Source organism: Phyllobates terribilis, unplaced genomic scaffold (genome assembly GCF_046119375.1).
Source record: "Phyllobates terribilis strain yellow unplaced genomic scaffold, ASM4611937v1 Scaffold_11__3_contigs__length_659146591, whole genome shotgun sequence".
In the NCBI taxonomy this organism is placed as follows: Eukaryota; Metazoa; Chordata; class Amphibia; order Anura; family Dendrobatidae; genus Phyllobates; species Phyllobates terribilis.
In genome coordinates this window covers 477,848,263-477,920,351 of record NW_027362771.1, presented here as the reverse complement: position 1 = coordinate 477,920,351, position 72,089 = coordinate 477,848,263, and the positions used below count along the sequence as shown (strand labels likewise).

Below are 72,089 nucleotides of genomic sequence, written 5' to 3'. Positions count from 1 at the left end.
TATTACCCTTTTGCCATTGCCATTTTATTACCCTTTTGCTTCATTTACAATGGGCAAGGCGCGTGGCAAGGGACGTGGAACTGGACGTTCTGGTGATGGTGCGTGCAGAGAACGGGGCCATGGCCAAGGTGAAAATATGCCACAACCAACAGCCACATCTTCTCGCTCCCAGTTCTTGACCGAATTACTAGGGAAGCACACAAAAACACCACTATTGCGAACTGATCAGTGTGAACAGGTTATTAATTGGATAGCAGATAATACTTCCAGTCACCTGGGCACCACCACCTCCGGTCTGTCTTCCACATGGTCAAGTGTTAGTAGCCGTGAGTCTCGACCGCATACTCCTCCTCACCCTGATGCTGCTTCCTCCCACCATGCCGAGTGTCGTCAGACAGCAACTGATCCCACAGTTGGACACTCTGAAGAGCTGTTCACTGGTCCATTTCCATATTTGGGCCCCTCGCCTGCTCCGCTTGAAGTAGTGGAAGAGGAGATCCCATGTAGCGATGGCCAAATATTTGAACAGCCACGGCCACAGGAAGGCGACGTTGGCAATTTGTCACAAGAGGTGGACGATGACGAGACACAATTGCCACGAAGTGAGGAGGAGGAGGTGGTGGATGATCTAGTAACTGACCCAACATGGAAGGAGGACATCCAGAGCGAGGCCAGCAGCACATAGGGGGAGGGAGGCAGAGTACCCCAACAGGCAGGAAGAAGCAGTGTGGTGGCAGCAGACAGAAGGCTGGCAACCGTTCCCCGTAACACCAACACTAGGGACGTTGCCAGTCAGACTCTGCAGATAACCCCAAAAAGGCCATTTGTACCACCTGCCAGGCCAGCATCAGCAGGGGTGACAAAACTACCAGCCTGACCACCACCAGCATGATCAGGCACATATCAGCAAAGCACCTGACTTTGTGGGGCGAACCCCAGGGTCCACGACCAGTGTCAGCGGGTTTCACCACTGCTTCTTCCGCTGTTGTGCGTGTAAGAGAACCCCCTGTTGTGCGTGCAAGGCAATCCCCTGTCCATACTGTATGCAAAGATGCCCCCTCCTCTCAGTCTTCACTTGTTATGGCAGTTTCTCAAGAAACAGCATCAACGTCCACGTCCACGTCCCACCGCAGTGTTCAATTGTCCATATCCCAGACCTTTGAACGAAAGCGCAAATTCGCAGCCAATGCCCCACAGGCCACAGTCCTAAATTCGCACATTTCACGACTGCTTGAGTTGGAAATGCTGCCTTTTAGGCTGGTGGAGACGGAATCCTTCCGCAACCTTATGGCGGTGGCCTCCCTCGGTACTCGGACCTCAGCCGACACTATTTTGCCCGGTGTGCCATCCCCGCACTACACAAGCACGTGTCCCAAAACATCTGCCGTGCCCTCAACAACGCAGTTACTGGGAGAGTCCACCTGACAACGGACACGTGGACAAGTGCTTGTGGCCAGGGACGGTACATCTCCCTGATGGCACACTGGGTAAACACAGTGGAAGCCGGGACCCAGTCAGACCTTGGGATGGAACACATCCTCCCCACACCAAGGATTGCGGGCCATATGTCAGTTAGAGTTGCCCCCACAGTGTACAGCTCCTGCGCATCATCCTCCTCCTCCTCCTCATGTTCAGCCTCCATCTCAGATATCACCACATCAGTTACAAGCTGGAAGCACTGCAGTACTGCCTCTGCCAAGCGGCAACAGGCTGTGCTGAAACTCATAAGCTTAGGTGATAAACCTCACACTGCTTGTGAGTTGTGGAAAGCTGTGAAAGAGAAGGCAGATCTGTGGCTGAGACCGCTGAACCTACATCCAGGCATGGTGGTGTGTGACAATGGCCGTAACCTGGTGGCGGCTCTGAGGCGAGGCGAGATCACACATGTACCATGCCTGGCTCATGTGCTTAATCTCGTGGTTCAGCGGTTTCTTAAATCGTACCCCAAGTTTCCAGATCTGCTCGTCAAAGTACGCCGCCTGTCAGCTCATTTTCGGAAGTCGGCTACAGATTCCGCCACCCTTGCTTTGCTGCAGCAGCGTTTGCCGCTTCCGGCACACCGACTGGTGTGTGATGTCCCCACACGTTGGAACTCTACCCTCCACATGTTGCAAAGGATTTGTGAGCAGAAGAGAGCAGTTGTGGAGTACCAGCTGCAACAAGGCCGTCGATATTCAGGTCAGACTACACACATAAGACCTCAGGAGTGGACCTGGATGTCTGACATATGTACCATCCTGACAAACTTTGAGGAGTCCACCAAGATGGTGAGTGGCGATGACGCCATCATTAGCGTCAGCATCCCACTTGTCTGTCTTTTGCAATGCTCTCTGCAGAGAATTAAAGAGGAGGCATTGCAGCCAGAGTATGATGAGATGGATCAAGATGCCGTAGCGGACGATTACACACAGCCCAGCCTCATCTCATCCCAACGTGCATTGAGGGACAATGAGGGAGAGGAGGAGGAGGAGGAAGAACAGGTGCTGGTATCATGTGCTGTAGACGGTAGTACCTGTACAACTGTCATACCGTCGGTTCAGCGTGGGTGGCCTGAGGACAGGGGGGAGGAGGAGGAGGAGGAGAGCATGGTCAGTCGTCATCTTGGTGAGGACATGGAAGTCTTGCCCGTTACCAGTCTGGCACGCATGGCTGACTTTATGTTACGCTGCCTTAACCGTGATCCTCGCGTTGTCAAAATGTTGGGTGACAGTCATTACTGGTTGGTGACACTTTTAGACCCCCTCTACAAGGAGAACTTTCACTCTCTTATTCCTGAGGTGGAGAGGTCTACAAAAATGGGGCAGTACCAGAAGGCCCTTGCTGCAGAACTGTTAAAAAAATTGCCATCTGAACACGCTAGCGGCAGAGGTCACAGTTCGTTGCCCAACCAAGGCGTACAGGCGAGAGAGACGCAACTCCAATCCAGCAGAGGCAGAGGAACACTGTCAACGTTCTGGGACAGTTTTCTGAGACCCGCCTAGCTTACAGGCCCTGAGGCACGGGGTACTCTCACAAGGACACAAGGAGTGGAAAGTTTCAAAAGATGGTGAGGGAGTACCTTGCCGACCGTACCAGTGTCCTCCGTGATTCCTCTGTGCCTTTTAATTATTGGGTATCCAAACTGGACACTTGGAATGAACTCGCTCTGTACGCCTTGGAGGTCCTGTCCTGCCCTGCCGCTAGCGTGTTATCGGACCGTGTTTTTAGTGCCGCTGGGGGAATTATAACTGATAAGCGCACTCGCCTGTCAACTGACAATACTGACAAGCTGACCCTTATCAAAATGAACAAGGGCTGGATTGGGCCAGACTTCTCATCACCACCAAATAACAGCAGAGTAACATAAAGTCAAATCCACTGTGTTATTTCGGGTGGTGTATTCCCATGCACCGCTTCACACCCACACATGGGTATGCGCTTCCTCATTTCAGCTGTTTTTTGCTCTTCTCCTTATCCTCAGCCTCCACCACCACTATACCACCAGGGTGACCATGGTCCATATTGCCAGCATTGCAAGTTCCTCCATCCTAATTTTTGGCAGCTTTTGCTTGGAAGGCATAGGCAAAGACTATGGGAGAACCACTCCCCAATAATGGGAATAATGTTTTTAATATGGTGTACTGCATGGCTCTTGTAAGGGGCATTGCAAGTTCTTCCTTCCTAATTTTTGCCAGCTTTTGCTTGGAAGGCATAGGCAAAGACTATGGGAGACCCACTCCCCAATAATGGGAATAATATTTTTAATATGCTGTACTGCATGGCTCTTGTAAGGGGCATTGCAAGTTCCTCCGTCCTAATTTTTGGCAGCTTTTGCTTCGAAGGCATAGGCAAAGACTATGGGTGACCCACTCCCCAATAATGGGAATAATGTTTTTAATATGCTGTACTGCATGGCTCTTGTAAGGGGCATTGAAAGTTCCTCCGTTCTAATTTTTGGCAGCTTTTGCTTGGAAGGCATAGGCAAAGACTATGGGAGACCCACTCCCCACTAATGGGAATAATGTTTTTAATATGCTGTACTGCATGGCTCTTGTAAGGGGCATTTCAAGTTCCTCCGTCCTAATTTTTGGCAGCTTTTGCTTCGAAGGCATAGGCAAAGACTATGGGTGACCCACACCCCAATAATGGGAATAATGTTTTTAATATGCTGTACTGCATGGCTCTTGTAAGGGGCATTGCAAGTTCCTCCATCCTAATTTTTGGCAGCTTTTGCTTCGAAGGCATAGGCAAAAGTCTATGGGAGACCCACTGCCCAATAATGGGAATAATGTTTTTAATATGCTGTGCTGCATGGCTCTTGTAAGGGGCATTGCAAGTTCCTTCATCCTAATTTTTGGCAGCTTTTGCTTGGAAGGCATAGGCAAAGACTATGGGAGACCCACTCCCCAATAATGGGAATAATGTTTTTAATATGCTGTACTGTATGGCTCTTGTAAGGGGCATTGCAAGTTCCTCCGTCCTAATTTTTGACAGCTTTTGCTTCGAAGGCATAGGCAAAGACTATGGGTGACCCACTCCCCAATAATGGGAATAATGTTTTTAATATGCTGTACTGCATGGCTCTTGTAAGGGGCATTGAAAGTTCCTCCGTCCTAATTTTTGGCAGCTTTTGCTTGGAAAGCATAGGCAAAGACTATGGGAGACCCACTCCCCAATAATGGGAATAATGTTTTTAATATGCTGTACTGCATGGCTCTTGCAAGGGGCATTGCAAGTTCCTACATCCTAATTTTTGGCAGCTTTTGCTTCGAAGGCATAGGCAAAGACTATGGGAGGCCCACTCCCCAATAATGGGAATAATATTTTTAATATACTGTACTGCATGGCTCTTGTAAGGGGCATTGCAAGTTCCTCCGTTCTAATTTTTGGCAGCTTTTGCTTCGAAGGCATAGACAAAGACAAAGAGTATGGGTGACCCACTCCCCAATAATGGGAATAATGTTTTTAATATGCTGTACTGCATGGCTCTTGTAAGGGGCATTGCAAGTTCCTCCGTCCTAATTTTTGGCAGCTTTTGCTTGGAAGGCATAGGCAAAGACTATGGGAGACCACTCCCCAATAATGGGAATAATGTTTTTAATATGCTGTACTGCATGGCTCTTAGAAGGGGCATTGCAAGTTCCTCCATCCTAATTTTTGGCAGCTTTTGCTTCAAAGGCATAGTCAAAGACTATGGGAGACCCACTCCCCAATAATGGGAATAATATTTTTAATATGCTGTACTGCATGGCTCTTGTAAGGGGCATTGCAAGTTCCTCCGTCCTAATTTTTGGCAGCTTTTGCTTCGAAGGCATAGGCAAAGACTATGGGTGACCCACTCCCCAATAATGGGAATAATGTTTTTAATATGCTGTACTGCATGGCTCTTGTAAGGGGCATTGAAAGTTCCTCCGTCCTAATTTTTGGCAGCTTTTGCTTGGAAGGCATAGGCAAAGACTATGGGAAACCCACTCCCCAATAATGGGAATAATGTTTTTAATATGCTGTACTGCATGACTCTTGTAAGGGGCATTGCAAGTTCCTCCGTCCTAATTTTTGTCAGCTTTTGCTTCGAAGGCATAGGCAAAAGACTAAGGGAGACCCACTCCCCAATAATGGGAATAATGTTTTTAATATGCTGTACTGCATGGCTCTTGTAAGGGGCATTGCAAGTTCCTCCATCCTAATTTTTGGCATCTTTTGCTTGGAAGGCATAGGCAAAGACTATGGGGGACCCACTCCCCAATAATGGGAATAATGTTTTTAATATGCTGTACTGCATGGCTCTTGTAAGGGGCATTGCAAGTTCCTCCGTCCTAATTTTTGGCAGCTTTTGCTTGGAAGGCATAAGCAAAGACTATGGGAGACCCACTCCCATTAATGGGAATAATGTTTTTAATATGCTGTACTGCATGCCTCTTGTAAGGGGCATTGCAAGTTCCTCCGTCCTAATTTTTGGCAGCTTTTGCTTCGAAGGCATAGGCAAAGACTATGGGTGACCCACTCCCCAATAATGGGAATAATGTTTTTAATATGCTGTACTGCATGGCTCTTGTAAGGGGCATTAAAATCGTCTTGTTAAGCTACTGTGACATCCACATCTCTTCCAAGGGTCATTGATATTGTCTTCTTATTCCACTGGGACCTCCACGTCTCTTCCAAGGGGCATTGATATTGTCTTTTTATTCCACTGTGACCTCCACGTCTCTTCCAAGAGGCATTAAAACAGTCTTGTTAAGCTACTGTGACTTCCACGTCTCTTCCAAGGGGCATTAAAACCGTCTGGTTAAACCACTCTGAACTCCACAGCTCTTCCAAGGGGCATTAAAACTGTCTTGTTAAGCTACTGTGACCTCCACGTCTCTTCCAAGGGGCATTAAAACAGTCTTGTTAAACCACTCTGAACTCCACGTCTCTTCCAAGGGTCATTGATATTGTCTTTTTATTCCACTGCGACCTCCACCACTCTTCCAAGGGGCATTGATATTGTCTTTTTATTCCACTGTAACCGCCACCACTCTTCCAAGGGGCTTTGATATTGTCTTTTTATTCCACTGCGACCTCCACTTCTCTTCCAAGGGGTATTAAAACCGTCTTGTTAAACCACTCTGAACTCCACGTCTCTTCCAAGGGGCATTAAAACCGTATTGTTAAGCTACTGTGACCTCCACGTCTCTTCCAAGGTGCATTACAACCGTCTTGTTAAACCACTCTGAGCTCCACGTCTCTTCCAAGGGGCATTAAAACCGTCTTGTTAAGCTACTGTGACCTCCACGTCTGTTCCAAGGGGCATTAAAACCGTCTTGTTAAACCACTCTGAACTCCACGTCTCTTCCAAGGGGCATTAAAACCGTCTTGTTAAGCTACTGTGACCTCCACGTCTCTTCCAAGGGGCATTGATATTGTCTTTTTATTCCACTGGGGTCTCCACGTCTCTTCCAAGGAGCTTTAAAACCATCTTGTTAAACCACTCTGAACTCGACGTCTCTTCCAAGGGGCATTAAAACCGTCTTGTTAAGCTACTGTGGCCTCCACGTCTCTTCCAAGGGGCATTAAAACCGTCTTGTTAAACCACTCTGAACTCCACGTCTCTTCCAAGGGGCATTAAAACCGTCTTGCTAAGGTACTGTGACCTCCACGTCTCTTCCAAGGGGCATTAAAATCATCTTGTTAAGCTACTTTGACCTCCACGTCTCTTCCAAGTGTCATTGATATTGTCTTTTTATTCCACTGGGACCTCCACCACTCTTCCAAGGGGCATTGATATTGTCTTTTTATTCCACTGCGACCTCCTTCACTCTTCCAAGGGGCATTGATATTGTCTTTTTATTCCACTGTAACCTCAACCACTCTTCCAAGAGGCATTGATATTGTCTTTTTATTCCACTGGGACCTCCATCACTCTTCCAAGGGGCATAGATATTGTCTTTTTATTCCACTGGGACCTCCACGTCTCTTCCAAGGGGCATTAAAACCGTCTTGTTAAACCACTCTGTACTCCACATCTCTTCCAAGGGGCATTAAAACCGTCTGGTTAAACCACTCTGAACTCCACAGCTCTTCCAAGGGGCATTAAAACCGTCTTGTTAAGCTACTGTGACCTCCACGTCTCTTCCAAGGGGCATTAAAACAGTCTTGTTAAACCACTCTGAACTCCACGTCTCTTCCAAGGGTCATTGATATTGTCTTTTTATTCCACTGCGACCTCCACCACTCTTCCAAGGGGCATTGATATTGTCTTTTTTATTCCACTGTAACCGCCACCACTCTTCCAAGGGGCATTGATATTGTCTTTTTATTCCACTGCGACCTCCACTTCTCTTCCAAAGGGCATTAAAACCGTCTTGTTAAACCACTCTGAACTCCACGTCTCTTCCAAGGGGCATTAAAACCGTATTGTTAAGCTACTGTGACCTCCACGTCTCTTCCAAGGTGCATTACAACCGTCTTGTTAAACCACTCTGAGCTCCACGTCTCTTCCAAGGGGCATTAAAACCGTCTTGTTAAGCTACTGTGACCTCCACGTCTGTTCCAAGGGGCATTAAAACCGTCTTGTTAAACCACTCTGAACTCCACGTCTCTTCCAAGGGGCATTAAAACCGTCTTGTTAAGCTACTGTGACCTCCACGTCTCTTCCAAGGGGCATTGATATTGTCTTTTTATTCCACTGGGGTCTCCACGTCTCTTCCAAGGAGCTTTAAAACCATCTTGTTAAACCACTCTGAACTCGACGTCTCTTCCAAGGGGCATTAAAACCGTCTTGTTAAGCTACTGTGGCCTCCACGTCTCTTCCAAGGGGCATTAAAACCGTCTTGTTAAACCACTCTGAACTCCACGTCTCTTCCAAGGGGCATTAAAACCGTCTTGCTAAGGTACTGTGACCTCCACGTCTCTTCCAAGGGGCATTAAAATCATCTTGTTAAGCTACTTTGACCTCCACGTCTCTTCCAAGTGTCATTGATATTGTCTTTTTATTCCACTGGGACCTCCACCACTCTTCCAAGGGGCATTGATATTGTCTTTTTATTCCACTGGGACCTCCATCACTCTTCCAAGGGGCATTGATATTGTCTTTTTATTCCACTGGGACCTCCACGTCTCTTCCAAGGGGCATTAAAACCGTCTTGTTAAACCACTCTGTACTCCACATCTCTTCCAAGGGGCATTAAAACCGTCTGGTTAAACCACTCTGAACTCCACAGCTCTTCCAAGGGGCATTAAAACCGTCTTGTTAAGCTACTGTGACCTCCACGTCTCTTCCAAGGGGCATTAAAACAGTCTTGTTAAACCACTCTGAACTCCACGTCTCTTCCAAGGGTCATTGATATTGTCTTTTTATTCCACTGCGACCTCCACCACTCTTCCAAGGGGCATTGATATTGTCTTTTTATTCCACTGTAACCGCCACCACTCTTCCAAGGGGCATTGATATTGTCTTTTTATTCCACTGCGACCTCCACTTCTCTTCCAAGGGGCATTAAAACCGTCTTGTTAAACCACTCTGAACTCCACGTCTCTTCCAAGGGGCATTAAAACCGTATTGTTAAGCTACTGTGACCTCCACGTCTCTTCCAAGGTGCATTACAACCGTCTTGTTAAACCACTCTGAGCTCCACGTCTCTTCCAAGGGGCATTAAAACCGTCTTGTTAAGCTACTGTGACCTCCACGTCTGTTCCAAGGGGCATTAAAACCGTCTTGTTAAACCACTCTGAACTCCACGTCTCTTCCAAAGGGCATTAAAACCGTCTTGTTAAGCTACTGTGACCTCCACGTCTCTTCCAAGGGGCATTGATATTGTCTTTTTAGTCCACTGGGGTCTCCACGTCTCTTCCAAGGAGCTTTAAAACCATCTTGTTAAACCACTCTGAACTCGACGTCTCTTCCAAGGGGCATTAAAACCGTCTTGTTAAGCTACTGTGGCCTCCACGTCTCTTCCAAGGGGCATTAAAACCGTCTTGTTAAACCACTCTGAACTCCACGTCTCTTCCAAGGGGCATTAAAACCGTCTTGCTAAGGTACTGTGACCTCCACGTCTCTTCCAAGGGGCATTAAAATCATCTTGTTAAGCTACTTTGACCTCCACGTCTCTTCCAAGTGTCATTGATATTGTCTTTTTATTCCACTGGGACCTCCACCACTCTTCCAAGGGGCATTGATATTGTCTTTTTATTCCACTGCGACCTCCATCACTCTTCCAAGGGGCATTGATATTGTCTTTTTATTCCACTGTAACCTCAACCACTCTTCCAAGAGGCATTGATATTGTCTTTTTATTCCACTGGGACCTCCATCACTCTTCCAAGGGGCATTGATATTGTCTTTTTATTCCACTGGGACCTCCACGTCTCTTCCAAGGGGCATTAAAACCGTCTTGTTAAACCACTCTGAACTCCACGTCTCTTCCAAGGGGCATTAAAACCGTATTGTTAAGCTAATGTGACCTCCACGTCTCTTCCAAGGGGCATTAAAACCGTCTTGTTAAACCACTCTGAACTCCATAGCTCTTCCAAGGGGCATTGAAATGTTGTTTTTAATTACCTCTAACCTCCACGACTCTTCCAACGGGTATTGCATTTCCTCCTAATTTTAGTCAGCTTTGCTTTTCAATGCATAGGCGAACACTAAAGGAGACCCACTCCCCAATAATGGGTAGAAGGTTTTAAGTACGCTGTAATGCACATCTGTTTCAAGGGGCATTGCAGTTCCTCATAATTTTTGGAAAGCCTTCCATTCACTGCTTAGGCCAACAGTGTACAGTAGACCCAGTTGCTATAAATGTAAAAAACAGTTTAGTTAAGGCCCTCTGACCTCCATGTCACTTCCAAGGGGCATTGGAGTGCCTCGAAATTTTTGGTAGGCATTGCACTCACTGTATGCCCTATAACTGTGTAGCCGAACCGCTCCTTTTGGTACAGAAACATATCCTACAAGACATGTGTGGTTGACTGGCCTGATATTGATGTGAATGGTCCCTGTTCCTCCTGCTCTTTCTCCTTTGCCACCACCTCATCCATCATTCATTACCTGAAGCTTTGTTTTAACAGGAGTCATAGAACTGGGATAGTAGCAGGAAAACATCCAGCAATCCTCGGAGGAGGTAGGATATTTGCCAAAACGCTGACCACCTCAGGCCTAGCCGCTACTACATACATGCGCTTGCATTCCAAGGAACAGAAAGCTAAGGAGATGGATGGCCTCATGATCATGAATAATTTACTATTTGTGCAAGAGGCCGACCACTGCTGCTGTCTACCTTCTGGACTTTGTGTTGAAGCCTGATTGACCCAGGACCCGCAATCCTTTATGTCTGGAGGATGTGTTGCATTCCAGTGTCCAACTGTGTCCCGGCTTCCACAATATTAACCCAGTGTGAAGGCGTCAGTGAGATGGACCAACCCTGGCCACATTCACTTGTCCACGTGTTTGTGGTTAGGCTGTCCTTCCCACTAAATGCACTGGGGAGGGCACAGGTAATGTTTTGGTATGCGCGCTTGTGTATAAGGCGCACTGGGACAAATAGGGGCGGCTGGGGACCGTTTATGGACACCCGGCCGCCCCCAGGTGGCTGGGGACCGTGTGTGGGCACTCGGCCGTGGGGCAGCTGGGGACCAAGTGTGGACACCCGGCCACGGGGTGGCTGGGGACTGAGTATGGATACCAGGCCGCCGACGCAGCCATGATGTTGTGGCCAGATTCCGCCTCCACATGCCTAAAAGGCCCAATTTCAAGTGCAAGCAAGCAAGCAGAATGGTATTGCAGCCTGGGGGTGGGTGGGTGGCAGGCTGCATACTTGCGCTTGCATTGCAAGGAATGGGGGAGGCACAATTGAACACTGCCCTGGGACAAGGACTTGCATGGGGATAGTTGCAAGTCTGCATCTTCTGATGCGGCAAGTTTCACTTCTGATGGGCACACTTTTAGGCAGTGACCTGGGTGTCAGAGATGCTTCCAGGGGTCTTCCCCATGCTGTTCCCATGTCTTTTCAGAACTGTATGCATGTGTCACACAGCACATGGCCAGATAAGGTTGTAAAATGTTAAAATTACATTTCCCGGTGAATGCATTTGTCACGGTTGAAAGCAATACAAAAGTGCAAAAATGCATAAAAATGCTACTTATGAACATAGCCCAAGGTGTGGAAGAGTATTTTTGTTTTTGGTTATTTATTTTACCTTATACACAAGTCTTTACCCTGGAAAGGATGTTCCTTAACATATTTCACAGGAAAACAGTTTCACTTTCGTTTTTGAACGTTTTATTGTGAGCCCGTAAAAGTGGCTTAATACTTTTGACTACGCTGTTGACAGCAGTGTCCTGGGGTTCATAAATGATTCCTGGGGCGATCCCCATGCTGTCCCCATGTCATTTGAGCACTGTCACTATCGTTTTGGGCACTTTTTAGGCTTTCTACAGACTGCCGGGGGTGCCCCCACAAAAATGCTCGGGTCTCCCATAGACTAACATTGGGCTCGTTGCTCGGGTCGAGCACCCAATTATCAGGGTAAGCTCGGCCCGAGCTTCAAGCACCCGAGCATTTTAGTGCTCGATCAACACTAATGAGTACAACCCCAATAACACTATACCAACTGTTAAGCGTGGTGGGGGAAACATTATACTTTGGGGGATCTTTTTTGCAAAGGGAACAGGACAACTGCACCATACTGAAGGGAGGATGAATGGGGTCATGTATCATGAGATTTTGGCCAACAACCTCCTTCCTTCAATAAGACCATTGAAGATGGATTGTGGCTGGGTCTTCCAGCATGACCATGACCCGAAACACACAGCCAGGGCAAGTAAGTTGTGGCTCCGTAAGAAGCATTTCAAGGTCCTGAAGTGGCCTAGCCAGTCTCCAGAACTGAACCCAATAGAAAATCTTTGGAGGGAGCTAAAACTCAATGTTGCCCAGCAACAGCCCCGAAACCTGAAAGATCTGGAGAAGATCTGTAGGGAGGAGTGGGCCAAAATCCTTGCTGTAATGTGTCCTGAACTACAGGAAACGTCTGACCTCTGTAATTGCAAACAAAGGTTTCTGTACCTTAATATTAAGTTCTGTTTTTCTACTGTGTCAAATACTTATTTCATGCAATAAAATGCAAATTATGTAAAAATCAATTTTCTGATTTTTTTTCAAGATTCTGTCTCTCACAGTTGAAGTGTACCTACGATAAAAATTACAGATCTCTCCATTCTTTGTAGATGGGAAAACTTGCAAAATCTGCAGTGTATCAAATACTTATTTCCCCCACTGTATATGTATGTATTTTGACAAGGTCACTGGCGAAGTACTGGGGAGGAGATTGAGATTAGCTTCAGTGATATAAATATATAAAAAGTGTTCCAGCACACGAAGTATAGAAAGGGGTTAATCAGCCATCTTAGTGCTAGGGTGATTAAATACCTGTAAAAAGGAAGGAACTCAGAGGATAAATTCCCAACCTTTTAGAGCATTTGTGTGTGGGGTGAGCCTGGAGGTAAAAGCTCTGAGCTGTTTTGTCTTGTGAAGGAAAGCTAAACATTGGATTGTTTGTTCCTGAAGTGGACGGTTACCCGTAGTAACAAGGACTGTGCCATACTTTATGTTTTGTTTTTCCAGTTAGGCCGGGAAGGCTTAGTTTGTTTTTGCTAATATTGCCATAGTTTATGGAGTGCTCTTAATAAACCACCGAAGATTTAAAGAGACAGTGTTCCTGTGTTTACCTCTATGTGCAGCCAAGTAAGCCGATCTACCACAGTTGGTGTTATAAGTGCAGGCAAGATGTACAGGGAGCAGCAGCAGCTGCAGCAGCAGCAACAGCACTGGGAGCAGCTCCAACAACAGCAGCAGCAGCAGACTGATTTACTCACAGAGGCGATTCGTGGCACAGTGGCAGCACCAACCCCAATGTCAGCTGATGATTTTTCTGTCCGGAAGGCGGTGAGGAGAGCCTTGCAGAAGATGACCCCAGGTGATGACAAAGACCTTTTTAACCGTTTTTGAAAGGGTCGCCGATAGAGAGAAACTCCTGCCAAAGCAGTGGGCGGAAGTCCTTGCACCATACTTAACGGGGGAGCCACAAAAGGCCTACTATGATTTGGCTTTACAGGATGCCAAAGAATATGAACAATTGAAAACAGAAATTTTGGCGCTCTTGGGGTGAAAATATCTATCAGGACACAACGGTTCCACCATTGGGCATATCACCATGACTAACCCCCTCGCTCCCCAATGTTTGGTCTGTTGCACCTCATCCAAAAGTGGTTACAGCCGCAGTCCTCTAACCCAGATGGTGGAGCGAGTTGTAATGGACCGGTTCGTGCACTCCCTTCCGAGCCCAATGCCGACTTGGGTTGCACAGGGAGATCCCTGGGATGCCGATGACTTGGTCGGACTTGTCAAAAGGTATCAGGGGGTCGATGGGTGTGTGGAGAGGCAACCAATTTCATACTGGGGGGCAGAAGTTAAAAAGGGGATGGGACATTCAAAGTCCAAGGAGGCGGCAGAGGTTATGCCAAGGCCTTCATCGGGGGATGTGATTTACTGGAGATGTCACTGCCCAGGTCATATAGCAGCCCTTTGCCCCCTGACCACCGAGCAAATGGACTGTAGCATGGGATGCAGGTATTCCTTCTACACATATCCAACTTGCAGTGTGGATTGTCCACCCGGCAAGGGACCCCAAGCTTGTCCTGTAAAAATGAATGGCCTGCAAATGACTGGACTACTAGACTCAGGGAGTTTGGTGACCTTTATGAGGGGCACACTCCCTCTCCAATTGATCACTGGGAAGAAGGTTTGTGTCCGCTGCATTCACGGGGATGCTAAAGACTATCCAGTGGCCAGACTGGTCATTGAAACGGCCCGAGATACTGATTCCCATGAGGTCCCGAATTTGTTGCACCCAATCATTATAGACAGGGACTTTGTATTGTTTTGGGACTTGGGGGGGGAGAGGCGGAGACCTGGATTACTCGGGTAAGAAATGGGTTGGCCCTAAAAAAGTCTCACCAACCCCAGAGTCTGACTGGTTTCCCTTCTGTGTAATGGGAAAAGAGGAGAAAGTAGTATTTGCTAAGGCAGACATTCCTGAGATAGGGGTGACCACAGAAAGTTTGGGGTTCATCCAACATAGAGACCTATCCCTAAAAAAGTGTTCAATAAGGTAACTGTCATAAATGGCATAGTACAGGAGTCGAGGTCTGGCACCAGGTTTCCCTATTTTATGTTGAGTGGGGACTTATTTTACAGAGTTAATAAAGTGATGGAAGAGATAGTCTAGCAGTTGTTGGTACCAGAACCCTATAGACAAAGGGTGTTGGATAGAGCCCACTCACATGTCTTTGGTGACCATCTGGGGGTGGATAAAACTCAAGAATGAGTCATGCAGAGGTTCTATTTGCCCAGATGTTACAGAGAAATCCTAAGGTATTGCAAGTCCTGTCCCACCTAACAGTTAACTGCTACCACCTCTCTCTTCCAAAATGCTCTCATGCCGATATCCATCAAGGCAGAGCAACTGAGGGATCACATTGAACCTCCATGTGGGCTGGACAAGCCAGAAGGGGACACTGAGGATGTCACAGTGGCAGAGACACTGTCACCGGCCCAGAAACAACAGTGTCGAGAACTACTTCAGAGGAACCGGGACCTGTTTTCAGAGTTGTCAGGACATAGGCAGGTGGTTGAACATGAAATCCTGATGGAAACACATATGTTGAAGCCTGCGGGAGAGTTGTGTTTCTGCAACAACCACAGGAAACTAAATGTGATGTTGAAATGCCCAGCATTGATGATCTCGTAGAGAAGCTAAGGTCAGCCAGATACATCACCACCCTGGACCTAACGAAAGGTTACTCCCAAATCCTTTTCTCTCAAAGTGCAAAGGAGAAGACGGCCTCCTCTTCAACTGACGGTTGCTTCCAGTATACCAGAATTCCGTTCCAGCTGCAAGGAGCCCCAGCTAAATTCTGGAGGGCCATAGACCTTAGCCCCTCACAAAAATTACGCCGCAGGTTACCTCAACGATATTGTCAGCCCGGATTGGGGAAGTCATCTGCAGAAAGTCCTGGCTGTGCTGGATGCACTGAGGAAAGTGGGATTTACCATAAACCCAAAGAAGTGTACCATCGGGAAAAAGAATGGAAAATACCTGGGCTACATCGTTGGAAGAAACAAAGTAAAGCTGCAAGTGAATAAGGTGGAGGCAGTCCAAAATTATCCGAAACCGGTCTCCAAGAAACAGCTTCGGTCATTTCTGGGAATGGTGGGATACTATGAGCGGTGTATCCCAAATTTCGCCATGATAGCCGCACCCCTGACCAACCTTCTTAAGGGCACGAAGACTGTGATGGCCAAATGGTCTCTTGAAGCAGAGATGGCGTTCCAAGAGTTGAAACTCAGGGTTACAGGACTTCAACTTTCATGTGGAACACAGGCCTGGGAAGCTACACGGCAATGCAAATACCGTGTTTAGACTTCTCTGTTTGGTGACTGAAGATGCCAAAACCTACGGCTTTGGGCAGAGGGGGTGGGATATGTGACAAGGTGACAAGGTCACTGACAAAGTACTGGAGAGGAGATTGAGATAGTTAGCTCCAGTGATCTAAACATAGAAGCACACAAAGTATAGAAAGGGGTTAATCAACCATCTTAGTGCTGGGGTGATTAAACACCTGTAGAAAGGAAGGAACTCAGAGGATAAATCCCCAACCTTTTAGAGCATTTGTGTGTGTGGGTGGGCCTGGAGGTAGAAGCTCTGAGCTGTTTTGTCTTGTGAAGGAAATCTAAACTTTGGATTGTTTGTTCCTGAAGCTGGCGGTTACCCGTAGCAACAAGGACTGTGCTATGTTTTGTTTTTCCTGTTAGGCCGGGAAGGCTGAATTGGTTTTTGCAAACATTGCCGTGGTTTATGCAGTGCTCTTAATAAACCATAGAAGATTTAAAGAGACAGTGTTCCTGTGTTTATCTCTATGTGCAGCCAAGTAAGCCGATCTACCACAGTATATGATCGCACCATCCGTCGTTGTTTGATCCAAGTGGACTTCATGGGAAACAACCAAGGAGAACACCATTGTTGAAAAAAAAATCATAAAAAAGCCAGACTGGAATTTGCCAAACTACATATTGACAAGCCACAAAGCTTCTGGGAGAATGTCCTATGGACAAATGAGACAAAAATGGAAGTTTTTGGCAAGGCACATCAGCTCTATGTTAACAGACGGAAAAATGTAGCATATCAAGAAAAGAACACGGTCTCTACTGTGAAACATGGAGGAGGCTCTGTTATGTTCTGAGGCTGCTTTGCTGCATCTGGCACAGGGTGTCTTGAATATGTGCAGGGTACAATGAAATCTCAAGACTATCAAGGGATTCTAGGGAGAAATGTGCTGCCCAGTGTCAGAAAGCTTGGTCTCAGTCGCAGGTCATGGGTCTTGCAACAGGATAATGACCCAAAACACATAGGTAAAAACACCCAAGAATGGCTAAGAGGAAAACATTGGACTATTCTGAAGTGGCCTTCTATGAGCCCTTACCTAAATCCTATAAAGCATCTTTGGAAAGAGCTGAAACATGCTGTCTGGAAAAGGCAACTTTCAAACACGAGACAACTGGAGCAGTTAGCTCATGAGGAGTGGGCCAAAATACCTGTCGAGAGGTGCAGAAGTCTCATTGACAGTGATTGCATCAAAAGTTTGTTCAACAAAATATTAAGTAAAGAGTACCATCATTTCTGTCCAGGCCTTTTTCATGATTTTAATTTTTTTTTTAATTCTGTGGAAGCACGGTTGAAAAGCAATGTCTGTCTTTCATTTGTTAATTTTCAAAGATTTTTAATTTATTATTACTTTTGTCAGATTCAAGTTATGTTTGTGACCATTGTGGGTTTTTCTTTCATTAAACGAGGGGTACCAACAATTTTGACCACGTGTGTATATATACTGTATATATATAGTGGTAAAGCGGTTTGCTCGGCTGTACACGGAGGTAGATACAGAACACTGTCTCTTTAAGTTTCAGGTTGGTTTATTAAAAATGTCATAAACCAACCTAGAGTTCGTAAAGTAAACACAGCCCATTCGGCATAATGATGAAACAAAATAAAAAGATGAACTACAGTTCGTATATCGGCCAAGGTCCGACTACTCAGGGTTAACTACACCGTTCAGCACAACACATGCAAGCTCCTCTCTGGAACTAGCCTCTCCAGATACTGATCCCCACCTGAGTCACAAGACTGGCTATTTACAGCCCAGGCCACACCCTGGGGTGGAGATATGGTGAATGGCCTCCCGCCGGCACTATGTCTATTCACATCAAATATGCCCTTTTATATATGGCTGATTAACCCTCTCTGCACCTACCATACAGAAGACTTCCACGTTTCACATCACTGAAGCTAATAGCCTCAGTGAAACATATCTCCCCTCCAGTATTCTGCCAGTGACTTTGTCACATATCCCCCCCTGCCCAAAGCTGGGGGTTTTGGCACCTTCACTTGTTAAACATGGAAGTCTGGACAGGGCATCTGCATTACCATGTACTCTCCCGGACCTGTGCTCCACTGAAAAACTAAAGTCCTGGAGCGCTAGAAACCACCTAGTCAACCGGACATTCTTCCCCATCCTTTCCCTCATCCATCTCAGGGGTGCATGATCTGACACAAACCTAAACTTCCGCCCTAATAGGTAGTATCTCAGGGTGTCAACTGCCAATTTGATAGCCAAGCACCTTTTTTTCCACAATAGCATAGTTTTTCTCACAGGCCGAGAGTTTTCTGCTTAGATATAAAATGGGATGTCCCCCCCCCCGTTTACTTCTTGGGACAGCACGGCTCCTACCCCGACCTCTGAGGCATCCTTCTAGACTATGAACTCCTTATTGAAGTCACGTGCAATCAAAACTAGCTGCTTGTACAGAGCGAGTTTCAATTCCTGGAACGCCATCTCCGCCTCAGAAGACCATTTGGCCACTGCCATTTTCGTACCTTTAAGCAGGCCGGTTAGGGGTGCGGCTATCATGGAGAAATTCGGGATAAATCGGCAATAGTATCCCACAAGTCCTAGAAATGCTAAATCCTGCTTTTTGGAGGCCGGTTGTGGACAACTTTTGATTGCTTCCACCTTCTTCACTTGCGGCTTTATTTCGCCGCTTCCAACAATGTAGTCCAAGTATTTCGCCTCTTCTTTTCTCATAGCGCACTTCTTCGGGGTTATGGTAAAGCCGGCCTTCCTCAGTGCATCCAGAACATCTTGGACCTTCTGTAGGTGGCTTTCCCAATCTGGGCTGAAGATCATAAAGTTGTCTAGGTAAGCGGCGGCGTACTTCTTGTGCGAGGCTAGGATCCAGTCCATGGCCCTCTGGAAGATAGCTGGGGCTCCCTGCAGACCAAAAGGTATCCTGGTGTACTGAAAACACCCATTGGGTGAAGGGAACGCAGTCTTCTCCTTGGCCGTTGGAGACAGGAGAATTTGCCAGTACCCTTTTGTTAGGTCCAGGGTGGTGATGTATCTGGCTGGCCCTAGCCTTTCAATAAGTTCATCTACCCGGGCCATCGGATACGTGTAGAATTCAGACACTTCATTTAGCTTTTTGTAGTCGTTACAGAATCGCCATTCTCCGTTCGGCTTCGGCACATGAACAATGGGGCTGGACCTGCCGCTCTTTGATTTCTCGATGATGCCCAGGTTTAGCATTCTCTACACCTCCTTGGAGATCACCTCATGACGGGCTTCGGGGATTCAATATGGCCTTTGGTTCACCCGTACATGCGGTTCCGTCAAGATCTCATGTCGCACAACCTGCGTACATCCTGGCAATTCCGAAAACAGGTCTCGGTTTCGCTGAAGCAGTTCCTGGCACTGTTGCTTTTGGGTCGGTGACAGTGTCTCTGCCACTGTGAGTTCCTCGACACTGGCTTCAGGATTGGCCCACAGACAGGTGGCTTCCACAGGTTCCCAGTCTCGCCACGGTTTAAGCAAGTTGATCTGGTATATCTGGTACGGCTTCCTTCTTCCTGGCTGGTGGACTTTATAGTTGACGTCACTAGAGATGAGCGTTGTTCTACTCGAACTGTTCGCCAATCTCAAATTCGAGCTGTTTTGGGCGGTGTTCGAGCCGTTCGGCGAACACGAACAATTTGAGAAAAATTCGGCTGTTCGAGGTTATGTTCGATAACTGTTCGTGCACCAAAATCATAACTGGATTTTTTCTCAGTAATGATGAAAATTAATGTTAATACGCAGTTTGAGTGTACAGCGGGGTGGGGGGAGGGGCAGGGGATGGATCTCTGCAGGAACAATGAAGATCTCCATTTTTTTTTCTCTTTCCCGCATTTGCAGTGGGGAGGTGCAATCTGTCAGCCTATCAGCAGCGCACACACGGAGCGAAGTGCTTTTTTTCACACAAGCAAGGGCATGTGTCATTGGCAGTGTATGTCACATGTCCTTGCCCTATAAGACCAAGCCATTTTCCCCGTCGCCACCATTTTCTCACTGCTGCAGCTGCGTGTTAGACGGCACCGCTGTTGCTGTGTGCGCTATACCTTGTTAATTTCAAGCCAATTTTCGCACAAATATACAGATAGCTTGGGAGTAGGGAATAGTTGTGATTGCAGTCCTTTTAAGGACTAGGTTACAGCATTTCCTACGACTTTTATCAGGGAGGTCTGTGCTCTTAAATAGATAGGTTGTGGGAGTAAAGACTAATTGTAATTGGAGTCCTTTTCAGGACTAGGTTACATGAGTTCCTATCAGTTTTTGCCAGGCAGGTCTGTGCCAGTGCTCTGCAAGTTTTTTTCACAGCATTTGGCTGAATCTAGCAAAGCTAATCCTTTTTGGCCTATTGCAGAGTGTGTTAGTCAGTGGAGTAGCCTATCTGTGTTGCAAGATATAACACCTGTGTATAGAATACCAATTTTTTTACTGCACCTAGTGAAGTAAAATCTTTTGGGCATAGCATCATTCTATTAGTCCATCTATACTGACCTCCATCAGGTTGCAAATTAAAAATAATTTTTTTCTGCATCTAGCTCTGAAAAAATATTTGGGCTTCTAGCAGTGTGTGGGACTTGGTCTATTAGTCCATCTATACTGACCTCCATCAGGTTGCAAATTAAAAATAATTTTTTTCTGCATCTAGCTCTGAAAAAATATTTGGGCTTCTAGCAGTGTGTGGGACTTGGTCTATTAGTCCATCTATACTGACCTCCATCAGGTTGCAAATTAAAAATAATTTTTTTCTGCATCTAGCTCTGAAAAAATATTTGGGCTTCTAGCAGTGTGTGGGACTTGGTCTATTAGTCCATCTATACTGACCTCCATCAGGTTGCAAATTAAAAATAATTTTTTTCTTCATTTAGCTCTGAAAAAATATTTGGGCTTCTAGCAGTGTGTGGGACTTGTTCTATTAGTCCTTCTATACTGACCTCCAGCAGGTTGCAAATTGAATATAATTTTTTTCTGCATCTAGCTCTGAAAAAATAGTTGGGCTTCTAGCGGTGTGTGGGACTTGGTCTATTAGTCCATCTATACTGACCTCCATCAGGTTGCAAATTAAAAATAATTTTTTTCTGCATCTAGCTCTGAAAAAATATTTGGGCTTCTAGCAGTGTGTGGGACTTGGTCTATTAGTCCATCTATACTGACCTCTATCAGGTTGCAAATTAAAAATAATTTTTATCTGCATCTACAGTACCTCTGAAAAAATATTTGGGCTTCTAGCAGTGTGTGGGACTATTTGTATTAGTCCATCTATACTGACCTCCATCAGGTTGCAAATTCAAAATAATTTTTTTCTGCATCTAACCCAGCCAATAGTTTTGGCCTAATACCACAGTTTGGCCACTCAGCTCTGCTCGGTTACCATCCATTGTTTTTTTGTGCAAACAACTCCAGAGTTGTGAATTAGTTAACCACCAAAATGAGTGGAAAAGGGCCTGCTGCTGGTGGAAAGGGGAATAGGCGTGTTGGGAAGGGGAAAAAAGGTTGTGTCCGTGGGGTAGGTGTTAAAGCAACAGTAACATCTGCAGAAGAAAGACCATCTTCCAGCCAAACTAAAATGTCTACTTCTTTTAGCGGACAATGTGATAAGATCCCTTTCTTACGGCCACGCCAATCGCTACAAATTCCAGATGAGGCACAAAAACAGCAGGTGCTTCAACGGATATCAAGTGCTCCTTTAAGTGGGCTCTCCTCCACATCAACTTCAACATCACAAATACTCCAGTCCTCAAAGGTGTCACCCAAATCGCACTTGCTTCCTCACAGCTCCCAAATCTCCAGCTGCCCGTCTGAGTATGAGGTAGAACAGATGGTTGAGTCTGCAGAGCTGTTTACTCATACTATAGCCTGGGAATCAGAGGTCGACTCCAGCGCTTCTGTGAATCCAGACGAGGAAATGATCTGCACTGATGCCCAGAATCTTTATGAGTCGGATCCAGGACCAGACGCAGAAGGTTCTGACCATAATGTAGACCCTCATTCCCAAACTGTAACTCCTGTTGGTGGAGACAATGAGGAAGACGATGATAAGACTCAAATACCTGATTGGAGCGACAACTTTAGTTTTTTGTCAGGGCAGGAACAGGTTGGCTCTGAGGACGACGGGTGTGATAACACACAGGGTGATGATGATGAGGTCGGAGATCCCACTTACTGTCAACCCACAGTCAGCCAAGAGATGAGGTCAGCAGAGGAGGTGGAGGAAGATGCTAGTGACGACGAGGTCAGGTTGCGCCTTCCTGGACAGAGACGTAGTACTGGAAGCACGTCAACAACTGCATCCTCAAACACAACTCTGCCTCTCACCACAAGTCGTGGTGGCTCTTCAGGTCGCATGGGTGCTAAGCCTTGCATAGCCTGGGCATTTTTTCAGATCGATAAAGATGACCCAACTCGTGTTATCTGTAACATTTGTCAGCAAAAGCTAAGTAGAGGCCAAAAAATACATAGTTTGAGTACTTCATGCATGAACCGGCACATGGACATGAAGCATAAGTTGCAGTGGGAAGCTCAGTGTGCTACAATGCGGCCTAGCCGGCCGGGCCAATCACCGTCTGCCATATCTTGTGCATCCGCGGCCTCTTCATCCTCTGTGACTGGGGGGACAGCAGTCACACCTGTTTTGGGGCGCAGACCTGCCACCTCTTTACCCGCAACAGCCAGCGTGATTGGCAGGTCATCATTTTCTTTGGAGGTGGTAACACCAGCTGGTGTTGAGCGCTGTCCGACATCGATAGCACCACCTTTGGATCAAGGCAACCTAACATGTCCGCCTGCATCTTCCTCACAGACCGGCAGTTTGCCGGGGACACCCTTATCAACCCCGTCTAAGCACAATAGCCAGCCCTCGGTCCCTCAGATGTGGACAAGTAAAAGACCATTTCCTCCTAGCCATGAGAAAGCTAAGAGGTTGAATTTCACCATCTGCAAGCTCTTGGCTACAGAAATGCTGCCTTTCCGCCTGGTGGACACAGAGGATTTTCGAGACCTTATGTCCGTCGCAGTGCCCCAGTACCAGATGCCCAGTCGGCACTACTTCTCAAAGAAAGGTGTGCCTGCGCTCCACCAGCATGTCGCACACAACATCACCGCTTCTTTGAGAAACTCTGTGTGTGACAGGGTGCATTTCACCACAGACACTTGGACGAGTAGGCATGGACAGGGGCGTTACATGTCGCTGACTGGGCACTGGGTAACTATGGTGACAGCAGGACAAGGGGCTGCTGTCCAAGTCTTGCCGTCCCCACGAGTTGTGCGTCAATCCTCTTTATGTCAAAGTTCCTCCACTGCTTCTGCCTCCTCAACCTCCTCTCGGTCTTCCACCTGCACCCAAAGCCTGTCTGGTCATGCCACAAGCTTTCTAACTGCGCAGAAGGGATCCTGCACACCTCCTTACTATGCTGGCAGTAGGGCTCAACGTCATCAGGCGGTTTTTACATTGAAATGTCTGGGAAATGTGAGTCACACAGCTGAGGAGTTGTGGTCAGCTCTGGAGAACCAATTTCATGAATGGTTGTCTCCACTGGACCTGAAACCAGGGAAGGCCGTGTGCGACAATGCTGCAAACCTGGGTGCGGCCCTTCGCCGGGGCAATGTCACACACGTGCCTTGTATGGCTCACGTGTTGAACCTGGTTGTCCAGCAATTTTTAGCCCACTATCCCAGACTAGATGGCCTTCTGCAGAGGGCACGGTCGCTGTGTGCTCACTTCCGCCGTTCGCATCCCGCAGCTCAGCGACTTACATCTCTACAGAAGTCGTTGGGCCTGCCACTTCACCGGCTAAAATGTGATGTGCCTACCCGGTGGAATTCAACTCTGCACATGTTGCAGCGACTGTGGCAGCACCGACAAGCCCTGGTGCAATACGTTCTGACGTATAGCCTGGGCCAACGAGATTCAGAGGTGGGGCAAATCACGCTGGAGGAGTGGTCTCAGATCAGGGACCTATGCACCCTTCTGCACAGTTTTGAAATGGCGACGAAGATGTTTAGTGCTGACGATGCCATTATCAGCATGACTATTCCGGTGATTTACATGCTGGAGCACATGTTAAACAAAATTCGGAGTCAGGTGGTGGCACAAGAGGAGGTGGAGGAAGTAGAGGAGGAGGAGTTGTATGCGGAAGGGCTAACATCTGCAAGGTCCAGACGGTCGGCAGCACCAAGGCGGCAGGCATGTGAGGGTGGGGGAGATGATTTTACCAGGGCGCATGGTAGCAGCCAAACTAGTGAGGAAGGTGCAGGAGCCCAGGAAGAAGTGGAGGACGAACTGATGGAAGACTCATCAGATGAGGGAGACCTTGATCACATTTCTGTTGTGCGAGGTTGGGGGGAGAGGACAGAGGAAGGAAGCATGATTGTTACCTCGCCACCAACACAACAGGGACTTTGTGCTCCTGGATGCGCAACACACATGAGTGCCTTCTTGCTGCACTACCTGCAACATGACCCTCGAATTGTGAGAATTAGAAATAATCCTGACTACTGGGTTGCCACACTGTTAGATCCCCGGTACAAAAGTAAATTTGCAGAAATTATTCCTGCCATAGAAAGGGATGCACGCATGCAGGAGTATCAGCAGAGACTGTTGCAGAATCTTACATGTGCTTTTCCACAAAATACCAGTGGTGCACGTAGTGAATCTCACAGTTCCAACTTGCCAACCGTGGGACCGTCAAGTGTTCAGCACTCAAACCGTAACAGAACCACAGTATCTGCTGGTAACATCAATTTTGCGGAATCATTTCACCACTTTTTTAGCCCATCCTTTGCAAGGCCACAGGAGACAAGAAGTCTGACACATAGTCAACGCCTAGAGACGATGGTACAGGAGTATCTCCAAGTAAACATTGAAGCCACGACTGTGTCACTGGACCCTTGCTCTTTTTGGGCTTCCAATCTGGATAAATGGCCGGAGCTAGCCACTTACGCCTTGGAGATCTTGTCATGTCCCGCAGCCAGCGTTCTGTCTGAACGTGTGTTCAGTGCTGCTGGTGGTGTGCTGACAGATAAGCGCACGCGGCTCTCCACTGATAATGTAGACAGACTCACGTTCATAAAGATGAACAAATCATGGATCCGAAACGACTTTTCTACCCCTGTGTCATCCTGGGGAGAGTAAAAGCTTGATGATTGGTTAAAATCACCCTACCAACCGTTTTAAGCTTTCAAATTACTAATCATGTTTATCTGTATCTTGACTGGAAAATAATTTGGGCTTTGTAGCAGTGTGCAGCACTGATCCTATTAGGCCATCTATAATAAGCTTCACCAGATTTAAAATTAAAAATAATTTTTAGCTGCATCTAGCCCGGAAAATAATTTTGGGGCTCCGAGATGCGCAAGACACATAAGTGCCTTCTTGCTGCACTACCTGCAGCATGACCCTCATATTGTCAGAATTCGAAGTAATCATGACTACTGGGTTGCCACACTCTTAGATCCCCCAAACTTTTCGATCAACCTTTTCATTTTAATAAAGACCAAAAAAATGGTCATTTTTGAAATTATAAGCATTAGCAGGTTGTTAGAAACTGAAATCAAACAGTTTTCAACTCAAAACTTTATTCTAGGTGATGTTACATTTTCACATAGGACCCCTTGTTCGAAAGGAGCTTCTGAACTCTCTCGTCCATTGAATTTGTCAGGTTTTGGATGGTTTCTGCTTCAATTGTTTTGCATGAGGACAGAATACCCTCCCAGAGCTGTTGCTTAGATGTGAACTGCCTCCCGCCATCATAGACACTCCTTTTAATGATGCTCCAAAGGTTCTGAATGGGGTAGAGGTCAGGGGAGCATGGGGGTCACACCATAAGTTTGTCCCCTTTTATGCCCATATCAGCCAGAGATGCAGATGTTTTATGTGCAGCATGAGATGGTGCATTATCATGCAGAAAAATGATCTTGCTGTGAAATACACGGTTCTTCTTCTTGAACCATGGCAGGAAGTGCTGTTTGAGAAAATCCACATACATTATGGAGTTCATCTTTAGCGCCTTCAGGGATCCTAAAGGGGCCGACAATCTCTCTCCCCATGATTCCAGCCCAAAACATTACTCCACCTCCTCCTTGTTGGCGCTGTAGCCGTGTTTGCGTGGGGTGTCCATCAACCAGCCATCCTCCACTCCATTCATCTGGACCATCGAGCGCTGCACGGCACTCATCCGTGAACAAAACAGTTTTGAAATCAGTCTTCATGTAATGTTTGGCCCACTGGAGCCGTTTCTGCTTGTGTGAAGTGGATAGAGGAGGTCGACAGGATGGCGTATGCACAGCTGCAAACCTCTGAAGGACCCTGCATCTTGTTGTTCGGGGGACGTTGGAGGCACAAGCAGCTTCAAAAACTTGTCTGCTGCTATGACAAGGCTTTTTTGCCGCTGCTCTTTCAACCTGACGTAATTGCCTGTAGGAAAGAGTCCTCAATTTGCCCTTATCAGCACGCACACGTGTGTACTGTGAATCAGCTACATACTTCTTGATTGCCAAGACACTTCATCCTGATCATCGCACAATATTGATTGTAGTCATGCCTTGACCTAAACACTCCACAATTTGTTGCTTCTCAGCAGCCGACACATCCTTTTTCTTTCCCATTTTGGCAGAAAATGTAGGCTGCTTAATAATGTGAGAGAGCCTTCTTAAGTAGTCTTGCCTTTCATTGGACACACCTGCCAAACTAATTAGCACAGGTGTCTGCAATTGCTTACAGTGATATAAAGAGCCCTGACACACATCACCATCAATGAGTTTAACTGACAAACAAACAAATTCTTCCCTTATCACTCCTAAACACTTTTTGCATAATAATTTGGAACGCGGTGTACATGTGCTTTTCCACAAAACACCAGTGGTTCACGTAGTGAATCTTACAGTTCTAACTTGCCAACCGTGGTCTGTATGGAATTGTTCAATAAAGGGCCCAAAATTAAGATAACATAGATGGGAGAGGTCTCTATGAATAGGAATTCCTAAGTATTTGATACCCTGTGAGGGCCAGGCAAAGGGAAAGTTGGACTGGATGGAATCCTATATGGATTTAGGGAGGGAGACATCGAGGGCCTCAGACTTCGCTGCATTGATTTTAAAATTTTACCATGTAACAAAGTGATCTATTTCAGCCATAACAGCAGGGATGGATATGTGATTGAGTGATATATACTAGGACATCATCAGCAAATAGAGAGCACTTGTACTCGGTGCCTCCCACCTCAATCCACCTAATATTGGGGTTATGGCGAATTGATGAGAGCAGGTGCTCCGTCACTAGGATGTATAAGAGAGGGGACAGAGGACATCCCTGCCTTGTCCCATTGGTGATTGTGAAAGGTGATGAAAATGTTCTGACGCACCCCCTGGGCCTTGGGACACCCGGAGCCGGACCCTTTTTGGTGGATGCTGGTGGTTGTAGTCTTCGTGGCGGCGATCCGGTTCCGTGGCTCAGGGCGGTCAAACCAGTGGCGGAACTATTTATGTGGTTTTGATGTTTAAATGTCCGACTACGCCACCCGTGGATTGCGGTCAGAGTGAACCGCCGCTACAGGGCAGACCGCTAAGGCTGGTGTTGTGGGTGCAGCAGAGCGTAGCATAACTCCCCACGGGAGGAGTATAGCCTCAGGGCAGTGTATGCGGAGGATGGGGGTGATGGTGCAGGGCAGCAGCAGTAACGACACGGAGTCAGTGATGCAGTTCAGGGCCTTTACTCACAGTTCTTATTTTCCAGACCACGTCTGCAGGTAACGGCTGCCCACGTCGTACTGTGCTCACCAGGTGAGGGGCTCAGACAACTCCCAGATAACTTTGGAGCGCTTCACAGGACCCCCTTTGTGTGTCCTTTGTCTGGCCTTTCTTACCAACACTTCTGTCCGGCTGCCTCGGGCCTCCTCTTGGTAAACTTGGCGCCAGTTTCCCTGACCCTATGTGGTGCCTTCCTAGCGGGTGGAGCAAGGGGCTGCGCCACATAAAATGTCAGAGCCTCCGGTTTCTAGCTGAGGGTCGTTTCCTGCCTCCACTAGTTCGGGGACCGGTCTCCCCCTTTGGCCTGACCCCTCCACGCAGGTGGATTCGGGCGTGCGGTGGCGACTCGCCCGTCCGCACCCCTGGGATCCCTTCATTCCTCGTTCCTGGAGCCTTCTCCGCTCCTCTTCCTTCCTTCTCCCTCTTGCAGGCCTGGGCCTCTGTTACTAGGCCCGCCTCCGGAGCAGAGCTCATGCAGAGCCCCTGCTCCCTGCCACTTCTGCTCAGACTTCTCTGCACTGAACTAAGATGGTGCCCACCTTTTATACTCCCTTCTCAATGCACCCAGGAACTGCTTCCTCCCTGCTCCTGCACTGCAGGGTTCCCCTTCCTCAGTGTTCCCTCCCCCCACTCCAGCCAGGGACAGGGACTGTCGTGCCCATCTCAGGGGCATATTGGTCGCCCTGCCCCACGGCAATGTGGTGTAATGCATGCAGGTGTCGGGTCCTGATCCACACTCCATCCTTATCTGAGAGTGAGATATCACACCTCTGGGTGAGGTGCAATACGTCTGTAGCAACCGAGCCCTCGGTGCTACAGTTCCATTTATCTTCAGCCTAGGTGACGTATTGTGATACAGGGCCGTGATTTTGGCTATAAAAGGGTCCCCTAGACCCCTACCCCAAGCTTTTTAAGAGAATCATATATGGCGTGCCAGGAGACTCTATGGAATGCTTTCTCAGCATCCAACGAGAGTATCTACTTACAAATTTTTAACTGCATCTAGCCCAGGAAATACTTTGTGCCTAGTAGCAGTGTCTGCTAGTCAGCGGATTATCCCGGCTGTTAAGCAAGCTACACCACCTGTAGTTTGGACACTTAATTTTTTCAAAGGAAATGCTTCGGGACCACGGGATACTCAGTGAAGAGCATCAGGAGGCACCCCAAGGCATAGGGGCTGGGACTGGCACTAGGATGCCTTGCGGTGGACAGCCGAGCTCGATCATTATAAAAGCTTTTTAACTGCAGCAGCTTTAGTGGACGCTACTGGAGCTGGAATTACGCGGCTGCTGGCATGAGACTTGCCCTCCAATAGATCCTTGTAAATGGATTTAAAGTGTATTCATTCAAATTAGAGGGACAATTTAAATTAAAAAGCTTAGAGCTGCCTCCACCACAGGGGGGCTCTCTCGACCCACCAGCGGACAGGCACCAGTATTGGGAGAGGGGGGCTGGCCGTCAGGGTTCACCACGGCTCTGGCACAAACCCGGCGACACGGAGGTGGCACGGGCAGGAGCGGACTGGCCGTCTCGGCTTCTCACTTTTTGGATTTTAGAAGGGCATGACATGCCTATATCTGTGTCTCCCCCTCCTTTTACTCCTCCACCTCTTTTCTTTTCGCATGACTATATGTACTTGTCACTTTTCCATGTGTTAGTTGTGTCTTCTGAGCAGTTTGTCAGCTTTTGGACACCTTTGAAGGTGTTTTCTATGTGTTTCTATGTGTTTTTGTTTGCCTGCCATTGGTTTTAACGGTGTTCGAAGGTGTTCGACGAACAGTTCGACGAACAGTTCGGCGAACACACGGGTGTTCGACGAACCGAACTGAACTCGAACACTACGGGGGTGGCTCAACACTAACTGCGACCTCCACCACTTTTCCAAGGGGCATTAAAACCATCTTGTTAAGCTACTGGGACCTCCATGCCTCTTCCGAGGGGCATTAAAACCGTCTTGTTAAGCTACTGTGACCTCCACGTCTCTTCAAAGGGGCATTAAAAGCGTCTTCTTAAACCACTCTGAACTCCACAGCTCTTCCAAGGGGCATTGAAATGTTGTTTTTAATTACCTCTAACCTCCACGACTCTTCCAACGGCATTGCATTTCCTCCTAATTTTAGTCAGCTTTTGCTTTTCAATGCAAAAGCAAAAACTAAGGGAGACCCACTCCCCAATAATGGGTAGAAGGTTTTTAGTACTCTGTAATCCACGTCTGTTTCAAGGGGCATTGCAGTTCCTCATAATTTTTGGAAAGCCTTCCATTCACTGCTTAGGCCAACAGTGTACAGGAGCCCCAATTGCTATAAATGGAAAAAACGGTTTAGTTAAGGCACTCTGACCTCCATGTCATTTTCAAGGGGCATTGGAGTGCCTCTAAATTTTTGGTAGGCATTGCACTCACTGTATGCCCTATAACTGTGTAGCCGAACCGCTCCTTTTGTTACAGAAACATATCCTACAAGACATATGTGGTTGACTGGCCTGATATTGATGTGAATGGTCCCTGTTCCTCCTGCTCTTTCTCCTTTGCCACCACCTCATCCATCATTTATCACCTGAAGCTTTGTTTTAACGGGAGTCTAAGAACTGGGATAGTAGCAGGAAAACATCCAGCAATCCTCGGAGGAGGTAGGATATGCGCCAAAACGCTGACCACCTCAGGCCTAGCCGCTACTACATACATGTGCTTGCATTCCAAGAATACAAAGCAGATGCTAACTTCTATCATCATCATCATGCTCCTCACCTTGGCACTCTCAACTCCCCTGATGGAGAAGCCAGGGCCCACCGGAGCAGTCTGGTTCTCTCATCCAATGCTGCCCTAAAGCAGGCCAGGCTAAGAAAACTGTGTGGGAAGGTGACAGGAGAAATAGGAACGGTTGGGGACCGTTTATGGACGCCCGGCCGCGGGGCGGCTGGGGACCGAGTATGGACCAGTCCGCCAATGCAGCCATGACGTGGTGGCCAGATTCCGCCTCCACATGCCTAAGAGGCCCAATTTAAAGTGCAAGCAAACAGTATGGTATTGCAGCCTGGGGGTGGGTGGGTGGCAGGCTGCATACTTGCGCTTGCATTGCAAGGAATGGGAGAGGTACAATTGAACACTGCCCTGGGACAAGGACTTGAACGGGGATAGTTGCTAGTCTGCAATGACAGGTGCAGGGTGGGAGGCATCTTCGCATGTACCATGAACAGGGGTTTGGCATGCACACACTACAGCGGAATAGGCTGTCCTTCCCACTAAATGCACTGGGGAGGGCACAGGTAATGTTTTGGTATGCGCGTTTAATCTTATGTATAAGGCGCACCGGCACAAATAGGGGCGGCTGGGGACCGAGTATGGATACCTCAATGCCGAAGCAGCCATGAGGTAGTGGCCAGCTTCGACCTTCTCCAAACTAAAGGGCCCCATTTCAAGTGCAAGCTAGCAGTATGGTATTGAAGCCTGCACACTTACGCTTGCATTCCAAGAAAACAAAGCAGATGCTAACTTCTATCATCATCATCATCATGCTCCTCACCTTGGCACGCTCAACTCCCCTGATGGAGAAGCCAGGGCCCACCGGAGTTGTCTGGTTCTCTGGTGGGCTTGTCCAATGCTGCCCTAAAGCAGGCCAGGCTAAGAAAAGTGTGTGGGAAGGTGACAGGAGAAATAGGGGTGGCTGGGGACTGCGTTTATGGACACCCTGCCGCCCCCAGGTGGCTGGGGACCGAGTATGGACAATTGGCCGCGGGGCGTCTGGGGATCGAGTATGGACACCCGGCCGCCCCCTGGCGGCTGGGAACCGAGCGTTGACACCCGGATGCCGGGCGGCTGGGGACTGAGTATGGATACCTCGCTGCCGAAGCAGCCATGAGGTAGTGGCCAGCTTTGACCTCCTCCAAACTAAAAGGCCCCATTTCAAGTGTAAGCTAGCAGTATGGCATTGCAGCCTGGGGGTGGGTGGGTGGTAGGCTGCACACTTACGCTTGCATTCCAAGAAAACAAAGTAGATGCTAACTTCTATCATCATCATCATGCTCCTCACCTTGGCACTCTCAACTCCTCTGATGGAGAAGCCAGGGCCCACCGGAGGAGTCTCTGGTTGTCTGGTGGGCTCGTCCAATGCAGGCCAGGATAAGAAAAGTGTGGGGAAGGTTCCCGGGACAAATAGTGGTGGCTGGGGACTGAGTATGGAGACCTCTCCGCCGACGCAGCCATGAGGTAGTGGCCAACTTCGGCCTCCTCCAAACTAAAAGGCCCCGTTTCAAGTGCAAGCTAGCAGTATAGTATTGCAGCCTGCGGTTGGGTGGGTGGTTGGCAACATATTTGCGCTTGCATTGCAAGGAATGGGGGAGGTACAATTGAACACTGCCCTGGGACAAGGACTTGCACGGGGATAGTTGCAAGTCTGCATCTTCTGATGCGGCAAGGATCACTTCTGATGGGCACACTTTTAGGCAGTGACCTGGCTGTCAGAGATGCTTCCAGGGGTCTTCCCCATGCTGTTCCCATTTCTTTTCAGCACTGTATGCATGTGTCACACAGCACATGGCCAGATAAGGTTGTAAAATGTTAAAATGACATTTCCCAGTGAATGCATTTGTCACGGTTGAAAGCAATACAAAAGTGCGAAAACGCATAAAAAATGCTACTTGTGAACATAGCCCAAGGTGTGGAGGAGTATTTTTTTGGGGGGTATTTATTTTACCTTATACACAAGTCTTTACCCTGGAAAGGAACTTCCTTAATATATTTCACAGGAAAGCAGTTTCAGTTTTGTTTTTGAAAGTTTTATTGTGAGCCCGTAAAAGTGGCTTAATACCTCTGACCACATTGTTGACAGCAGTGACCTGGGGGTCAGAAATGCTTCCTGGGGCGATCCCCATGCTGTCCCCATGTCATTTGAGCACTATCACTATCGTTTTGGGCACTTGTTAGGCTTTTAAAAGACTGCCGGGGTGTGCCGCCGCAAAAATTCTCGGGTCTCCCATAGACTAACATTGGGCTCGTTGCTCGGGTCGAGCACCCGAGTATCACGGCGAGCTTGGCCCCAGCTTCGAGCACCCGAGCATTTTAGTGCTCGCTCAACACTAGTAATATTGCTTCTGTTGCTTTACCTTTCATGAATCCAAATGCTAGACAAGGTTAAATTGTTTTAAGTAAATTGATATTCTTTTCATGGTCAAATTCACTTGGAAACAGTGCATAGACATGAATGCCGAGGTGTTAGCTCTCCGTCTGCATTTGTCTTTGTATTAGAAACATTCACACAAGGGATTCAAGCACCTAACCGGATAATCCGTTGTGAAGTTGTCTTACAAAAATAGTTTCTCAACCGTAGGCTAAAATGAGACTACAAATTTAGAGACTTAACATTGTTCACACTTTCCCAAATAACATTCATGTCTGTCTGTATTCAATTAAATGCTTTCTCTTTTGCTTGAGGCTTGAAATTCTGATGTGATGTAATTGTGGAGACACCTAAAAATTACCTGCAATAAGGACATAAATAATATAAAAATTAACTACCAGTAACTAGTCTCCACTGGTATACTTATTTTAAAAACCTCCCCATACCTGAAAGAGACTTATATACAGGTGCATCTCACAAAATTAGAATATCATGTTATAGTGTTATTTGTTAATTATTTTAATTTACTGAGATTATTACTTTTGTGTTTTCATTGGCTGTAAGCCATAATCATCAACATTAACAGAAATAAACACTTGAAATAGATCACTCTGTTTGTAATGACTCTATATAATATAAGAGTTTCACTTTTTGTATTGAAGAACTGAAACAAATTAACTTTTTGATAATATTCTAATTTAGCCAGATGCACCTGTATTCAGATGTGATATACACACCTTTAACTCATAAATTATACAGTGACGAGCAAAAGGGCAACAATGTTTTGAACTTTTGACTTTCAGGCTCCATATCTCACCATCCACTACTGATTTGAGCGTGAGACTACCATCATTTTATAGACAATCATTTAGTTATGCAAATTCTTGTCATGTTACTGCATTGTTACTGTTTTTTCCTAAAAATCGAAATTTTACTTTTTATTATTTTGTTAGTATTTTGTAAATCCACTTTTGGCTTTCAACGCTGCCTGAATCTTTCTGGGCATGCTCTCCATCAGGTACAAACATGTCTCGACCAAAATCTGATGCCAGGTCTCTTCTACATGTTCCCAAAGTTGGTGGATACTTATCGACTCACTTGGGTATGTATACAGTTTTTTCTTCAACTCTACCCACAAGTGTTGGATTGGGTTGAGGTCTGGGGACTGTGGGGGCCTATCCAGCACCTCTACTTCATTGTCATTGAACCATTTCTTCTCCAATCTAGATGTATTTTTCTGGTCGTTGTCCTGCTGAAACACTATGTCGTCCTTTTCATACCAATAGTACTCGAGTGTACAAAGTAACTCGTCTTGTAGGATACTCACATATAGTTCAACATTGAGACCACCATCATTCCTTGTCAAGTATCCAACACCTTTGGCTGTGAATCAATCCCATATCATCAGGCTTCCTCCATCCAATTTGACAGTTCCTTCAATTTCTCAATCCGTTAACCCATTTTTCTCTTGTTTCTTCCAGACCCATTTGCACCCATCAGATCCTAGTCTATTGACTTTCGTTTCATTGCTCCAAATCACTTGTTTCCAATCTTCTACTGTCCATTTTTCTTACTTTTTTGAAAACTCGAGCTGATGCTTATTTTGACGATATTGAAGTCAAGGCTTCTTCACCTTTTTTTCGAGCCACCATCTCAGACTTGTGTATTGTGCAGTGCACAGTGCTTGCATAGACATCTGTAATCTCACTATTATGAAGCATATGAGCTAGCTCCACTGCCATGTTTGTCATGCCAGAACTGATAGATCTTGTGATGAGCCAACTTGTTGACTCCGATATTTTGCCTAGACGTCCACCTCTTGGCTTTTGAATGGATAGACGGACTTCATTTCATATTCTTCTGACTGTCATGGCAGCAGACAAAATAACCCTCTAGACATAAAAGATAACTTTTAATAAAGCAAATATAAAAATCAATATAACAGATACGACACAGACAAGTAAGGTGCAACATTAAAAAGGTGACAGTGCAATATCCCACACTTAAATATATATTGTAGAGCCTACATTATCCACCCTGATGAGAAAAGGGGGGGACAAACTATGATCTACCTCAATCTCAGCTCCCACTGTATGATATAGTGTTAATGCAGTTAGGCACCAGGTCCACCTACTTAAAATCAGCAGGAATGTTGTGGAGATTGCACTAGTCCTAATCCTTCTATGATAATAATGTAGATTCCTCACAGTGAAAACATGCAGTAGTCCGTATTACTGTATATACACTTTGACCATCACTCCACAATAAGGGGATAACAGTTATACCCCTATCTGGGGTTCACACAACCTACAAGATAAGTAATATATATGTTACAATATAGACTTAGCCCATATCATGATGATACCAGCAAGACAATAGACTTGGCTTCCCATATTCAATCCTACAAGGTCTGCCAGCCTAATTCTCAATAGATAGGTATATTAGTAGGTGGTTACAAGATATATTTCACATACATACATCTCCACTTGATAAGAAGATTTTACTTATCTTGCAAAAATAGATCAGTCAGCCCCCATGCTCCTCAACACGTTTCCCCATTTGGTTATGGTTCATCAGGAGAAGATTCCACCAAAAAAGACATCCTGCGCCACACTGTACTTCATCATCATACCCCCTTCTTATACAGCACTTTAGTGCCATAACATTAGTAACTTCCTTAATCCAGGAGTATACAACAAACATGATCCAGTGCTGACTCCTGCTCCTCTCCTGTATTTTGCATGTCCACAATCAGGTGAGACGCTAGAGGTCTCTCCACTTCTGGCCTCATCAGCGCTTCTGGGTTGCATGTAAGCACTGACCTCATCAGTGTTCCCGCACATGCCCAATGTGGGATAATATTACTGTCCCCTGGTCATATCGGAATCCAATGCCGCTCTCTCCATCCTCGGCGGTCACAGCGTTCACCCATAACCTTGACACCAATCACAGTGTTATTGCGCATGCGTGAATGGCAGAATGCCTCACCAGATGAGGGCTAATACCCTCCCATAATTTTTATGGCACTCAGAAGGACTCCAATGCATCAGAAAAGGAGTTAGGAAGCACATGGGATCATGAGGCACTAAAAGAGGTATTTGCAGGATCGCAAATACTTCAGCCGGGGCAGCAATATGTATTAAATTGAAAAGATAAATATTATAACATACCGATTTATTTACTTGATACCTGATATCTATCTCAAATATAATTAAACCACGTAGGCTGATATAAGGTCGGGAATAGAGTCAAATAAAGCAACAAAAATTCTGCTGCTCATTCAGGCCATTCGGTGCAAGCATACACAGCCTATATATTCATTGGCTCTCCTTCTGGAGGAGTAGCCTGTTCCAATCTCCTCCCCGGGGGTTCTTTCTCACTACTTCCAGGACACAGAATGAAACTGATTTGGGGTCATTTATATGATATTCTCTGATGTGCCGAGCCAGGGGGGGTATCTCTTTTATGTCTTACATCTCCTATGTGTTGCCCCACCCGTCTCCACAGTTCCCTTTTGGTCTTTCCAACATAGTTGTGGGGGCAGGGGCATGTCGCTATGTAGACAACCCCCATAGATTTACAATTGGCAAAGCCTCTCATATAAAAGACCTTGCCATTTGTGGTACCTGAAAAACTTTTGCATTGTCTAACCACGGATAGAACTTACAGTTCCCGCATCTATATATGCCACATACTCTGTGGTCCAACCATGTCCCTGGTTTCATTGGTGGCTTATAGAAACTATGAACTGGTCGGTCCCTAATTGAGCACCCCTTTCTGTATGTTATTTTAGGGTATGGTGATATAAACCCATTAAAATCAGGGTCCGACATCAGAATCCACCAGTACTTCTTGGGGGTATCCCCTGTCCTTATATCATATCGACATCTAAGATCATGGGCCTGTATTAAAAAATACCAAAAAATCTGAGCAATTGGGTCTAATGCGCAAAAATTGCCCTTTGGGGACACCCTTTTGGAGAGGACCTGGGTGATGGGTCTCCCATCTGAGGAGACTGTTGGCCGAGGCGTGTTTTCGGAAGGTACGGGTTGTTATATTACCTTCCCGATCCCTTCCTATAGTCACATCCAAAAATGAAATCTCCTGTTTCTGGATTTCTGATGTAAATCTCATGCTGATTTTGTTGATCTTTAGATACCGCATGAATTTATGAAATTCATTCATAGATCCAGGCCACAGTAACAGCACATCATCTATGAACCTTGTAAATAGAAGGATGTGTGGAAACCACCAGGTGTCCTCTTGTAGCACAACAGTCTCCTCCTACCAGCCAAGGAAGAGATTAGCATACGATGGGGCACAGGGACTCCCCATCGCTGTCCCCCTAAGCTGGTGGTAGGGCCTCCCATTAATGGTAAAGTGGTTATGAGTAAGGATGATGACATAAGATCATAGACAAATTCATTATGAGTCCTCATCTGTGTAGACCTGGTACTTAAAAAATGCTGCACCCCTTTCATGCCTGCCCAATGAGGAATGTTGCTGTAAAGGGCCTCTATGTCTATAGATGCCAATAAGACATTTTCATTTATGTTAATTCCCTCTAATTTAGCCAAAAGGTCAGAGGTATCCCTCAGATGTTATGGGAGGGAAGTCACAAATGGGCGAAGGAACTTATCCACATAGATCCCCAGATTTTGACCCATTGAGCCCACCTCTGACACTATTGGTCGACCCTTGAGGGGGTTACCCCCTTATGTATTTTGGGGAGGGCGTAAAATGTAGAGGTCACAGGATACTTTGGTAACAAAAAGTCAAATTCATCTTTAGAGATGATTCTGTTGTCCAAATTATCAACTAATAAGGATGTCAGAGTATCTAGATATTCAGTAGTGGGATCATAGTCCAATACCTCATAGGTATCCAAATCCTGTAAAATAGACTGGCACATAGAGAGATAGAGGGGGTGATCAAGAACCACAAGATTCCCCCTCTTATCCGATGGTTTTATAATCAAATGTTCACTAGCCTCCAATCTACTTAAAGCTTCTTGTTCGGAAGCTGACAGATTCGACCTATAATCTGTTGGTTTCCGGTCTGTAGTCTGGATAGTTCCTCCTCCACCACTTTCAAGAAAATATCCACACTATCCAGATCTCCTTTTGGAGGTACTTTAGTGTTCTTATTTTTAAGTTCAGAAAATGGACCAGCTAGATCATTCTCCTCAAGGAGGCCGGCCAATGTTTCCACGGTCCCCAATTCATCCTCAGAGATTCCCAATTTGTGGCACTGCTCTGTGGCACCCCAGAGGGCCTGGTTGCCACAGTGGTATTGCTTCCCTCAAAGAGGTGATACCATGTCTGGAAGCAAGCAGGGGTTTCCTGGTCAGGAACACTATACATGCAACACTTTCCTGGCTCCAGGCCAGCAAGGGGAGCTCCTCCCCTTGGCAACTGGATCTGGAGGCGGGGTTAGTTAAGTTCAGTGCAAGGAGTCGAGATTAGGGCATTGAAGAGAGAGGAGCTGGGGACTGGAGCTGAGGAAGCTCATCCTAGCCAGAATACACAGAGATCCGGACACCGGAGTCCGAGGCTGTAGGATCCTTCTGGCCCAGCAGCAGATACCATAGGGCAGGAGATTGCAGGTCTCCTGGCCCCCATCAGACGCCCGGAGGCTCAGCAGCACCGAGGGACCAGTACCGCTACGGAGGAGCGAGGCATCCACAAGGCCCGAGCTGCCAGCCATACGGGTGAGCACCGCACGTTACACTCAGGGACGTGGGCTACAACACAGCTACAAGCAGAATAGCCAAAGAGAATAGTGATAACGGCAGGCCTACAACTCCACCTGCCCAGGAGGACTCTGTGCTTGCTCCCAGACTGACCGGACTCTTATCACTAGCCAGTACTCCAGTCCAGGCCTGTTTAAAGTATCATCAGTAAAGACCCTGGGACTGCACTGCACGGACTCTGTGGTTATTTCTGCACCGCGACACCCTGCACAACCACCATCATCCACACACACTGCCCTGAAGCTACACTCTTCCTGTGGGGAGTTATACCACCCTTGCTGCCAAACCATCGGCTTCAGAGGACTGTTCCGCAGTGGCGGTCTCTATTAACCGCACTCCACAGGTGGCGTAGTCGGAAATTATATAACCTATATACATCTACTACCCTTGGATTGACCACCTGGGTCATGGACCGGGTCACCGCCACTGTGACTACAACCCCCAGCATCTACAGGCCCGGCTCCGGGTACCCCACGGCCCAGGGGGCGCGTCAGCTCTCGTTTCTGACATTTAAAGAACTTGTGCCACTTAAGCTTCCAACCAAACAGATTAATGTCTTTGACCCATGAAAAAGAGTTAAACGGAGTGGTGGGAACAAAAGTAAGACCTTTCTGCAATACATTTATTTCATCAATCGTCAATTCATAATTCGTCAGGTTGACAATTTGACTCCTATTTCTCAACTGATAACCCACTGGGGCCTGGTATTACCATCATCTTCCTCGTCATCGCCATCTTTTTTGGAGCAGAGGGCTCAGTGGATTATCAGTTGAGAAACAGGGTCAACTAAAGGGGCCGAATAGGAGTCAAATTGTCAACCTGACGAATTATGAATTGACGATTGATGAAATAAATGTGTTGTAGAAAGGTCTTACCTCTTTTGGTTAAATTAGATGAAATTAACATCAATGAAAATGTCTTATTGGCATCTATAGCCTTAGAGGCCCTTTACAGCAACATTCCTCATAATGATTTTGTCTATGATCTTATGTCATTCATCCTTACCCATAACCACCTTACCTTTAATGGGAGGACCTACCACCAGCTCAGGGGGACAGCTATGGGGAGTCCCTGTGCCCCATCGTATGCTAATCTCTTCCTGGGCTGGTGGGAGGAGACTGTTGTGCTACAAGAGGACACCTGGTGGTTTCCACACATCCGTCTATGGACAAGGTTCATAGATGATGTGCTGTTACTGTGGTCTGGATCTATGAATGAAATTCATAAATTCAGGCGGTGTTTAAACATCAACGAAATCGGCATAAGATTTATATCAGAAATCCAGAAGCAGGAGATTTTTGGATGTGACTATAGGAAGGGATCGGGAGGGTAATATAACAACCCGTACCTTCCAAAAACCCACCTCGGCCAACAGTCTCCTCAGATGGGAGAGCCATCACTCGGATCTTCTCAAAAGAGGTATCCCCAAAGGGCAATTTTTGCGCATTAGACGCAAATGCTCGGATCAGAGGGATTTTTTTACACAAGCCCATGATCTTAGATGTCGATTTAAGGACAGAGGATGCCCGGAGGGGGTATTGAATACAGCTTTCCTTTATGCACAGGATCAGGAAAGACATACCCTTCTGTGTCTGGGAAAAAGGGAGGATGATATGTGCCCACCGAGAATTATAGGCACTTTCGATAATGGATCCAATGAGGTGTTTGGCATCATCAAGAAGTACTGATTCTGATGTCGGACCTTGATTTTAATGGGTTTATATCACCATACCCTAAAATAACATACAGAAAGGGGTGCTCAATTAGGGACCGACTAGTTCATAGTTTCTGTAAGCCACCAACGAAACCAGGGACATGGTTGGTCTATGTGGCATATATAGATGCGGGAACTGTAAGTTCTGTCCGTGGATTAGACAATGCAAAAGTTTCTTAGGTACCACAAATGGCAAGGTCTTTTACAGTGATGGCCAAAAGTATTGGCACCCCTGCAATTCTGTCAGATAATACTCAGTTTCTTCCTGAAAATTATTTCAATCACAAATTCTTTGGTATTATTATCTTCATTTAATTTGTCTTCAATGAAAAAAACACAAAAAGAATTGTCCTAAAACCAAATTGGATATAATTCCACACCAAACCTAAAAAAGGGGGTGGACAAAAGTATTGGCACTGTTTGAAAAATCATGTGATGCTTCTCTAATTCGTGTAATTAACAGCACCTGTAACTTACCTGTGGCACCTAACAGGTGTTGGCAATAACTAAATCACACTTGCAGCCAGTTAACATGGATTAAAGTTGACTCAACCTCTGTCCTGTGTCCTTGTGTGTACCACATTGAGCATGGAGAAAAGAAAGAAGACCAAAGAACTGTCTGAGGACTTGAGAAACCAGATTGTGAGGAAGCATGAGCAATCTCAAGGCTACAAGTCCATCTCCAAGACCTGAATGTTCCTGTGTCTTCCGTGCGCAGTGTCATCAAGAAGTTTAAAGCCCATGGCACTGTGGCTAACCTCCCTAGATGTGGACGGAAAAGAAAAATTGACGAGAGATTTCAATGCAAGATTGTGCGGATGGTGGATAAAGAACCTCGACTAACATCCAAACAAGTTCAAGCTGCCCTGCAGTCCGAGGGTACAACAGTGTCAACCCGTACTATCCGTCGGCGTGTGAATGAAAAGGGACTGTATGGTAGGATACCCAGGAAGACCCCACTTCTTACCCCGAGACATAAAAAAGCCAGGCTGGAGTTTGCCAAAACTTACCTGAGAAAGCCTAAAACGTTTTGGAAGAATGTTCTCTGGTCAGATGAGACAAAAGTAGAGCTTTTAGGGAAAAAGCATCAACATAGAGTGTACAGGAAAAAAAAAAGAGGCATTCAAAAGAAAAGAACAGGGTCCCTACAGTCAAATATGGTGGAGGTTCCCTGATGTTTTGGGGTTGCTTTGCTGCCTCTGGCATTGGACTGCTTGACCCTGTGCATGGCATTATGAAGTCTGAAGACTACCAACAAATTTTGCAGCATAATGTAGGGCCCAGTGTGAGAAAGCTGGGTCTCCCTCAGAGGTCATGGGTCTTCCAGCAGGACAATGACCCAAAACACACTTCCAAAAGCACTATAAAATAGTTTGAGAGAAAGCACTGGAGACTTCTAAGGTGGCCAGCAATGAGTTCAGACCTGAATCCCATAGAACACCTGTGGAGAGATCTCAAAATAGCGGTTGTTCGCAGTTATTTTGCCTAAAGGTTGTGCAACCAAGTATTAGGCTGAGGGTGCCAATACTTTTGTCTGGCCCATTTTTGGAGTTTTGTGTGAAATGATCAATGATTTGATTTTTGCTTCATTCTCTTCTGTGTTTTTTCCTTGCAAGCAAATTAAATGAAGATAATAATACCAAAGAATTTGTGATTGCAATCATTTTCAGGAAGAAACTGAGTATTATCTGACATAATTGCAGGGGTGCCAATACTTTTGGCCACCACTGTATATGAGAGACTTTCCAATTGTAAATCTATGGGGGTTGTCTACATGGCAACGTGCCCCTGCCCCCACAACTATGTTGGAAAGACCAAAAAGGAAGACAGGTGGGGGAACACATAGGAGATGTAAGATATAAAAGGGATACCCCCCCTGGCTCGGCACGTCAGAGAATATCATATAAATGACCCCAAATCAGTTTCATTCTGTGTCCTGGAAGTAGTGAGAAAGAACCCCCGGGGAGGAGATTGGAACAGGCTACTCCTCCAGAAGGAGAGCCAATGGATATATAGGCTGTGTATGCTTGCACCGAATGGCCTGAATGAGCAGCAGAATTTTTGTTGCTTTATTTGACTCTATATCCGACCTTATATCAGCCTACCTGGTTTAATTATATTTGAGATAGATATCAGGTATCAAGTAAATAAATCGGTATGTTATAATATTTATCTGTTCAATTTAATACATATTGCTGCCCCGGTTGTAGTATTTGCGATCCTGCAAATACCTCTTTTAGTGCCTCATGATCCCATGTGCTTCCTAACTCCTTTTCTGATGTATCGGAGTCCTTTTTATGGCCATAAAAACTATGGAAGGGTATTAGCCCTCATCTGGTGAGGCATTCTGCCATTCACGCATGCACAATAACACTGTGATTGGTGTCAAGGTTATGGGTGAACGCTGTGACCGCCGAGGGTCATGCGCAGTAATATTATCCCAAATCGGGCATGCGCGGGAGCACTGATGAGGTCAGTGCTTACACGCAACCCAGAAGCGCTGATGTGGCCAGAAGTGGAGAGACCTCTAGCGTCTCACCTGATTGTGGGCATGCGCAATACAGGAGAGGGACAGGAGTCAGCACTGGATCATGTTTGCTGTATACTCCTGGATTAGGGAAGTTACTAATGTTATGGCACTGAAGTGCTGTATAAGAAGGGGGTATGATGATGAAGTACAATGGGGCGCAAGATGTCTTTTTGGTGGAATCTTCTCCTGATGAACCATAACCAAATGGGGAAACGCATTGAGGAGCATGGGGGATGACTGATCTATTTTTGCAAGATAACTAAAATCTTCTTATCAAATGGGGATGTATGTATATGAGGTATATCTTGTAACCACCTACTAATATACCAATCTATTGAGAATTAGGCTGGCAGACCTTGTAGGATTGAATATGGGAAGCCAGGTCTATTATCTTGCTGGTATCGTCATGATATGGGCTAAGTCTATATTGTAACATATATATTACTTATCTTGTAGGTTGTGTCAACCCTGGATAGGGGTATAATTGCTATTCCCTTATTGTGGAGTGATGGTCAAAATGTATATACTGTACTGACTACTGCATGTTTTCATTGTGAGGAATCTACATTATCATAGAAGGATTAGGACTAGTGCAATCTCCACAACATTCCTGCTGATTTTAAGTAGGTGGACCTGGTGCCTAACTGCATTAACACTATATCATACAGTGGGAGCTGAGATTGAGGTAGATCATAGTTTGTCCCCCCCTTTTCTCATCAGGGTGGATAATGTAGGCTCTACAATATATATTTAAGTGTGGGATATTGCCCTAAGTCACCTTTTTAATGTTGCACCTTACTTGTCTGTGTCGTATGTGTTATATTGAATTTTATCTTTGCTTATTAAAAGTTATCTTTCATGTCTAGAGGGTTATTTTGTCAGCTGTTTTGCAATTACTCGGATACCTTATGATTTTTCGTGATCTGATTAACTGTCATGGCACTCACATGATGCAGTTTGGCAATTTTCTTGGCTGAGAGACCGCTATCGATGAGCTGGATGCTGCTGCTTCTCTTTTCTTGGGAAATCTTCTTTATGGCTGCTCCTCGACTCAAACCAGTGACCTTTTGCTTGGAAATCAACCTATGAGCTATTAGGGAATGCAAAAACAGGTTGTATTTTGTAGTGTACAGGAAGAAAAAGATTTTTCTACCACCAGGAGCAAAAGAGTAACACGACAAGAATCTGCATAACTAATCATATGCTAAATAGTTGTAAGTCAAATTTATGTATGAGATAGCCAAGATGACTGTCTATAAAATGATGGTAGTCTCACATTCAAAGCAGTAGTGGATGGTGAGATATGGAGCCTGAAAGTCAAAAGATCAAAACATTGTTACTGTATTTGGTTGGTTCTTTTACATAAAGCCAGTTCTTCACATACAACTGTTGGAAACTCAGCTATACATTGATCTAAGTGAAATTAATTGTACAAAGAGAAGACTACCAAAGTAGAAATAGAAAAATATAAATCTTTATTGACAATATTCATATAAAAAAATAAAAATAAGCTAAAGGGGTGTTCTCAAATTTGAATTTTATCTCCTATCCAAAGGATAACTTTCCAATCACTGGGAACGCTGCCGGAGAGAATAAAGTTCATTTTCTCCCCATAGTGTTAAGCTGAGTGCTGGCACCGGCCAGCATAACTACACTTTTAACCTGCAGATTAACCCCATATCTGCAGGTTAATTTTTTTTTTCTGGTTACAGGTTCTCTTTAAACAAAATAATTCTTTGTAATCCATCCTTGTAGCAATTGTGGGGATTCAATTGAATTTATCCACAAATTTGTTATGGCAACATCCCCCGCAGACTTGGATAATACGAGAGTAAGTGGATATAGGTCCTTGAAATTTGTTTCCTTAGAGACTGAATGAATCACTCCCTTCTTATGACCACTTTGCCTCCAGCAGGTTCACTTTTCCTTGTCTATTTCACAATTTTTATATAAACATTTATCTGATTCTTTTTATACCTTTTAGTTTGTGTAACTTGTTTTTATATGGTGTGGCGAGGCAACAAACAGAAGTTCTTCTCCCTCAGAAGACATGACAGCTAGCACATCTGGTTGGATACCATATATTCAATGACTGAGATGATTGCTAGGACCATTGATGAGATGGTGTCCTACTGCTATACCATTATTTTTGACACAATTTGTTTATAAAAAATTTTAGCGGCTGAGCATCCACGATGCATTCCATATACAATCTTTATATGAATGTTTCTCATGTCATGTTCTCATGTATATCATATTACAGTTGACTCACACCCATTTCTTGTAATTATCTACTCACATTGTTAATGTATTCCTAATAGGGATGAGCGAATCCGAACTGTAAAGACATCTCAGTTCACAGTAGCTGGGTCTTGCGGAACAGAGCACGAGGTCAGGCAGTGGCTGCTGCTCCAGTCTGTAGAGCTGCGGTTTCAGAATAGGACTCCATAGACTGGATGAAGAAGACTGGGATCATCGTGGGACCTCCATTTGGATTACGGCGGACCCTGTGGATTATAATTTTTTTAATAAATGGGAGAAGGAGGGAAATTGTTTGGGATTTTTTTTTCAAATAAAGATTTTTTTCTGCTTGTTTTTTTCAAATAAAGATTTTTTTTCAGTGTGTTTTCTTCTCTTTTTACTTTTTGGGTTAGTACTGGGGGTGTCTGATAGATGCCTGTACATTATGAACCTGTGGGCTTGATGTCAGCGGACATTACACAGCTGACATCAACCTCTCAATCCCATTACCCTGATTGCCACTGCACCAGGGCAATCGGGAAGAACCGAGGCTAAACGTCAGAATTGGTGCATCTAACGGATGCGCCATTTCAGGGGTGGCTGAGGGCTGATCTTATTAGGTTGGTAAGGGGCTAATTACCCTTCACAGCCTATTAATATCAGCTGGCAGCTGTCTGCTTCACCTTATCTGGTTATTAAAAATAGGAGGGACCCAATTTTTAATAACCAGCAAAGGCAAAGCAGACAGCTGTGAGCTGATATATTAATAATCTAGGAAGGTCCATGGATGTTGGCCCCTTCCCAGCATAATAAGAGCAGCTCACAGCTGTCTGCTTTCCTTTGGCTGGTTATAAAAATAGGGCGGATCCCACGTCGTTTTTTTCATTTATTTATTTATTTATTTATTGACAAGTCTATAAAATACACACACAAGGCACTGCTCCACTTCGACCTCCGCCTCCTGTTTCTTAGATTATTTTTTCTTTTTTTTATTCTATGTTATTTTAAGTCATTTTCCTATCCACATTTGTTTGTAGGGCAATTGTCCTGCTCTTACCCCCATTTTCCTTCTTTTTTCAGCTCCTAGCCCTTACTACGGCCATTTTACAGCCATTTTACAGCACCAAAGTTCGGGTCCCCAATGACATATGGCATCCGGGACCAGGGTCAACTTCTGGTCAAGTTCTTGTACCTGAACCAAACTTTTTCTCACGTTCGGCCAAACCCACCGAACCCAACTTCATCCCTAATTCCTACCTATAGGGCCCAGAATTACAGATTTTATCAGTGGTAATCACTTCTATGCTTTCCTCTATAGGTATCATATTTGCTTTATTTGGGTCTCTTTGTCCCAGATTCATCACTGCCTTTGTGCCAGTTTTTCGTCTAGTTTTGTGTCTTGCGCCTTGTTTTTGTTTGCACATAATTCATTATTAGATTTTTTTTTCCACTTTGGGGAAAGTTTAGTGCTTCCAAATGTTTACATGATTGATTCATCAATTGTAACCATTGCGCAAAATGCATGTTTTTCCAGAAGTTGCATCTTTTGCAACATTTTGAAAAAGATGCGACTTCTGGGTCAAAAAGCCGCAAAAAAAAGGTTAATGATATGAATTTGGCGCATAGCAAAAAAAAAAAAAAAGTTTTATGAGGTATTAATAGGATGGACTGTGTACCTGGATAATTCTGTTGTTTTGAAGCAAAATCAGCTCTGACTTACTTCTGGGACACCTGTTCATTGGCTAAAAGGGTTTATAATGAGACTCCTGCTGACATTTCAACACCTCCAGATGAAGGCTTGTGCTGAAACATGCATCATCATTGGTGTTATTCCAGCAGGAGACTTTGACAATTGTATCTGGCTAATATGGTACCACAATATAATTTTTTTTGTACATCATAACAATGGTATGAAATAACCTTTCTTTGAACATTATTTTCTTACTTACAATGGTATGTAAAAGTGTGGGCACCCTTGGTCAAAATTACTGTTATTGTGAACAGTTAAGCAAGAAGAAGATGGAATGATCTCTAAAAGGCCTAAAGTTAAAGATGACACATTTCCTTTTTTATTTAAAAAAAAAAAAAAAAAAATGATTATATATATATATATATTAGTGGTGGCCAAAAGTATTGGCACCCCTGCAATTCTGTCAGATAATACTCAGTTTCTTCCTGAAAAGGATTGCAATCACAAATTCTTTGGTCTTATTATCTTCATTTAATTTGGTTGCAAGGAAAAAACACAAAAGAGAATGAAGCAAAAATCAAATCATTGATCATTTCACACAAAACTCCAAAAATGGGCCAGACAAAAGTATTGGCACCCTCAGCCTAATACTTGGTTGCACAACCTTTAGCCAAAATAACTGCGAACAACCGCTTCCGGTAACCATCAATGAGTTTCTTACAATGCTCTGCTGGAATTGTAGACCATTCTTCTTTGGCAAACTGCTCCAGGTCCCTGATATTTGAAGGGTGCCTTCTCCAAACTGCTATTTTGAGATCTCTCCACAGGTGTTCTATAGGATTTAGGTCTGGACTCATTGCTGGCCACCTTAAAAGTCTCCAGTGCTTTCTCTCAAACCATTTTACAGTGCTTTTGGAAGTGTGTTTTGGGTCATTGTCCTGCTGGAAGACCCATGACCTCTGAGGGAGACCCAGCTTTCTCACACTGGGCCCTACATTATGCTGCAAAATTTGTTGGTAGTCTTCAGACTTCATAATGCCATGCACACGGTCAAGCAGTCCAGTGCCAGAGGCAGCAAAGCAACCCCAAAACATCAGGGAACCTCCGCCATGTTTGACTGTAGGGACCGTGTTCTTTTCTTTGAATGCCTCTTTTTTTTTCCTGTACACTCTATGTTGATGCTTTTTCCCAAAAAGCTCTACTTTTGTCTCATCTGACCAGAGAACATTCTTCCAAAACGTTTTAAGCTTTCTCAGGTAAGTTTTGGCAAACCCCAGCCTGGCTTTTTTATGTCTCGGGGTAAGAAGTGGGGTCTTCCTGGGTATCCTACCATACAGTCCCTTTTCATTCAGACGCCGACGGATAGTACAGGTTGACACTGTTGTACCCTCGGACTGCAGGGCAGCTTGAACTTGTTTGGATGTTAGTCGAGGTTCTTTATCCACCATCCGCACAATCTTGCGTTGAAATCTCTCGTCAATTTTTCTTTTCCGTCCACATCTAGGGAGGTTAGACACAGTGCCATGGGCTTTAAACTTCTTGATGACACTGCGCACGGAAGACACAGGAACATTCAGGTCTTTGGAGATGGACTTGTAGCCTTGAGATTGCTCATGCTTCCTCACAATTTGGTTTCTCAAGTCCTCAGACAGTTCTTTGGTCTTCTTTCTTTTCTCCATGCTCAATGTGGTACACACAAGGACACAGGACAGAGGTTGAGTCAACTTTAATCCATGTTAACTGGCTGCAAGTGTGATTTAGTTATTGCCAACACGTGTTAGGTGCCACAGGTAAGTTACAGGTGCTGTTAATTACACGAATTAGAGAAGCATCACATGATTTTTCAAACAGTGCCAACACTTTTGTCCACCCTCTTTTTTAGGTTTGGTGTGGAATTGTATCCAATTTGGCTTTAGGACAATTCTTTTTGTGTTTTTTTCATTGAAGACAAATTAAATGAAGAGAATAATACCAAAGAATTTGTGATTGCAATCATTTTCAGGAAGAAACTGAGTATTATCTGACAGAATTGCAGGGGTGCCAATACTTTTGGCCACCACTGTATATATATATATATATATATATATATATATATTAATCTTTTACATTTTAAAATTTACAAAAAGGAAAATGGAAAATGCAAAAGTTTGGGCACCCTACACCGTTAGTACCTAGTAGCACCCCCTTTTGAAGGCAGCACAGCTTGTAAACTCTTTTTGTAGCCAGACAATAGTCTTTCAATTCTTGTTTGATGGATTTTCATCCATTCTTCTTAGAAACTTCTTCCAGTTCTGTGAGATTCCTGGATCGTCTTGCATGCACTGCTATTTTGAGATCTAGCCACTGATTTTCAATGATGTTCACATCAGGGGACTGTAAAGGCCATTGTAAAACCTTCAGCTTGCGCCTCTTGAGGTAGTCTATTGTGGATTTTGCCATGTGTTTAGGATCATTATTCATTTGTAGAAGCCCCCATTATCTTTTCAACTTCAACTTTTTTACAGATGGTGTTATGTTTACATCAAGAATTTGTTGAAATTTCATTGAATCCATTCTCCCTCTACCCTTCAAATGTTTCCCATGCCATTGGCTGCAACACAACCCCAAAGCATGGTTGATCCACACCTATGCTTAATGGTTGGAGCAATGTTCTTTTCCTGAAATTCTGTGCCCTTTTTGCTCCACACATACCACATTGATCATTGTGGCCAAATAGTTCTATTTTAACCTCCATAGGACTTGTTTCCAAAATGAATTAGGCTTGTTTAGATGTTCTTTTGCATACTTCTGACACTTAATGTTATTGTGACGGCACAGGAGATGTTTTCTTCTGATGACTCTTCCATGAAGGCCATATTTGTCCAGGTGTCTCTGAACAGTAGAACAATGTACCACAACTCCAGAGTCTGCTAAATCTTTCTGAAGATCTTTTGCAGTCAAATGGGGGTTCTGATTTGACTCTCTAGCAATCCTACGAGCAGCTCTCACTGAAATTTTGCTTGGTCTTCCAGACCTTATTTTCACCTCCACTGTTCCTGTTAACTGCCATTTCTTAATTACATTTCGAACAGAGGAAAGGGCAACTTGAAAGCGCTTGGCTATTTTCTTATAGCCTTCTCCTGCTTTGTGGGCCTCCACCATTTTCATTTTCAGAGTGCTAGGAAGGTGCTTAGAAGAACCCATGGCTGCTGTTTTTTTGGCACAAGGTTAGAGGAGGCTTGGTTTTTATAAAGCTTGGGAAATTTGTATCACTTGGCCTTTGGCCAACGATGATAGTGAACAAGCCATAACCTTAACAGGTTAATTAAGGTCTGAAACCTTGGTTAAAGTTATCTGAGCACACAAATCTCCAAGGGTGCCCAAACTTTTGCATTGACCCATTTTCCTTTTTGTAATTTTTAAAATGTAAAAAATGACAATATACACTGCTCAAAAAAATAAAGGGAACACTTTAAACAACAGAATATAACTCCAAGTAAATCAAACTTCTGTGAAATCAAACTGTCCACTTAGGAAGCAACACTGATTGACAATCAATTTCACATGCTGTTGTGCAAATGGAATAGAAAATAGATGGAAACTATTGACAATTATCAAGACACCCTCAATAAAGGAGTGGTTCTGCAGGTGGGGACCACAGACCACATCTCAGTACCAATGCTTTTTGGCTGATGTTTTGGTCACTTTTGAATGTTGGTTGTGGCAAGAAGGTTTGCTGTGTCTGTCAGTGTAGTGTCCAGAGGCTGGAGGCGCTACCAGGAGACATGCCAGTACACCAGGAGACGTGGAGGGGGCCGTAGGAGGGCAACAACCCAGCAGCAGGACTGCTACCTCCACCTTTGTGCAAGGAGGAACAGGAGGAGCACTGCCAGAGCCCTGCAAAATGATCTCCAGCAGGTCACAAATGTGCATTTGTCTGCAAAAACGGTTAGAAACCGACTCCATGAGGGTGGTATGAGGGCCCGACATCCACAGATGGGGGTTGTGCTCACAGCCCAACACCGTGCTGGACGCTTGGCATTTTCCACAGAACACCAGGATTGGCAAAGTCGCCACTGACGCCCTGTGCTCTTCACAGGTGAAAGCAGGTTCACACCAAGCACATGTGGCAGTTGTGACAGAGTCTGGAGACGCCGTGGAGAGCGATCTGCTGCCTGCAACATCCTTCAGCATGACCAGTTTGGCAGTGGGTCAGTAATGGTGTGGGGTGGCATTTCTTTGGAGGGACACACAGCCCTCCATGTGCTCGCCAGAGGTAGCCTGACGGCCATTAGGTACAGAGATGAGATCCTCAGACCCCTTGTGAGACCATATGCTGGTGCAGTTGGCCCTGGGTTCCTCCTAATGCAGGACAATGCCAGACCTCATGTGGCTGGAGTGTGTCAGCAGTTCCTGCAAGATGAAAGCATTGAAGCTATGGACTGGCCCGCCCGTTCCCCAGACCTGAATCTGATTGAGCACATCCGGGACATCATCTCTCACTCCATCCACCAACGTCATGTTGCGCCACAGACTGTCCAGGAGTTGGTGGATGCTTTAGTCCAGGTCTGGGAGGAGATGCCACAGGAGACCATCCGCAACCTCATCAGGAGCATGACCAGGCTTTGAATGGAGTACATACAGGCACGTGGAGGCCACACACAGTACTGAGCCTCATTTTGACTTGTTTTAAGGACATTACATCAAAGTTGGATCAGCCTGTAGTGTATTTTTCCACTTTAATTTTGGGGGTGACTCCAAATCCAGGCCTCCATTGGTTAATAAATTTGATTTCCATTGATGATTTTTGTGTGATTTTGTTGTCAGCACACTCAACTTTGTACAGAACAAAGTATTCAACGAGAATATTTCATTCATTCAGATCTAGGATGTGTTATTTGAGTGGTCCCTTTATTTTTTTGAGCAGTGTATATATTTGTTTTGCCTTTTAGAGATCATTTCATCTTCAACTTCCTTAACTGTTCACAATAAAAGTAATTTTGACCAGGAGTGCCCAAACTATTACTTGCCATTTTATTTATGCTCATAGCACTGGTTACTTTGGAATTTTAAGATATAACTTAATACTTTTCCAACTACTTTTAATTCTGGATATTTCCTCACACCATGATTTATATGCACTTGCTTTGTGAATAATAATTAGATGAAAACATTGGGTTTTATATCTGAATTGGGCCAATTATGCCAATGTCAATAGGATCAAAATTTGCCAGAATTTGATCTTAGTGTGATCCGATTCTCTTGCATGAAGAATCAAAGCACAGGTGTGTAGAAGAAGGAGAACTTAATTTCTCCATCTTTTCCATTGTCTGAGTTCACACATGTCGGACTGCATTCGAATGATATTCGAGTAGAGTCTGATGTTTCACACACCCATAGACTTGCATAGGTACGCGTGATCCAATTATTGGATGCAATTGCAGTGTGCCGCTGAATTGGCATGAGAAAGAAAGCGCTAGTTGGCACTGTTATGTGCTCATGTGAGCGTACCATTAAAATCAGATCCCTGTCTAAAAACTAAGTCTTGTTAATGCTGCAGGATGGGTCAGGGTCAGGGTCAGTAGCAGACACAGACAGAAGAGAGCCACTGTGCAAGAACAATATATGAGCCCTTTGCAATCCAATAGCTCATCATAATGCACAATTCCATCATCTCTTGGGCCCCTTTGCAAAAGTTGCACCAATGGTATGTCCGCCCCTGGTCAGGGTGTTTTGAGCCACCTCAGAAGCTAAGCCTGCTCCACACATAGTTCTACAAACAAGAGAAACCTGACCAGCACCTCCTAATGTGAACTGGTGCCAGCTGCTGTAACTATAAAATATATCAAAAGAATGACCTTTAAATGTAGGTGTTTTTAGCCTAGAAGAAGACATGTTTGTCCGTTTAGTTGTAGGCTTGTAGCCCAAAAGTGGCATGTAAAGCAGAGTAGTTACCCATCAGGGGTAGGTTACCTTGCCATGGTTGATGGGCACACATGAATTGGCCAATTTATGCGCTAAAAACCTTTGATTTTTGTAAGTACTTGTTGCTGAGCAAAACAGTTTAGATCTAATATTTTCATTGTTAAGACGTATCTTGGCCATATGGAGTGCTGCTCCATTCTTTTGATACATAATAGATTCTAGATATATTACACAGCCGGTGTCTGTTTTTAATAGCAGTGGCCAGAGCCAATCTCTGAATGTTACTTTTAAATATTTAGATGCCACTATCAATTTCTGACAGCAGCATTTAAATGGACAGTCTCCAATGCACCTGCATCTCCCATCACCCTTCCCCCCCCCCCCCCCCCACCAATGCGGGGTTGCTATGGCAGCTTGCAGCCTCTTGAATACTCCCATCACTGTCCTTTTGGGTTTCCTGTGAAGTTCAGCCACAGTCTGAGCTTCCTAGGAGGCCGTGTTTTGTCCTATATACTGCTATACAGCAGTATTGCAGTATAAAGTACAGACAAGAAGACTACAAACTAAAGTAAAGAATAAAAAAGGTTTTAAAACATAAAAAATGTATACAAACAAATTTGAATCACCCTCTTTTCTCGTAAAGAATAAAAAGATTTAAAAAAAAGAATAATATTTAGTATTGGCACATTCGTAAAAGTCCAGACTATCAAAATGATCAAGATATCAAATTAATTAACCCATAAAGAAATTACTGTAAAGAGAAAATAAATTGAAACGCCAGAATTAAGTTTCTTGCCACCTCCACTCCCCAAATGCAATAAAAAGTGACTAAAACATTTTATTCACCCCAAATTGGTATCAATAGAAACATCAGCACAGAACAGAAAAAACAAGCCCTCACTCGGCTCTATTAATGAAAAAATAAAAACGTTATGATTTTTAAATTTTTAAAAAATGACAAACCACACTTTTTTTTTTTTTTTTTTTTTTTACAAACTTCTAATTTTTTTCACCACTAAAATAAAAAAACAATCTATGAAAGTTTCATACTCCTGTAATTGCACCAACTTGGATTATCATTTTTTCAGGTCATTTTTACAATACAATGAATGCCATACAAGCAAAACCCAAACAACAATTGCAGAATTGCATTTATTCAGCGCAAGTTTATATCGCACTGTGGGGAAGGGCGCCCTCTCAATTTTTGCCTCAGGCAGCAGGGACGCTAGAATCAGTCCTAGTACAGTAGTGCAAAATTATGGTGGAATAAAACATTTCTGAAGAATTATCTACAGAAACAATTAGTCCTGAGAGGGCAACACATTCAAGTCTTTCCCTCTTTCCCAGTAGAAGAGGAGCTGTTCATTTCCAGATTGGAAGAAATCAGTACCAATATTTTATTTAAATTCATTGAGATTTTAATTAGACTAAATAAAAAAATACTTGGTGAAATAGAGAGAGAAATCAATGAGGCATAGTCATTATTAAAAAATGAAAGTACCTTGGAAAACATCTTGACCTGTAACCAACAAGTGGAAGAGTGCGAAAAAGCGATACATGATATACAAACCAAAAAGCTGGCCCATGAAACGATCAATTAGGGCTCGCTCACAAGAGAATATAAACCAGATGAGTGCAATGCGAGAAAACATCACATTCCACTCTGACCAATGTTATTCAATAGCTACAAGTTTTTCCTCAGCTCTAATCGGACTGAGAAAAAGATTGCAGCATGCTGTGATTGTCTGCGAGAATCGGAGCGCACTCACCAATGCAACTCAATCGGTGCGAGAAAAAAATCAGACGGCACCCAGATCATGTGTGTGCCGTCCGATTTTTATATCTGAAATGAAACCTGACATTTCATTAGCTAAGTACAGTAAATTCACAGCCTGATAGATAGATAAAGAAAAAATAGAAGCAGCACCAGTATAATAGGGTGCCAAGCCTCTCAGGTATACAGTATACCAATCCTTTAATTTATCTCAGAAAAAAGAGGCAGCACACCATATAATGATGAAAAATAAGTGATATTTAATAGCTCATAATGGCGACGTTTCGGTTCAAAAGTGAGAATCTTTCTCAAGCAGTACAAAAGTGCAAGTGCAGAGTATTTAAGGCATCTAAAATGCCAAAGTATTTAGCAACAATTACAAAGATAAGAGCATATCACAATTTCTATAACATGATATACATGTGAAAGTGTCAGTACATAGTATTTGCAATATAATAAAGTGAATTATGGTGATAAACACAACAGAATTGACATTAAAAATACATGGAATAATTTGATTGATAATTAGAAAACAGCTGTACATGATTGATTATAACATGACTCACCCCATTTACATTTAGAAATAGCGCCGATATTGGCGTCTTACTACTTTTCTGAGAAAGATAGAGTAGATATTGTAAAGCGGCGGTGTTCACACCGTGCAGTAACTGAGGCAGTGACCCAAGCAAGTCCAACATAAACAGCTTTTATTCAGCAACTCACGGGTAAACAGGAGAGTCCTCCGATTCGCAGCCGGGTTAACATGAGTCCATAAACAACGGCCGCACCGGGTTGCTCAAAGCCTGACAGGTGCAGAGCTTTCCCAGGCAGGGGTTCAGCCACACTCAATCCTGCTGAGCTTCCCTGCTATGCTCCTAACAGGTTCCAACATAGAACAACACTAATTCTTAGTGCAGGGGCTTTAAAGGACCTGTGGCAAAAGCCACTGGAAAACCCGGGTTGGAGGGAGGAGGCCACCCCACTGCCTCCTGTGACCTCCTCCAAGAAATGAAGGCCCTGCCGGGTTTTACTTAATCTGCCTTAGCCAGGTAGTCTGACCAGGTCAATGTTCACCTTCATTCCTGCATTGCAGCCGCAGCTGTGTCTGTGACTGCAATGCACTCCAATGGTTTTAATAGGTCTCTGTACACATTCTGGGGGAGATATAACGTCCCTCGTATACGATCCCGGTCACTGCCTCTCAATACAGTACAGACCAAAAGTTTGGACACACCTTCTAATTTAAAGATTTGTCTGTATTTTCATAACTATGAAAATTGTACATTCACACTGAAGGCATCAAAACTATGAATTAACACATGTGCTAGTGTGCAAAGCAGTCATCAAAGCAAAAGGTGGCTACTTTGAAGAACCTAGAATATAAGACATATTTTCAGTTGTTTCACACTTTTTTGTTAAGTATATAATTCCACATGTGTTAATTCATAGTTTTGATGCCTTCAGTGAGAATGTACAGTTTTCATAGTCATGAAAATGCAGACAAATATTAAAATGAGAAGGTGTGTTCAAACTTTTGGTCTGTACTGTACCTCCGGCACAGCTTCTCACGGTAGATAAACAGCCGGCTTCTCTCGGTCCACAGCTGCTTTGCTTGCAGAGATGCTTCTTTTTCCAGGGAGGAACCTTCCTGGGTTATCAGCTCCTTGATGCGGCTGACAACTGGGTCACTGTCCTGGGTTTCTTTCCAGCTGTGGTGAGGCAGGGGGTTTAGCATCTTTCCACGCTGCCTCCTGGAGGTCCGTTGCTCGTGGATCATCCCATTCCGGTGAAAGGCAGGTAGCTCGATCTCTTCCAGGTCATCCACTTCTTCTTCTGTGTCTGACTGGTGAGGCATCCTGGACAGGGCTTCGGTGTTGGCGTTCTTTCCGCCCGCCGGGTATTTAATTGTGAATTGATAATTTGACAGCCGAGCCATCCATCGTTGTTCCAGTGCTCCTAGCTTAGCTGTTTCAAGATGGGTCAAGGGGGTTGTTATCAGTGAAGGCAGTGAACTTACTGGAGGCTAGATAGTGCTTGAACCTTTCAGTGGTGGCACAGACCAAGGCCAGGAACTCCAACTTAAAGCTGCTATAGTTCTCCGGGTTCCTCTCGGTCGGGCGGAGCTTACTGCTTGCGTATGCGATCACCTTCTCTTGGCCATTCTGCTTCTAACTTAGGACAGCGCCCAGCCCGTCGTTGCTGGCATCTGTATACAGCAGGAACGGTTAGCTGTAGTCAGGGTAGGCCAGGATCTCGTCGCCTGTCAGGATCTCCTTCATCTCCTGAAATGACTCGGCTTGCTCCTTACCCCAGTGGAATGGGGGATTTCTGCCTTTGGGGGACTGCCCTACCAGGAGATCTTGCAGAGGAGCTGCTTTCTTGGTGTAGTCTTTTACAAACCTCCGGTAGTATCCTACTAGTCCCAAGAGCTGACGCACCTCTTTGAGGTTCTTCGGCTCCGGCCACTTCTGGATGGCAGTAACCTTCTCCGGGTCTGGTGCTACCCCTTCCGGACTGATAATGTGCCCCAGGTACTGTACCTTTCTCTTGAGCAGGTGGCACTTTGAGGGCTTCAACTTCATCCCGTACCGGGACAGTGACTCAAATACCTCTGCCAGGTGCTTCAAGTGGTCCTCATACGTTTTGGAGTACACTATCACATCATCCAGGTATAGTAACACAGTCTCGAAGTTGCGGTGTACCAGGCAGCACTCCATCAATCTCTGGAACGTTCCTGGGGCATTGCAGAGTCCAAACGGCATACTGTTGAACTCGCAGAGTCCCATCGGGGTAGGGAAGGCCGTCTTCTCCCGATCCTCCTCAGCCACAGCTACTTGCCAGTACCCACTAGTGAGGTCAAGGGTGGAAAAGTAATTTGCAGACTTTAAGGCAGCTAGGGACTCCTCTATGCGTGGTAAAGGGTATGCACCTTTATATGTAATGCGATTTACTTGTCGGTAATCTACACACATTCTCATGCTCCCATCCTTTTTCCTAACTAGCACTAGGGGAGCTGCCCAGGGACTACAACTATCCCTTACTACCCCCGCCTTTCTCATGTCGTGCAACATTTCCTTAGCCTTCTGGTAGTGTGCTGGTGGTATAGGCCTGTAACGTTCTTTGGTGGGTGGATGGTCACCTATGGGGATATGGTGTTGAACCCCCTTAATCCTCCTGAAGTCAAGTGATGTTTACTGAACACCTGTGCGTATTCTTGAACCACCCGGTGTATACCATGTTTCTGATGGGCAGGAGTGGTGTCTGTCCCAACATGGAGCTGTTGACACCAATCCTCCACCTGGGTTGCAGGGTCATCATCCTCCACTTCATCTGGTGAGGTTAATGACTCCGCCTTGTGAATGCAGTTGTTATTTACAGCATGTAATTTGGCAACAGTGGCATAACGTGGCAATCTGACCTCATCTTCCCCACAGTTGAGAAGACGGACGGGCACCCACCCATTGCGTACATCTACCACTCCCCTGGCGGTTAAGAGCGTGGGTCTGTGCTTGGAGCAAAGGTGTTCTACTACCGCCTGGTAGCTCTGTCCTCTAAGACCTATGACGGCTCTACACAAAATAAGCATTTCACTCATTGGGGGGATCACAATGGGTATGGGGTCCATCACCCACACATTACCGATTTCACCATCTGTTAGCCTTACTTGCTGTTGGTACATCAGGAATCGGATCTCCTTCTGCAGCGCCCTCCTCTGTCCTGGTCTGGCAGTGTCAGCTATCTGTTGGAGTAAGAACACAACTTCTTCCAAACACTTACCAACAATGTTAGTGTCTAGTACGATATACGGATTGGTATCATCAGGATTAGTCTCTACTACAATTAGTCCCTGGTCCTTCAGCTCCACTCTCCCCACTTTTACTGTCACATTCTTAAACCCGATTAGGTTAAGGGGGAGTCCATTTGAGGCATAAACAGAAAGATTTGGAGCTGGCGGACATAAGTCGTCCATGGACCAGAACCTCTTGTAGAGGAAGTCAGGCATTATGGTTACCTGAGATCCTGTGTCCAGCAGAGCGTGCGTCGGGATGCCGCCCAGCACAATGGACAGGAAAGGTCTTCCTCCAACGAACCTGTTGTACCAGTCTGATGGGCCTGGGGAGTTTACTCCTGGGTGTCGGCCCTCGGCCCCAGGGTTTTCTCGTTTAAAGGACAATTCTGGGCGGTGTGTCCGGTCTTGCGGCAGCTGTAGCAGGTAGGGTCCTTCTGTGGAGGGCGCTGGTCACTGATCCTCGTAGAGGATGGTGTTGTCGTCCTTCGCATCCAGGGGACATCCTCAGGGCTATCGGCTAACAGGATTTTCCCTCCTTCCTCGGGCTCCGTCCGCAGCTGCAGAGCACTCAGCACAGTGGTCAGGGTTTTGCTCAACTGGCGCACTTCAGAGCACAGACTGTCCAGCTCTCTAGGAGACGTTGCTGGAACCTTGGCTTCAGCAGCCATTGGGGCAAAGGTGGGTGTAGCAGGTGTGGCACCCCAGGGGTCTGGTTTCCACAGTAACAGCAATGTTATGTCTGAGAGCAGGTGGGAGGTCTTTTGGTCAGGGATCCTATGCATGCCACACCTCCTGCCCAGTCCTGGGAGGGGAAGGACTTCCCCTATATAAACCTAGGGCTGAGGCAGGGTTAGTGTGTAGAGAAGAAGTAGAGACAGAGAAGAGAAGCAGATATAGGAAAAGAACATCAGGAGCTCTGTGGGAGCAGTGCTATAAGGAGTCAGGGGCTGGCAGCTGCAGAGCTCGCCCTGACTGAGAAGCTATCACCGGACCCGGAGTCCGAGGCTGTGGGGACTAATCTTTACCCAGCAGCAGAAACCGCCCGGCAGGGGATTTCAGGTCCTCTGGCCAAGAAACCCGAAGGCACGGTCACACGCGTGGGACCAGCACCGCTGTCGTGGAGCGGACGCCACTAGAAGGCCCCGAGTCACCGGCCATACGGGTGAGCACCACACGGTACACTCAGGGACGTGGGCTACTTATACCCGCCTCTAGCAAGGTAGCCAGAAGAGTACAGTCAGTTTGGGAGGCCTACAACTCCGCCTGGCCAGGGGAGATCCCATCTGCTCAAGGACTGACCAGGCCCCGATCGCTAGCCAGTACTCCGGGAGGGTCTATCTTTATCACCAGTAAAGACCCTGAACTACATCGCATCGTCTCTGAGTGATTCCTGCTACCCCCATCATCCACGTCGGCTGCCCTGAGGCCATACCCCTCCCGTTGGGGGTGATACTATCACGCTGCACAATCCTACCACCGGCCTCAGCGGTCTGCCCTGCAGCGGCAGCTCCTTCGCTGCATTCAACGGGTGGCGTAGTCGTCCAACATCTACCGCTAATACAACGCCACTTAGTCTGACTCCCTGGGCACGGACCGGGTCACCGCCACGAGACTACAACCCTCAACAGATCCGGCTCCGGGTAAGCTCCTGCATGCGCAACGCTGTGCGACACAGGTCCAGGGGTGCGTCAACTTTTGGCGTAGTCGGCAGGATCTCGTGCCCGCAACCACCGGGTACTGCGTGCCTGAAAAAGACTGTTCAAACTTACCAGTGGTGAAGATTCCCGCCATCCGTGGAGGTTTCCCGCCATCCGGCGCCATCTTCTACCTTCTTCCCGCCATCCGCGAAGTTTTCCCGCCATCCGGCGCCATCTTCTGCCTTCTTCCCGCCATCCGTGGAGTTTTCCCGCCGTTGGACGCCATCTTGAAGACGCCGCGCGGGAAGAAGAGGGGCGTGGACTCCGAAAGCGCGCGAGAACTGAAGCCCCGCCTCACGTCCGGACGTTGCGTAAGGTCCTGGAAGGAGCCCAGCAGACGCCGACGTCACAGGAGCGCGACGGAAGGTCCTCAACCCTGACGATCCACTGCGGAGCCGCGGCCTACGGAAGAGGATCATCGCAAGGTAGGCCACGGTCCACTAGGGGGGAGGAAGATGTCGGATACGGAGGAGAGCTTCACTGCCTCAACCCCCGCCAGCGCCACCGCTGCTGCAGTCATGCCTTTCACCATGCCCTATATCCCAGGAGCGGCCTGGCTACCCCAGTACTCAGGGGAGTCACATACCCTGCATGACTTTAGAGAAAAGCTGGATAGCCTCTTCCAGGGGTATCCCCTCACAGAAGAGCAAAAAGTGAGCATCCTGGTGGCCCAATTAACCGGGGCAGCCCAAAGGGAGGTAAAGTCCTGGCCACCTGGGGGGAGGACTGTTGCAGGGATACTAACCCGGCTGAGGGACACCTTTGATACCCGCACCTCAGCCGAGATCAAGCTTAGATTCTACGGGTGCAAGCAGCGAGCACACGAGAGTATAAGGGACTATGCCCTGAACCTACAAGAGGCCCTGAGAGCTATTAAGCAGACCGACCCTGACGGCGTGGGAGACGAGGACAGGCTGTTGACTGAACAATTTATAGAGGGTCTATATTGCAATGCCCACCGAACCCAGTTGCGGGCAATGGCCTTACAGGACCCTCATCTGGGATTTGCACAGTTCAAGGACAGAGCCATCCGGGTGCTCCGAGAACCGGCACCAGGTGGCGTTGTGACCCACAGACGCCCCACTACCACTTACCACCAGGAGGCGGCACCCTTGTCGGCAGGGCCTGTGGGAGCTGATGCGCAGGCTTTGAACAATGACCCGGCTCCAGACCTGCACCATCAGGTCCAAGAGCTAGCTAAAAGCGTTGCCGCGCTAACCCGAACTGTGCAGTCTTTACAGGTTTCCACTCCAGGGAAGATCCAGCTGGCATCCGGACCGGAGGACATCCCGTGGCGTCGACCAAGGAGGACCCCACCGGCCAGAGGAAGACCCAGCGACCGATACAACGAGGACGGACAACCCATCTGCCGCCGCTGCAATCAACCCGGACATATGGCAAGGTACTGTCCTTTAAACTGGCACAACCTGGGGTAGAGGGCCAAACCCCAGGAAAAAGATCATCAGGCCCATCGAACTGGCGCGACAAATATGTGGGAGGACGTCCAGTCTTGCCTGTGGTACTGGATGGCATCCCCATGAGTGCCCTACTGGACACCGGGTCACAGGTTACCACTATCCCGTACGTGCTCTTCAAGCAGTACTGGAATGACTCGGATATCACCCGCTACCCTGACGACGACTTGAGTATCATTGCCAGCAATGGTCAGCCCGTGCCACAGATTGGATTTAAAGAGGTGACCATTAAAATCGGTAGAGTCGAATTGGCGGCACAGGGACTGATCATTGTAGACATTGACAAGCACGAGAGTCACCCAAAGATAACTCTAGGAACTAATGTAATTGAAAATTGTCTTGCAGAGGTGATTTTCCTTTTACAGCAGGTTGCCAAGAACGCCAGCTCCGGCCAGCAGCGAGTGCTCCAGAAAGAGATCCGGGCACTGATGCGACGGCAACAGATAGAACTCTCCGGTGGTGAGATTGGTAGCGTAAGAATGTGTGACCCTTTTCCTATTGCCATGCCCCCAAAAAGTGAAATGATGATTTGGTGCCGGGCAGCTATTGGTCTGAGAGGTAGAGATTACCAGACAATGGTAGAACCAGTTTACTCAGACAGTAGGCCCACCATTTTGACAGCACGGGGGGTGGTCAATGTACGCCATGGGAGGGTGCCCGTTCGCATAATAAATATCGGGAAGAGGGAAGTGTACCTGCCCCGGTATGCCACGCTAGCCAAATTGTATACCATCAATCAAAATTCCATACAGTCCGTAGAACCCTTGCCACCATCTTCCCCGGAGGAAGGTAACGGCTCTAAGGAAACAATGGAGGACTGGTGTCAGCAACTACATTTGGGTACTGACTCCACTCCCTCACACCAGAGACAGGGAGTCTATCGGGTGGTTCAAGAGTACGAGAGAGTGTTTAGTAAACACCCGTTAGACTTCGGGCGAGTCAAGGGGGTAGAACACCACATCCCCACGGGAGACCATCTTCCCATAAAAGAGAGGTATCGACCCGTACCCCCTGCACACTACCAACACGCCAAGGGGATGCTTAGGGACATGAAGGAGGCTGGGGTGATCAGGGATAGCTGTAGCCCCTGGGCAGCTCCACTAGTCTTAGTCAAAAAGAAAGACAACACCATGAGGATGTGTGTAGATTACCGGAAAATCAACCGTATCACACACAAGGATGCGTACCCCTTACCAAGGATAGAGGAGTCTTTGGCTGCTTTAAGATCTGCTAACTTCTTCTCTACCTTGGATCTCACTAGCGGGTACTGGCAGGTTCCTGTAGCAGAGGCGGACCAGGAGAAGACCGCATTCACCACCCCGATGGGACTTAGCGAGTTTACCTGCATGCCGTTCGGACTCTGTAACGCACCAGGAACCTTTCAACGATTAATGGAGTGCTGTCTGGGCCACAGAAACTTCGAGACGGTCCTGTTGTACCTGGACGATGTCATCGTATATTCCAAGACTTATGAGGACCACCTGAAACACCTGGCGGAAGTGTTCGAAGCTCTGGCAAACTACGGCCTAAAGGTAAAACCCTCCAAGTGTCACCTCCTAAAACCAAAGGTGCAGTACCTGGGACACGTGGTGAGCGCTGACGGAGTGGCTCCCGACCCTGATAAGATCACCGCAATTAAGGAATGGCCAAGTCCCTCCAGTGTAAAGGAAGTGCGGCAGTTCCTCGGGTTGGTAGGCTATTACCGCAGATTCATCCCCGGTTTCACCAAAAAGGCAGCTCCTATGCAGGACCTCCTGATAGGCCAGTCCCGGAAGGCCAAGAACCAGAAACCGCCCTTCAAATGGGAGAAGTTAGAAGAAGAGTCCTTCCGCCAGCTGAAGATGGCCCTCACGGGGGATGAAATCCTGGCGTACCCTGATTACAGCCAGCCCTTTATCCTCTACACCGACGCAAGTAACATCGGGCTAGGAGCCGTACTGTCCCAGATCCAGCAGGGGAAAGAACGAGTAATCGCTTACGCCAGTCGAAAACTGCGACCCACCGAAAGAAACCCTGAGAATTACAGCTCATTTAAGCTAGAGTTCCTGGCAGTGGTGTGGGCAGTCACCGAACGCTTTAAGCACTACCTCGCTTCTTCCCGGTTCACCGTGTACACGGATAACAACCCGTTGACACACCTGGACACGGCAAGACTCGGTGCCCTAGAGCAGAGATGGATGGCCCGTCTGTCCAACTACGAGTTCACAATCAAATACCGGGCAGGACGCTCCAATACCAACGCGGACGCCCTGTCCAGGATGCCAAACCTACCGGACGTAGGAGAAGATCCAGAGGAACTGGAAGAAGTCGAACTCCCCGCGTTCCACCGTCATGGGACTATCCAGTATTCCCATCGGGTAAGGAGTAAGCAAGCCGCTACGTTTAACCCCTTGCCTCACTACAACTGGGAGGAAACGCAAGACAGTGACCCTGCCGTCCGACTGGTGAAGGAGATGCTGACTCGGCCAGAGGCTCGCCTTGACCCAGACGCTCCGGAGGAAGCCAAACAACTGTGGGCTGAGAAGAGTCGACTGTTCCTTTACAAGGGGAAGTTGTGCCGCAGAATGGTTAACTCCCGGACGCATGAACTAATCTGGCAAGTAGTGGTGCCACGAAGAGATGCAGCCATGGTGATGGAGGCATACCACGACGGGGCTGGACACTTCGGATGGAAGAAGCTGGAGTTCCTGCTGCGCGGGCGGTTCCACTGGGTAGGCATGAGGGGAACCATCGAGAGGTGGTGCAGAGACTGTGGCCCGTGCAACCTAAGAAGGAAGGACCGTGCCAGCCAGAAGACCCCCCTTCAGTCCATCGTCACCAAGCAGCCGTTGGAACTGGTAGCCTTGGATCATGTAAAACTGACCCCAAGCAGAAGTGGCTACGTCTACGCGTTAACCATTGTGGATCATTACTCCCGGTTCTTGGTTGTCGTCCCCGTTAAGGACTTAACAGCTCAAACAGCAGCTAGAGCCTTCCAGCAGCACTTCTGCCGTCCACACGGGTACCCGGACCAAGTGCTGACGGACCAGGGACCTGCTTTTGAAGCGGAGGTCTTCCAGGAATTCTGCAATCTGTATGGCTGCCGGAAGATAAGGACGACACCCTATCATCCGCAAACTAATGGACTTTGTGAGAAAATGAACCAGGTGGTAATGGATCTTCTGAAAACGTTGCCCCTGGAAGAACGCAGTCTGTGGCCTGAGAAGCTGCCCGACCTGGTGGACCTATACAACTACATCCCTGTAGGTTCCACCAACTGTACCCCGGCTTACCTAATGAGGGCAAGGCCTGGTAAGCTACCTGTTGACCTGGAGATGGGAGTCCTGACACCCGAGGACACTTCACCGGAAGCAGACTGGGACACAGAGAGGCAGCAGCAGTACCGGAAAGTACAGGAGAGCGTGGAGCGAAGTCTCTGTCTCGCTAGGGAAAGACAAGAGAAAACTTACAACCAGTATGCTCCCGCTGTTCCCCTGGTACCCGGAGAGCAGGTCTTGAAGAGGAAGAGACGGCTCCACAAGTTGGACGACCAGTGGGAGAAGGACCCGTACACCGTACTGCCCTCAAGCCACGACAACCCAAAGGTTTGTACCATCAGTAAAGACGGAGGGGAAACCACAGCCATTGTATCCCGGGATCACCTGAAGAAGTGTCCCGAACAGCTACGGAACCCAGAAGGAGAGCAAGAAGACCCTCGACCCGTAGAGGAAAGGGAAGATATGGTTAGTACTGTGCTCGGAGACTTCCCTCGGTCCTGGACTCAAGTCAATGGTGCAGTTGTGGTACCCGTCCTCACGTTCCTCCAACCAGCATCCCAAGTGCCTACGGAGCAACAGGTAGAGCTGGAAGAGCAGCCGGTCCAGGAGGCAGCAGACTCCACACAAGCAGAACAGGAGGATCAACCCTCTGCTCATAGTGAGCCTGCCGTACCCCTAGTGAGCCAAAGAGCCCGTAGACAGCTGCCCAGTTTACCCTTGACAGCTCCTACACCCTGTAGTTCAGGGCCAGACAGTCAGCTCCGTAGGTCCACTAGGGCCACTAGAGGCCAGTTACCCGCACGTTGGAGGATTTGAAGTGTTTAAATTGTTTTATTTGTGGTCACCTGTCTGTTACTTGTAAATAATTATGTGTTTCTAGTTATTTTTAGGAGTCCTTGGTGGATTTACCGGGAATCCTTGTACAATTGGTTGGAGCGTAACCTAGGAATGGACTAAAGACTGTTAAGGACTCGGGGCAGGACAGACCCCTACCTGGTTACGTCTCCCTGTTTTGGTGAAATGGACACCTTGCTTTTCTTCAAAACTGCACCCGGTTGCGGACACGCCGTAACCATCTTTATGTGTTTTTCTTATTGTATTATTATTGTTTATACCTTGTTATGTTTTTCTAAAAATATGTTTAGTCCCGGAGTACTAAATTTCACTAGGGGGGAATGTGGCACCCCAGGGGTCTGGTTTCCACAGTAACAGCAATGTTATGTCTGAGAGCAGGTGGGAGGTCTTTTGGTCAGGGATCCTATGCATGCCACACCTCCTGCCCAGTCCTGGGAGGGGAAGGACTTCCCCTATATAAACCTAGGGCTGAGGCAGGGTTAGTGTGTAGAGAAGAAGTAGAGACAGAGAAGAGAAGCAGATATAGGAAAAGAACATCAGGAGCTCTGTGGGAGCAGTGCTATAAGGAGTCAGGGGCTGGCAGCTGCAGAGCTCGCCCTGACTGAGAAGCTATCACCGGACCCGGAGTCCGAGGCTGTGGGGACTAATCTTTACCCAGCAGCAGAAACCGCCCGGCAGGGGATTTCAGGTCCTCTGGCCAAGAAACCCGAAGGCACGGTCACACGCGTGGGACCAGCACCGCCGTCGTGGAGCGGACGCCACTAGAAGGCCCCGAGTCACCGGCCATACGGGTGAGCACCACACGGTACACTCAGGGACGTGGGCTACTTATACCCGCCTCTAGCAAGGTAGCCAGAAGAGTACAGTCAGTTTGGGAGGCCTACAACTCCGCCTGGCCAGGGGAGATCCCTTCTGCTCAAGGACTGACCAGGCCCTGATTGCTAGCCAGTACTCCGGGAGGGTCTATCTTTATCACCAGTAAAGACCCTGAACTACACCGCATCGTCTCTGAGTGATTCCTGCTACCCCCATCATCCACGTCGGCTGCCCTGAGGCCATACCCCTCCCGTTGGGGGTGATACTATCACGCTGCACAATCCTACCACCGGCCTCAGCGGTCTGCCCTGCAGCGGCAGCTCCTTCGCTGCATTCAACGGGTGGCGTAGTCGTCCAACATCTACCGCTAATACAACGCCACTTAGTCTGACTCCCTGGGCACGGACCGGGTCACCGCCACGAGACTACAACCCTCAACAGATCCGGCTCCGGGTAAGCTCCTGCATGCGCAACGCTGTGCGACACAGGTCCAGGGGTGCGTCAACTTTTGGCGTAGTCGGCAGGATCTCGTGCGGACGTTCCTGGGGCATTGCAGAGTCCAAACGGCATACTGTTGAACTCGCAGAGTCCCATCGGGGTAGGGAAGGCCGTCTTCTCCCGATCCTCCTCAGCCACAGCTACTTGCCAGTACCCACTAGTGAGGTCAAGGGTGGAAAAGTAATTTGCAGACTTTAAGGCAGCTAGGGACTCCTCTATGCGTGGTAAAGGGTATGCATCTTTATATGTAATGCGATTTACTTGTCGGTAATCTACACACATTCTCATGCTCCCATCCTTTTTCCTAACTAGCACTAGGGGAGCTGCCCAGGGACTACAACTATCCCTTACTACCCCCGCCTTTCTCATGTCGTGCAACATTTCCTTAGCCTTCTGGTAGTGTGCTGGTGGTATAGGCCTGTAACGTTCTTTGGTGGGTGGATGGTCACCTGTGGGGATATGGTGTTGAACCCCCTTAATCCTCCTGAAGTCAAGTGATGTTTACTGAACACCTGTGCGTATTCTTGAACCACCCGGTGTATACCATGTTTCTGATGGGCAGGAGTGGTGTCTGTCCCAACATGGAGCTGTTGACACCAATCCTCCACCTGGGTTGCAGGGTCATCACCCTCCACTTCATCTGGTGAGGTTAATGACTCCGCCTTGTGAATGCAGTTGTTATTTACAGCATGTAATTTGGCAACAGTGGCATAACGTGGCAATCTGACCTCATCTTCCCCACAGTTGAGAAGACGGACGGGCACCCACCCATTGCGTACATCTACCACTCCCCTGGCGGTTAAGAGCGTGGGTCTGTGCTTGGAGCAAAGGTGTTCTACTACCGCCTGGTAGCTCTGTCCTCTAAGACCTATGACGGCTCTACACAAAATAAGCATTTCACTCATTGGGGGGATCACAATGGGTATGGGGTCCATCACCCACACATTACCGATTTCACCATCTGTTAGCCTTACTTGCTGTTGGTACATCAGGAATCGGATCTCCTTCTGCAGCGCCCTCCTCTGTCCTGGTCTGGCAGTGTCAGCTATCTGTTGGAGTAAGAACACAACTTCTTCCAAACACTTACCAACAATGTTAGTGTCTAGTACGATATACGGATTGGTATCATCAGGATTAGTCTCTACTACAATTAGTCCCTGGTCCTTCAGCTCCACTCTCCCCACTTTTACTGTCACATTCTTAAACCCGATTAGGTTAAGGGGGAGTCCATTTGAGGCATAAACAGAAAGATTTGGAGCTGGCGGACATAAGTCGTCCATGGACCAGAACCTCTTGTAGAGGAAGTCAGGCATTATCGTTACCTGAGATCCTGTGTCCAGCAGAGCGTGCGTCGGGATGCCGCCCAGCACAATGGACAGGAAAGGTCTTCCTCCAACGAACCTGTTGTACCAGTCTGATGGGCCTGGGGAGTTTACTCCTGGGTGTCGGCCCTCGGCCCCAGGGTTTTCTCGTTTAAAGGACAATTCTGGGCGGTGTGTCCGGTCTTGTGGCAGCTGTAGCAGGTAGGGTCCTTCTGTGGACGGCGCTGGTCACTGATCCTCGTAGAGGATGGTGTTGTCGTCCTTCGCATCCAGGGGACATCCTCAGGGCTATCGGCTAACAGGATTTCCCCTCCTTCCTCGGGCTCCGTCTGCAGCTGCAGAGCACTCAGCACAGTGGTCAGGGTTTTGCTCAACTGGCGCACTTCAGAGCACAGACTGTCCAGCTCTCTAGGAGACGTTGCTGGAACCTTGGCTTCAGCAGCCATTGGGGCAAAGGTGGGTGTAGCAGGTGTGGCACCCCAGGGGTCTGGTTTCCACAGTAACAGCAATGTTATGTCTGAGAGCAGGTGGGAGGTCTTTTGGTCAGGGATCCTATGCATGCCACACCTCCTGCCCAGTCCTGGGAGGGGAAGGACTTCCCCTATATAAACCTAGGGCTGAGGCAGGGTTAGTGTGTAGAGAAGAAGTAGAGACAGAGAAGAGAAGCAGATATAGGAAAAGAACATCAGGAGCTCTGTGGGAGCAGTGCTATAAGGAGTCAGGGGCTGGCAGCTGCAGAGCTCGCCCTGACTGAGAAGCTATCACCGGACCCGGAGTCCGAGGCTGTGGGGACTAATCTTTACCCAGCAGCAGAAACCGCCCGGCAGGGGATTTCAGGTCCTCTGGCCAAGAAACCCGAAGGCACGGTCACACGCGTGGGACCAGCACCGCCGTCGTGGAGCGGACGCCACTAGAAGGCCCTGAGTCACCGGCCATACGGGTGAGCACCACACGGTACACTCAGGGACGTGGGCTACTTATACCAGTCTCTAGCAAGGTAGCCAGAAGAGTACAGTCAGTTTGGGAGGCCTACAACTCCGCCTGGCCAGGGGAGATCCCATCTGCTCAAGGACTGACCAGGCCCCGATCGCTAGCCAGTACTCCGGGAGGGTCTATCTTTATCACCAGTAAAGACCCTGAACTACACCGCATCGTCTCTGAGTGATTCCTGCTACCCCCATCATCCACGTCGGCTGCCCTGAGGCCATACCCCTCCCGTTGGGGGTGATACTATCACGCTGCACAATCCTACCACCGGCCTCAGCGGTCTGCCCTGCAGCGGCAGCTCCTTCGCTGCATTCAACGGGTGGCGTAGTCATCCAACATCTACCGCTAATACAACGCCACTTAGTCTGACTCCCTGGGCACGGACCGGGTCACCGCCACGAGACTACAACCCTCAACAGATCCGGCTCCGGGTAAGCTCCTGCATGCGCAACGCTGTGCGACACAGGTCCAGGGGTGCGTCACAGGCACTGGGGTAGCCCCACCCTGGTAACATTGGATGGCATTTGTTTCCAGGGGCTGCAGTCCTTTTATAGCCATGTCCTTAAGATTGTCAAAGGTGGCATCTGGATGATCTAAGGACCACCAACGCACAGTCCTGCATTCCTCTGGAGACCTCAGTCCCCGGACAAACTTTTCCTTCAGCATTTTGTTTTCATTTTCGATGCTGGTCGGACTAACCTGTTTCAGAGCCCGCAGGGCCCCTTGTAGACGCCAGGCATAGTCCTGAACATTGTCCTCCGGCTGTTGGGAACAGTTGTAGAACCTCATCCGGAGGTCCGCCTCAGTATGATCCTCAAAAACAGTCTGCAGCTTTTTAAAGATTGCGGACACTGACTCCTGGTCTGCAGCTGACCATGTTTCTACTTCCCGTTCCGCAGCACCAGTCAGTTGTCCTAATACAACAGCAGCCCTTTGCTTGCCTGTCATAGAGTACATGTCCAAGATACCACATATCTTCCGTTTGAATCCAGACAGGGTGTCTGGTTTGCCATTGTATTGGGGGAGCCACTTTACTCCAGGAATGTACGGTAGAGTTATGGGGATGACAGGAGTTACAGGCGCTGCTGGTGGGGCGGCCGCTTCGGCCTGCTCAGTGTCGGGCGCGGGTTGTACATCAGGGCCGTTAACCGGTATTCCGGCGTTGTGCTGTTCCTCGAACATTCTGACGGCCCCCTAGCGAACCGTGGCCTACCTTCTTTTCTTCCGGTAGGCCGCAGCTCCGCAGGTGACGGTCGTCTTCAGGACCTTGCGTCACTTGCGTCCTACGTCAGAGCGTTCAGCGATGCTCCTTCCAGGACCTGGCGCTTCCTGGTTTGCGTCGAGGTGTGGGGCGTGCCCGGGGCTTCGCGCGCTTTTGCAGGTACACCCCTCAGTTTCCAACGGTTACGCCCTTCTTCTCGCTCGGCGGCCCAACAATGGCGGCAATCTTCACCACAGTTTAACATACACAGTTTTTAATTAAAGGCGCACAGTACCCGGTGGCAACGGGCATAACGCTCCGTCGTTGCAGCGGGCACGGAATACTGTTCGTGACGCCAGGAAAGATGACTAGCCCAGGGGGATGGGTACGACTCGGTACTCGGGACTTTGTCTGGCCTTGGGGATGTCGCGGTGGTCGGCTCCCGGGCCCGTACCCTGGGGTCAGCTTTTAAAAGGGGATTATTGGTTAACGCTATGAAAGTTCATGACGCCACCTGTGGTTTCTGGTGAGAATCACCAGCACTGCGGCAGTCCACTGAGGCCTGTGATAAGGCAGCCTCGATGGTATAGCTCCCCACAGGTGGAGCTAGGCCTCAGGGCAGCGTACGGAGAGGGGGATGCAGGACAGGCGAGAGCCAGCCGCGTCAGAGCAAGAACGGGGACGGACATGGTAGTCACTTCAGTACCTTTTACTGGTGGTAGTTCAGGCACAACGCGGAGCACTGTAGGGTGAAGGGTGCGTATCAGGATCCTCCCCAATGAGCGGGTGTAGGGCCTCCTGTTTCTTGCCTCTGCGTAGTAAGTTTCTGACCTGCCTGAAGCTAGGCCTAACGTTATCTCTGTCCTGCACCGGCTGACATTGTGGTAGGGCCTTCTCTTGGAGTGCACGCTCCCAGCTTAGGGGGCCTATGTGTCTCCTGGCTCTGTTACGTATCAGCTCTCTGGTGAACCTGGGACCTTTAGTTCTCCAGGGATTCCGGTTATGCCTTACTGGGTCGTAGAGATCCCGGTAAGCTCGGACCCGGTGTCCAGAATATGTTTCAGGGTGAGCTGGGTAAGCTCCTCTGCCCCCACTGCTACTCACTTTCCACTTGCCTTCGGCCATGCTTGGGCCCTCACTAGGCTACTCACACTAGCGGCAGCTTGCCGCTCTTCACCGATCTTACGGCGCCGGCACACCTTGAGCTCAACTGATCTACTTGAGTCTAGCTTGCAGAAGCCTCATGCTTCACTGCTGAACTGTTAGCTCAGTTCTCTAAACTAGACTGAGCTCCACTGCAGACTGACCTGTTTCTGTGTCTCACTCTGCAGGAACTGCTGAATCACTCTCTGCCTGGCTCCACCTTCCCTATTTATATCCCTAACGGGCTCCCTCTGCTGGTCTGAGGTGGAAGGTGAAGGTGTGTGAATGTTTATGGGGGCCTCTTGTGGAGGATTCAATCAATACACCCCTCTAGGATCTGTGGCACCAAGCGCAGCTGGGCGCCACATAAGTATTGCCCACTCATCACGAATCCTGGTATGCATGGCATCCCTCATCCCCAATCCTGGTATGCATGGCCACCTCATCCCCAATCCTGGTATGCATGGCCCCCCTCATCCCAATCCTGGTATGCATGGCACTCCTCATCCCAATCCTGATATGCACGGCCCCCCCTATCCTGGTATGCATGGCCCCCCCATTACTGCACACATTAGCAAAAAATAAACACTTCTATTCACCTTCTTTCCCTCTACTCCAGCGCTGCTCCTGTTCTGCCA

The 72,089-nt window shown here is 47.1% G+C and overlaps 1 long non-coding RNA gene across 1 annotated transcript; it reads right to left on the bottom strand.

Moving 5' to 3' along the window:
- Positions 1-32,562: 32,562 nt before the first annotated feature.
- On the bottom strand, positions 32,563-55,413 carry LOC141165246 (uncharacterized). The gene is made up of 4 exons (XR_012251112.1): positions 55,134-55,413; positions 45,101-45,308; positions 43,749-43,891; positions 32,563-33,166 (listed from the first exon to the last, which is right to left on the bottom strand). It is a non-coding gene; the product is annotated as an uncharacterized lncRNA (long non-coding RNA).
- Between the last annotated feature and the right edge of the window lie 16,676 nt (positions 55,414-72,089).